The 60,948-nt window shown below is 42.3% G+C and overlaps 3 protein-coding genes across 3 annotated transcripts; 1 reads left to right on the top strand and 2 right to left on the bottom strand.

Moving 5' to 3' along the window:
* Positions 1-920: 920 nt before the first annotated feature.
* tpst1 (tyrosylprotein sulfotransferase 1) lies at positions 921-33,876 on the bottom strand. Its single transcript, XM_056441078.1, has 7 exons — positions 33,712-33,876; positions 31,849-31,952; positions 21,395-22,431; positions 12,819-13,017; positions 2,576-2,626; positions 2,037-2,105; positions 921-1,327 (listed from the first exon to the last, which is right to left on the bottom strand). Exons 3-6 carry the CDS (start codon positions 22,249-22,251, stop codon positions 2,070-2,072), a joined length of 1,143 nt encoding a protein of 380 aa, XP_056297053.1. The 5' UTR covers positions 22,252-22,431; positions 31,849-31,952; positions 33,712-33,876; the 3' UTR covers positions 921-1,327; positions 2,037-2,069.
* A 19,812-nt stretch (positions 33,877-53,688) lies between these two features.
* On the bottom strand, positions 53,689-54,453 carry LOC130211309 (zona pellucida sperm-binding protein 3-like). The gene is made up of 2 exons (XM_056442048.1): positions 53,974-54,453; positions 53,689-53,897 (listed from the first exon to the last, which is right to left on the bottom strand). The coding sequence occupies exons 1-2, from the start codon at positions 54,451-54,453 to the stop codon at positions 53,775-53,777; spliced, it is 603 nt and encodes a 200-aa protein (XP_056298023.1). The 3' UTR covers positions 53,689-53,774.
* Positions 54,454-57,175: 2,722 nt separating this feature from the next.
* Positions 57,176-57,913, top strand: LOC130211308 (zona pellucida sperm-binding protein 3-like). The gene is made up of 2 exons (XM_056442047.1): positions 57,176-57,655; positions 57,734-57,913. Exons 1-2 carry the CDS (start codon positions 57,176-57,178, stop codon positions 57,854-57,856), a joined length of 603 nt encoding a protein of 200 aa, XP_056298022.1. The 3' UTR covers positions 57,857-57,913.
* Positions 57,914-60,948: the final 3,035 nt, after the last annotated feature.

Below are 60,948 nucleotides of genomic sequence, written 5' to 3'. Positions count from 1 at the left end.
AGGTCAAGCCTATTTACTAAAACCCAGATGTTTTGCATTACTTCTGAGGACATTGATGTAGAAATGGCTTTATGTGAAGTCCATGGACGGAGGGACGGTGTGCAGAGATCTCGCTGCGTCTCAGCAGCTTTTCTGAGATCTTGTCGACAAAAACACTGCCGATGGACGCGTGCTCCGTCCCCTGGCCTGGTGTCTGACCTTTTGAGGGCGTCGTTGAGCCTCGTTCCATGTCTTAGGTTTGAAAACGACATTGTTTGCTTCTAGCAGGAAATTCGCCCTCATGGGGGATATTTTTACTGCACTGCCCCCAAATAACCAAAAATCAATTAATTCATGTTTAAAATCTAAATCATGTACATTTGCCTAATGGGCAATCCTGTCAAATGTTTTACATGGTAAACGACTTGATAATCCAGAGACGGAGACGCAGACATGAACCACGGTGCTACGAGGCGATTCTCTTCTGGAATCAATGAGTTTATTGAGAAATAGGAACTAAAGTACAAACTAGAGTCTACAGCACATGCCCAGCAGGTGCCCTCTCAGTTCATGTCAGATATAATTGATTTAATAGTTCACTTAATTAGTGCAAATAACCTTCACATTAGCAAGTAATCAAATTCCTTCCGACCCACTGTGAACCCTTGAGGCCCCGAGGGGTCAGAGGCTTCCTGGTTGGTCTTCCAGCCTTGTGCATGTAAACAATGATGCCACACAACAACATCCACATGCGTGTCCCACTGTCGAGGCTCATGAAGTGAGCGTTTTGGACTTAAAACTGAATTATCCGGACATTCTGAAAGATTTAAACCAGATTTAAATGAGTTATAAAAGTAATTTCTGTGTTTATTTTTTTTTTACTCAGTCTTCATTTCATTTTCTTTTTACAGATTGACAAATAAAACCAGATTGACAACAGGTTTAACCAAAAAAATGTTTATCATTGTCAGTACCCATGACGTTTCACAATACAAAGGCATGAAAAAAGTAACATTAAAATAGGTATGGCATCTTAAAAAAAAGCTATTTTTATCATTCATAATTGCCTCTTGCGATATTGGTTCACTGCAGTTTCTTACAACAGAATCACAGAGATTGTATTCTACATAGCGAGAAATTATTTTTGTAAAGATCGATGAGAAAAAAAACAACAATCAGCAGACATTCTGTGGTTGTGAGAAGTTATTAGGACTATATTTGCACAACATCGAAGGCCAAGAGTTCTCTGGTGAGGAGACGGTCCTGCAGTGACCTTTAAAACGTGCCGAGGCCTTCCAGACGGTGAGATGGGCGACACAATGTCCAGATTTCCACCGCTCCTCGGTTCCTGTTAAGAGACGGGACACGTTACTATCTGAGCTGGTAGCACAGTGGGTGATGACCTTCCATGACCTTAAGTCAGAGGTAATAATCAAAGGCTGAGAACACTGTTGTTGAGTGGGCCGAATTATGATAATCATACGTTTATGATTATTTGAGTTTTCTGTTGTAGTTTTTTTTTTAATGGCCGACTGATTGTTGTAGCCCAGGCTCTGTTGTTAAATTTGATGTGCAACATTTATAGATTTGCTTGTTTTTTTAGAGCAATAAAGACCCCAGACCCACGAGGGGGTCTACAGTTTTTAAAAGGAGTCCGTTATCCACTCACCACGACATACTTTGACCCTTAAAAGGACAATTTCATACATTTTGAGAAATACCTGAAACAAAAATCACCCTCCAAGCACAAGTGAGGTGGACTAAATACCAGATGATATCTAGTTTGTTTAATCTGTACAAAAAACAAAGCATATCGAGGCCATTTTATCACCAGTTAAAAGTTCCTCGCAATAACTTCAAATATGATGAGCAATTCAAACAGTGTGTCCCCAAAGCATCATTTTGATAAATAATTGTAGTCTCAGTATTAATCAAAATATTTGTGACCATCATCTTGGCCACACACACACGTGCAGCCCCACATATTGGATACGCTCCCTGTGTGTTTAATGTAGAACATCTTGAGTGACAAAGTAAATGCATTGGAGGAGCTGTACCTGTGTGCCGAGGGGACGACGTTCCCGCTGCTCCTAGCTGGGTTTGGGTCTCTCTGCAGACTTCTGAATCTGTATGGAGGATCACATGCAGACAGACTAAAGTCAGTGTGTGCTCTCAGGATGACGGGCAGCATTGTGACAAAGTAAGGACATGCTAGAATACGCTAAGGATACACACGGTCAGCCATTTATTGCATTTCCAACCTCATGGAATGAACAGAGCATCATCAGCCAATCAAAAGCAGACACTTCATAAAACATATAGGAAGCAGATGCAGGTGCATCTGACTACCAGCAGGGGGCGTATGTGTTCTTTAGCCAACATCAGCCATTTAAACCAAGAAACAACAAGGCAACACACAGACTAACAAACAATGGACCACTTAAGACCAAAACATGAAGACAACCATGAAACAGAGACCAGGAAACAACAACACTTTGCATTGAATGGCAAGAAACTAAAGTAAGAAAATTAAAAAAATGACGATTTGGAGAAAGAAATAGAAAAAGCTCAACAACAGGCAGAAATACTACTGTACCTGTGATTGTTCTTTTAGGAAATCTGGGAGCTGAAATTCACCTTTAAAGACCTGGAAAAACAAAGGACCAGGTTTAGAGGTTTAGAGCCGAAAAGTCATTGAATCTGCATAAATTCATCATCTTTTTTCTGAATCATTCCTGAAAAAATGAATTAAACTAACTATTAGGGACAGCATGAAGCACCTCCTACCCTCAACTTGTACCGAGTTATTCTCAAATCCAGGAACCTTAGAAACAGCCTTAAAAGCTGATATGCATTTAGACTTCCTTTCTCCAATCAACGTTCACAATTGATTTAATACATGGGACCAGAAGAAGAAGTGAAAATAGACGCATAGTAGGGAAAGAGGTGGATGTGAGGCACTCGTCGGCCTCAGCCACACAGTAAACGCAGAAATGGATGACTCCCGGATCCTTCAGGATTAATACAAACGTATGTCTAGTTTAAAAAACGCAAAATCTACGCAGAAAGTCCCCCATGTCATGTTGAATTAAAGCACTGTAGCAGCACAGGGTCGTCCCGTCAGCCATGAAGAACGTAGAGGAAAGGTAGTCCGAGTAACAACCGTGTTCCGATTTAACAGATAAAGACAACGAGAAGACGGCAGCCTTATGGTGTCACCAGAAGCTGCTAACTGAGCTTTTCTTCTATAGGTTCAGATTGAAAACTATAGTCATCCTAACACATTATGAAGTGGTTTACTACGACTGGTTCTCCTTTTATAACAGTACGATATGTAGTCCAGTAATGAAGTACAATGTGGTTGAATCATTCGTTATCTTTTATCTGCATTGTGTTAGCTCCACTCTGTCAACCTATACCTTCATTTTGCAACATCTTTGGCAATAGTGGACTAATTTGACCATTTTCTAAACCACTTCCCCAACAGAGACTCTGCAATCATCCATGAGTAACACTGATGATGCAAGGCAGGCCTGTCGAGCTTTGGATTCCTCCTTTTTTCCTCCCGTCTATATAAACAGACTCATGTTTACTTGTTGGGTTTCTCATGAGGATTGGGCAACAATTCCCCCACAGACGATATTACTTGAAGGAAACAACAATATTTGGGGACCAATAATCAAACAAAGTTAAAGAGAGAGAAGCACATAGATTCATGGGCTGGAGAAGGATATGTTGCCATACCCATAAGTGACCACAATGTTTATATAAGGTCCATCTTTAGTCCCGATTTGTTTATCACAGAGCTTAAAAATACCTTTGCTCACATTCTCAATCGACAATTAAATATTCCTCTGATATTCCAGTTTACATGCAGCCGCAGTGTTTCCCCAATCATTCCATCAGGGTGGCGCCCCGCCCCCCTGAAATCTCCACCCGCCCCCCTGTAATTTTCTCTCTAGCGCCAGATTACAGCAGAGGTATTTTCAGGTCCCTTTTCTTAAAGATGTCTTTGTTCTTTTTCTTCCCACTAGCACCCCCTCGTCGACACCGCTCGCCGTGGGTCCCTTTCCTATCTCAGGGGGCATCGTGAAGGAGTTACGCTTCGGGCACCAACATGGCGAGCAGCGGCACTAGTCCCGCCCCCCTGAAGCTGTAAACCAAGGGGAAACCTTGAGCCGTGTACATACCGATTAACGTAAAGTGACCACATCCTCATCTCCAGGGCCCGTGAATCCCCCGTTGAAGTCATTCTCGACTGTTTGACGGAGCGATGGCCTCCCGAGATTTGTAAACTATTGGCAAGAGATATCAGAGCTGGTCGTAAAAGAGTGTGTTTTAAGAGTGGTGTCAAAACCCCCGGTTGAGGCATATTCCAATCGCGCTGTAAACATGTTTAAAGAATGCTCCTAAAAGCAGAATACCATCTGCATGACGTTGCGTACGCTTGTGTTTGCTTAAAGTTGACACGGGGCCGGAAATCCAACTTTATCTGAAGTAATTCCCAACAGCCGAGACACAGAGGCGAGCGCGTGTTTATGATTTCCTCGCGGGGGCCATTTTGCAGCTTTCGGAGTGTATGAAGGCTTTGGGCCAGACCGCTGAGCGAGAGAGAGAGAAAGAGGAGAGCATGCAAAAGAGAATCTGAGGAGAATGCCCTCTGGTGGTGCACTAGGTCAGACTGAGCAAATAATATGGAGTAGGATTAGGAAACAGAGAGGAGGCTGAGCCGTCTGCTCGGCATGCTCCAGATCAATGTTCAGAGAGGACGGCCAGAAGGGAAGAGCCAGACTTTATGTCTGTGTGACGGGATCGCCAAGTTACAAAGACAATCTGCTCTCGTCCCGCAGACCCGGACCTCGAGGTGCATTACCTCTGAGGCATCGTGCTCATTAAAAAGGAGAGCTATTCATTTGGTGGAAGATGTACAGCCTCTTGAATTAGGTCAGATAAAACAAAAAGTACTTCTGCGCGTAATCAGACGTCAGGCTGCGTCACAAGGGCTTTGTCCCCAATCAGCCGTCTGACGGAAATGATAGTGCTGCCTTCCTGTCATTACCACTGGCTTTAATGACAACAAACGCACCTCTTCAACAAGTGCCCAAAGCCCAGGGTTTTGGTTGAAGTGCCTCTACCACGATTATTCAAAAAAACCTCTTGAACGTGAAAAAACGCAAGCAAGGCTTGAAGGGGGGGGCTATGACGCAGCCAGTTGTGTAACCAGGGGTAACATTACAATCACAGCACAGCTCAACATCTTCATCTCTTGCCTGTGGATTCGAATTCAAGCAATCAGCACATTACGAAATCTGTTAAATCAGAGTCGATGATGTTCTTTCCTTCGCTGTGACAAAAGTGTTTGGATGAAGCTGGATTGTTTGCTCGCCAGCTTGTTAATGGAAAAATGATTTGAGGTAACGGAATATGAAAGGTACCCATCGTTACTATGAAGGTGCATTATATGTGGTTGGGAACACTTAGTTTGCCTCCAAGCAGTTTCATCTATAATCCCAAGGGTACCATCAGAGAACACAAGGGGGGGGTCTCCTTTCTGACAATGTGCGTAGGACCCACACTAAATGTGGGCGTAGGCACAAGAGGAAATGCACGTATGCCAAAACAGTCAGATCTATAAAACCTCGCATACGTCTGCCAGCGAGCCATTTCCTTTCATAAATCCTGAATCAGCCTGTAAATGTGTGCAGCTGGTTCTGCCTCACGCCCTCGACACGCCAAACAACCAACGCAAAGCACCTCAAGCATGACGATGCAAAAAAAGGAGCCGCTTCCAAAATGACAATCGGGGTATTCACCACTGTGGATATTATTTTTAAAGTAGTAAGTTTGATAGGTGAAAAGTGAACACTATACTTATTTAGGCATGAGCTTCTTTACGGGACTACGATTAGGGCTATAAGTGTGTGAGAGCCGTCACCGGCTTCATTGCCACACTTTGCTATCCTACACGGTCCTCACATGCAGGTGGTGAATGTTTCCCAGGTGAGGTGACTGGAGAAGGTGTGTGTGCGTGTGTGTGCGTGTGTGTACAGTATGCCGTGTCTAAGCCTATGGAATAAACCAGAAATTAATCAATATCATTTCATTAGCTGCTCCACAGATGACCATGAGTGTCTGTCGTTCTGCCCTCTCCTCTGGGCTGACGAGAGCAGACAGCGCTGAGAACATATCAGGCTCAATTTAATTTAAGATAGTTGGTTTATATCTTTTACAAAAAAGTGCATATGGAATAGTTATGGCTCGCTGGTACAAGCCCAAATAACGCTGCTAAAGTAGATCGATAAGTGCAAAGTGAACGCTGAAGGGATAGCAAAGGAATAATATGGGCTGTCATTTTGCTGGCTAGCAGCGATTAGCATTAGAATACAGAAATATTTCACGGGGAGCTTTTGAACCCGTTTGATACCGGCACACTACTAAACTGTCTATTACCGTATAGCGACAGTTTAAGACCGTATCACTCTGTTCATGAGGGAGGAGGTTACTACAATCTTGGTAAACTTTTCTATATTTACGGTATTTGGTAAAAATATATACATTTTAGTCAATTGCCTCTTAAATTGCAAAACCTGGCAACTTTAAGGCCCGTGTTGTTTTTGTCTCTTTTTCTACTGTCTATTTTAATGTTTGACTTAAAACATTTCTGACCCGCATTATGAGGTCACCTTTACAAGTTTCTTAAAAGCCAAATGGCAATGAAGAGGACTCAACTCGGCCCGGATCCAAAAGAACAAGACAACTTTGCTTCTTTTTTTTTAAACTACCACAGCATGCTTCAGCAGAGCCCACCCTGGGAGAGATGAGCACAATTAGGTCAGCCAAGGTGCATGCTGGTACAAGAAGCAGTGGCTGGAGCTCCCTGTGACTACGCCTCAGTTCCAGGAGGCAACAGCCCAGAATCTTTGAAAAGCTGCCAGTGTCGATCCACTATCAGCTGGGGAGAAGGGTCCAGCTGCACAGCAGTCTGCTTCTACACCATCAAGGTGGAATGACTCCAGGGATATCGTTACCTCAAACTAAAGAGAATGGGCGTGTGCTTGCATGGTCTGCTGTGAGTGCAGGAAGGAGGGCCTAGTTGTTTAAGAATAGAGTTTTGGGTTCAGATTGATTATCCTTTAAACTTAATCTTTGAGCATATGGAATAGATCACATTACTCGTGTATTAGCTGCTCTGCACTGGCTCCCTGTAAAAATCAAGAATCACTTTTAAAATCCTTCTCTTAACCTACAAAGCCTTGATTGGTGATGCTCCATCATATCTTAATGAGCTTGTAGTACCATATCACCCCACTAGAGAGCTGCTACTTGTGGTTCCTAGAGTCTTAAAAAGTAGGATGGGAGCCAGAGCCTTCAGTTATCAAGCTCCTCTTTTATGGAACCAGCTTCCACCGTCAGTCCGGGAGGCAGACACAGTCACCTCCTTTAAGAGTCGACTTAAGACTTTCCTCTTTGACAGAGCTCACCTGGTCCAGCCCCTAGAGATGCTGCTATAGGCTTAGAGGCTGCTGGGGGACATTTTAGGATACACTGAGCATCTCTCTCCTCTCCTCTTTCTTCTTATGGATGAATTTACATCTCTCCATCACACATTACTAACTCTGCTTCCTCCCCGGAGTCCTTGTGACTTCTCATAGGGTCCTTTGGACCTGGCTGGGTCTGATGTCATGGCCCTGCTGATGCTCCGCCCACTCCTCTCGACCTCCATCTTCCCGATGGATCATGGAGGTCTGGATCGTGGGCCATGCCGACTACCAACTATTCATCCACTCATACTCATTGAATGTGTAGTAAGACTGTGATGATTCCTTCTGGTCACATTACATCAATTGTTCTGGCCATCCTGGAGAGGGATCCTCCTCTGTTGCTCTCCTGAAGGTTTCTTCACTGTTTTCCCTGTGAAAGGGTCGTTTCTATTTCTTAGGAGTTTTTCCTGATCCGATGTGAGGTCAAAGGTCAGGGATGCCGTATGTGTACAGATTGTAAAGCCCTGATGCAAATTTTTAATTTTGCGCTATACAAAATAAATTTAGTTGAATTCTTGAGTTAGTTAAAATCTTGAAGATCTCTCTGTAGCGATATAATTGCAGGTGTTTTGGATCTCCATTGCCAGAGATTCAAAAAGATGTATTGTATATCTTTAAAGTCTCGACACAATGAATGGTAAAGTGGAGGCAACAGGACAACCTTTGGAACAGCTTCTCGTAAAACATAATGGAAGTTGCCGTGTGAAGAATTCTGTTGAGCTCCAAGAGCCGAAAGCTCCATGATGGCTAAGAAATGATGATGTCCCTAGATCAATATGATAGGATAAGCCTGTGTATCATTAAGTGTCCTCGCATCAATATGAAGAAAAGACCTAAAGCACGACACGCTAGACGAGGAACTCGAGAGGCATTTGTTTTCTCATCTCTCCACTGATTCATAATTGTTATTGTGGAGAAACTGAGAACGTATTGATTCCAATATCCATATTGTCTCACCAGGAATCAGAACAACTGCAACGCCACTTAAAAGCCATCGATTGTGGCTTCATGAACCGGCCTCATTCACACCAAGACGGAACAACCTCTCCTGACCAGCAGTCAGAGATGAAGCCATGACAGAGTCCAGATGTTGTGGCCTTAACAAAGTCAAAGTGCATGCAATAGGTTCTATTTGTTCATTTCAGAGAGCTCTTAAACTGATGCCGATAGCTGTATCTATCAATGAATCCATGGAAGATCTGAGTTCAATCCTCAGGTTTTAGGGAGATCTGCCTAAACGTACCTCCTTTGACCGACAGGGCGGATACTGCTGAGAGTGATTACCTTTAACCCTGGTCATCACTGTCACAATCTCACCAAAAAAAGCCAAGTATAACTTGGATAAGGCTGCTCTCAACAGGCCGACCTTGCCGAATTGTCCAGATCTCTCCCAAGAAACAAACATGCTGACTGCTTCCAAACTATTTCTGCTCTGAGCAGCTGAACCCAGGCTGCATATTCTGTGGTAAAATCAGGGCCAAGCGAGGAGAGGAGAGAAGAGGAGACATGCTAAATATTTGGATGGGGTTGGGAGAAAATTCTAGACAGCAGAGAGAGCATTTCCACATGTGGCTTCTTCATACAGTGGTGGAGTTCAGGGCTGGCTGCCAGATGTCCAATGGGATGCGGCGCAGACATTATTTTGTTGTTTTCGTTGTGGGGAGTTGCCAGAGGGAGTTTTACTACCAAAGTAACAGTCTTGAATTTAGTTATTTTTTGTGAGGTTACCCTGATCTGAGTAGGATAAACAATAAGAGTGATTGAATCTGGAGGGTGTCATGGAAACATCGGTATCTCCTTTTGACAGTTTTGCAGTTTTCTTGAGATTCATCCAACTACAATGATATGCCATATCCAAAACTATGTCTCAACATTCAACAGTTAATAGGCACATTTCTAAAGTGTTTCATAGTACGAAGACCGTCCATTGTCATTGTGTCCACACCGCAAGAACAATAAATGGTGCAAATGCAAACAGGAAAAAAAGGCTTCCAGATTTAGCGTTTCTGACTTTGCAGCTATCTCGCTAGACTTTTGGAGCTTTTATTGCTAGCTTTCATTAAAAAAAAAAAAAAAAAAAAAAAAAAAAAGAGTTGGCAACGCTGGGCTGTTTTTTTTGGGTTGGATAATTTAAAAAAAAAAATTCTAGTTTACGCCTGCTAGTTTCTCAAGATTAAAAACACTACCAAACACAACTGAAAGGGCACTCAACTTCTCCACAAAGAACATTTAACCACACAACCCACTCAGCACATCTAGAATCAAGTCATCATTTTGATCAAAACCAAACTGTCAAACTTAAATGATCAAAACTATTGTAAAGCTTTGAATATAAAGATCAGACATGAAATAGAAAATACCTAATCTCATTGATAAAGTCTGATAAATCTGTAGTTATTTTATACAGTAACCTGTTCAAATGCCTGTATTGTGCTCCTTGCCCAACCGTTAACGTTGCCCTGGTAATTGCACAGAGTGTGCAGATTCCCATCCTTTAGTGTTGCATCATTGTGCTGATGAACAGGACATGGCTCTGCTTGATGTGGCCAGTGAGAGTTCCTGCTGAAATGTCAGACAGCAGGAGAAAGTGATGACACTTTGCTGAAACATCACTGCTGCCTGATAAATGACCGGCTAATAGCGCATAAATCCATGATGGCTTCTCGTGTCACATGAGGAACGAACAGCGGCCTCCTGGCTGACGGATTACTCCTTCCAGCCCTGCAATGGACTTGTTGCCGTCTTTATCAGGGTTCTTACACATTTCGACCAATGGATTTCCATGACTTTTCCATGAATTTTCCATGACTTTAAACCAAATTTCCATGACCAAACTGAAATCTCGGTAAAAACATGAACAATTTAGAACATTGTGAGTCTTGAGAGCGTACTCCGGCTTATATTTTCTGCGTTTTTCTTTTTTTAAAAAACATATTTCAAACTCTGCGTAAATGAACATGTGATAACAAATTTCCATGACTTTTCTAAAGTTTATGATTTAAGTTTTTTTCCATGACTTTTCTAGGCCTGGAAATGACCATTTTAAAATTCCATGACTTTTCCAGGTTTTTCATGACCGTACGAACCCTGTTTATACTTCTTTTCATGATTACGTGCATAACATACAAAATAACTTTGTGGGATATCTATGAATTACGGGTCATTATTTGTGTAGTTATAGCTACGAATGTTGGATGCGACCAGTCTAAATGTCGAGGCAACTATTGGATGGGTTAAAACTATAATACTCCAGTACTTTGATTTATGACCTAATGCCTGCAAATTGTTACATTTCCATCAGCCTCAGCTGTGTATGGAGGGGATTAGCAAAAGTTAGCGTTGAAATATGGCCAAAATGTGATGGTAAACATAGTTGACATGAAATCTGATAATCATCAGCAAGTTGTCACTGTGCCAGCTGACTTTATCTCAAAGCACTGCTGTGCCGAGGACAGCGGCCGAGCCACTCGCATGGCCATTTACGTTTAACTCTCAAACTCCAATATCAACTTCACAAATCCAGATTCAGTTCAGCTGGACTACTGAGCTTGCTTTGTGTTATTTTTGAACAGGAAGACATTTTTCCCACAGTTGGAATGCCAAGAATTAAAAAAATATTATTGTAGCATTACGATTTCCCTTAGTTGGAACTACTTCTATGCAAAGACTTCTATTGTGCAAAAAAAAAACCTGAGGCCTTTATTATTTTCACATGCAACAACTTATCAAATGAACTCTACATCTGCTTCTTTTACACCAGGAGTCACAGCATTTCCCGCGTTGTCTGTGGAACATTTGTATGTTATTATTTGGGTTTTTGTGGAAATATAAGTGTGGAAGTATGAATCATGTTAAAGGAAAATATCCAGACATATGGGGAGAGGTCCAGCATGTGTGCTTGGAAGCCACAAATCAGCCAGAAATGTTTGGACATGTGTGCAGTCAAACAGGGTCAGCTCGTCTCCAGCAACGTCTAGTCATCTTCTTCCTCAATATCTTGATCATTTATAGAGATTTACCATTCTCTCAAAAGGAGAACGATCTTGACTTGTTGATGTTAGCAGCTCTTTTATGGTCCAATTTATCACATTTACAAATTGGGGAGCTAAGTGCGAGAGAAGTCTTGAGACCGTGGCCTCCACAGGCCTGAAGAGTGCATGAGAGAATGTGACCTGATAACTCAGCTTGAGGAAAAGTATTCTAGATAACATTTTCTGCTCCATAAATAGCAAAGGGTTTGTCATCGGACAACGACCTTGTTGCCAAAGCAAAGAAGACAGCGCTCATGGAATGGAACAAAGTTTTTGAAATGTAACGAGTGGATTGACCATAACTCATAAAAGTAGTGCTTGAATCTCTGAGTCTTCCTCCTGACAAGTAGTCTTTACGAAAGAATGAAGACCCTACGATTTGTTGATTTGTGCAAAGTAGAAAATGTGGACAGAAATAATGGAATTTTATAATCTAAATGGAATGAGCAGTCAAACGCTATAGAACATGGAATTTGCCAAAATGTGGATGAATCGATAAAAATCAGAGTTTTCCACGATTATAACCAGGAGCGAACACACACACACACACACGACCAGATCCAGCCAAAGAGATCATGGGATCATGAGACAAGTGCTCCGAGAAAACTTAATTGAATTGCACCATCGCCCAGCATGAGCGGTTTGGCAGTGGGTCAGTGATGGTTTGGGGAGGGATTCCCTTGGAGGGTCGACCAAACCTCCACTAACTAACCAAACGTACACATTGATGCCATTGACTGGCCTTCACGTTCCTCAGAACACAATCAGATTGAGAACCTATGACGTGATGTAGCGCTGCATCCGACACCAGGACATCACCCGCCACCTCATCGAGAGCATGCGCAGATGTCGTTTGTTGGACATGCACTCACGACTAGTTGGATCAGCTGTGATTTAGACCCTTCACATTGGTTTTTGAATCCAGCCCTCAATGGGTTCATGTTTATGGTTTTCATTGGCCATTCTTCAGTTATTTTGTTCTCAACAAATTACACAATGAAGATATCAATGTAGCAATAGAGATTTTGAAAACTTAATATTTTGTTCAAGTTTAATTGACTTGGTGCTATACTGTGATAGTTAAGTGTTTGAGCAGTGTATGAAGCTACAGCCAGCAGAGGCTCTGTTAGCATAGCTTAGCATCCAAACTATAGTGGTTTCATAGAGAGTTGTGCCGACTATTTCTTGGCCAGAACCTGAACAACAGCCTCAGAATAAAATCATCAAATTATTTCGAAATAACTTTTTCACTCTGGTCGGTACTCACCCTTCTGGTGTTGTCCAGGACTTTAGGGTCAGGCCGGCCATAGTTGGGAGGGTTGGCATGTGGGTCGTAGCCCAGTCTGGACAGCATGGGGGCGATGACGGCCATGTCCCTCACAACATCCGCTGGGATCTTACCCACCCACTTGGACAACGCCTCCACGTTGACGGGCTTGATGACCTGGTCTGTGGACCGCTCCACCCTGGCAAGACGGAGAAAAGGGTGGTATTCAGATCTCATTGAATGAGTTAGAATTAATTGTAAGTGTGGTTACATATTTTCGAAATGTTGGATTCGTTACTGTACTCACTGACCATATACACGTCGCTGTACTTCAAATTTGGTATTGAAAAGCTATGAGCCACTTCTAACACATCTATATGCAACTCATGAAGACTGATCCTCACCATTAACCCGTTTATATTTATCATCTTTGATTATAACCCATTTACAATATTTGAACGATCGGTTAAAGTTCAGCATTGACCTGTCAGGATATCCCATTGGACCAGTGCAATATAACGTTGGAGAAATAAGTTTACAGTAAACAATATCGTCTCTTTCAACCAACAACTGACCTACATTTTTCAAATAATTAGATGTTTTTTGCTGATGTAACTGGAGCTTGTTAAAAAGTGGGCAAGTAGAAGTCCAACACATCCAGACTGAATATCAACCTGATTGCAACAACAAACCAAAGCTGATATCGTGGTTGGTGCTCACTGGGAGGGATGTCCCGAATATACATTTTTGGGGCTTCGAAGCTTCAATGAGAAATACTGAACAATATTCAAAGCTTTGAATGCTGCTTGGAGGGGGAAAACGGATCTTGTAGGTCGTGTCAGAGTAAAAACAACGCCGTTACATGTACGCACGCAGAGGCTGCCATTGCAGCAATAAATCAAATAAATAACATTCCCAGAAGGGTTTGTGCATTCTTGCGTTGAAACTTATAATTAACAGAGACATAGCGATACAGTCACTTAGCATATCCCGTCCCTCTGTGATGGGGCCGAGGCTCTCCTTGGAAACCCCCCCCCACACGCGCAGCTGGTTGAGGCAGAGAGGATTGGTTAAGGTGAGGCAATGACCTTGAATAGTTTGGGTCAGGAATGGATAACCTATTGGTCAAGGCAGAAGATCTGTGCACTTTGCCGGGTCGTTGGCAACGATGCAGTCAACGCGGTGAGGACTTGAAACTCCCCTAAGGCGCCATATGTGAAAATCAGTATCATATTCATCCACCAGTTGGGGCAATTTAACTGCAGGCTGAAATCAGCATATTTAATGTGCATAAGGGAGTATACTTTCCACAAAGCATACTTTTAATGATTAGTATTGTATCATGATCATATCATTGCCATTCAAATTATAATGCTTTTTGCAAAATACCAATCCGAGGACTAATCTCACTTTCAAATAGACTTCACATCAGAATCAACCTGATAAAGTAATATCATTAAGAGTTATAGTATCAATAAAATGCCAACGATACCATCTATATTGAAGAGCATTTCATTTTTGTTGAAATTAAAGCCACTTCATTTCCTTCTCGTCGGTTTCTCCACACACACACACACACACCTCCATCCCTATGTTTCCCGTCTGACTCTACGTCAATATGGCAGTTCACTTTCCTCTAATCCATTTACTTTGCAATTGAATCTTTACACTGTGTGGGTATAGTCTCCTGCATGATTAATACAGTGAGCTGGTTGTCATCTCGGGGGAATACCGGAGAGGGTTTCTAAGAGACGGGCCGAGAACCAAAAATCCACTCTATAAAAAAAATGGGTAAGGAATCACTTTAGGTAACTCCATCAAGACCCGAGGCTGCTAAGTGTTGAGGTGGAGGAGAAAAGGATGGAGGCAAAGACAGAGTACAGCAAATGCAGCTTTTAGCATCACGATCACATTAGATGCAGACAATGTTATTGACAAAACAACATGGAGGATCTTTTATATCAGACACTGCTTCATGAATGGTAAACAAACTCGTATTTGTAAAATAGCTTTTCAGTCTCCCAACCAATCAAAAGGGAAAGACGCAACATGTCATTTACACCCTGATGGCAGGGGGTGGCAGCCAGGTGCCACATGTCCATCAGGACTAAACATGCACACCTGTTAATGCATGTGGGGGGATTTGGGGACACGTCAAAATGGACTGGAGGAGCCGTCGATCGACCGGTCGATCTCCTGATTAAAAGGCAACATATTTGAAGTATATTATTTTCATGTACAATATATTAATCTACCCAAAAATTTATATCTCAAGCCTTGTTCTTACTCATTCACACCAAGCCTGGAAAAGGCTACTGACAATTCCATTTGTTTTATTTATTTATATATCTATATATTTTGCACACACACTGACTTTCGAGGTGTTTAAAGTATTTTTGGGACGAGTCTTGATCTTATACAACAGCTGCTTTAACAAAACAAACAATCTCTATGGGGCAATATGGATCATCAATGATTGGTATTGGTGCATCAGAATCCTTTTTTTTCCTGTGTGCAGATCCGATTCTGTGATGCGTGGTCTGATCCATACCGCTAGTTTTATGATCCGATGAACCCCTACTCAACAGCAAAATAAAATGAGGGAGAGAATCCAGGGACATACTGTACATATCCCATATGTGTGTTTCCTGTCATCAATCTAAAATCATTTGCACCCACACTGCTGAGACATACACACACACACTTTTTAATGTGATGTGACAAAAAACCTTTTCGCCCGTCACATGACCACTTCCCTTCAGCCTGGTGCTCTTAATGGCCTCTGGCTTGTCAATTATTCATCGCTAGGCCTCCTTTACCCAAGGTGGTATTCAGTATCACCAACAGCTGATAAGAGCGAATCGGATAGAGACATCAAGATCGCAATTAGGATGGAGAGTTGGGGAGGAACGGCTCCCTGTTCTGGGAAAAGTAATGGGGCGAGTGGCTCGGCAGGGCAGGGCCTCCACTAAATCAAGGTTAGGTCATCGATGTTAATGCAGGACACGGCCTTGCAGCTGTACAATGCTGGAGGGAAGAACCTGTACTTTGAGAGCTCATGTGGGTTTTCTGCTCAATGTTCAAATCATAATCTACATACCTCTGTTTTCTGAAAAGAATTAAGTAGTAATATTGTCTGAGACACATAACCCTGTTTCTGTATGGTTACTCTCAGAGAAGTGTCCGTACACAGCTGCATCGGATACCACTTTATGGCACCATGACGTCTCGTCGTTAGGCAGTTAAGCCTAATAAGACGCCCAATTGCAACAATTAAATTAACAAGTTGAATTAGGGTTTTATCACCAGCTGCTGCGTATGGGAGTTCCCACTTCAAAAAAGAGCCAAAACACTTCGGAGCCCCTGGTCTCGTAAGTCTCCACCGCACGAGGCTGCCCAGTGTCGCAAAAGCCTGACGCAACGTCAGCCAGCGTCTGGTGGAGAGAGGGAGAGCCGGTTTGAGGTTAGTACGGAGTCGACGGCAACGCCATAGCCGGTGAAAGAAGTGCTACACCTTCTCGAGACCCGTGTCCAGACCACGCGAAGTTACTGTATCCAGACAGCTGAAGGGATTTCGCCCTGAAAGGTGAGCGGCGGCTCAGGCGCACCCACGGCCCTTTACAGAGGACCACGGCTGTGATATGCCACTGGGGGGTTATTTGACATTTTTGTCCAAGTGGTGACACGGTTCACTGGTTAAATATTACCCCCTCACTTTTACTGCAAACTACCTTCTGTTTGATCAGGAAAACTCAATGTATACCGTTAAAACGTGAGCAAAGCATAATTAGCAGAGTTATGAATTGAATTTTGTGAGTCAGGAATTTAGGAATCTCTGATGGAAATTAATGTTTTCAAAGTCATTGTTAGGGTATTGTATGAGTCTCTGAAAAGGCCGATCAGAAGGTCAACACAGATGGACAGTCCTGGGCCCTATTTCTCGTACGTGGTTCAACCAGGTCGATCAAATGTCCTATTATCAAGCTTAAATTAACCCGATGATTGAAATCAGGCTCCAACAGATTGATAACAGATCTCGAAGAACTCCCTCCGTGTAAAACGCGAATCTAACTAATATCGTTCCATCATCAATGGGATTTTTGAGGAAGGGAGCTGCTAGTTTATCCAGCTAATTTGAATTAGCCTGCGCGGTAGCAGATTAACATTTTTAGATGCGTTACTTATGGTGATTTTGCCAAACATGCTTTGTAAAACCAAAAAGCCTGACTCATGTAATCTTATCCTGAAAATGATCCAGCTAACTACATTGGCCAGGTACGAGGAACAGGGCCCTGGTGTTTGTTTGCGCGGTTGTGTCCGACAGTGTGGCTGCCAACCACAACGTGAATCGGTTTGGGCCTGGAAGTCAACGTAGTGTCAGAAAACATGTTGGACTCTGTCCCCGGGTGTTGTCGTCAACCGTGTGGTTCGATGGAGACGTGCGAGACGAAGCATCGTCTCCACGACAATCTGCAGCTCAACACAGAGCGCTCTGGTTAAGGTCCCCAGTTTATTAATATTTCATCAAATTCAATTTGTGGATGGGTGATGTGTGCACTAAATGACCACACGTCGGCATCCCAAAGAGCGCGATCGCTCTCTCACTCTGTTTTTCAGTCCGGCCTTGTTTGTCGTTTTCCTTCAAGAGGTGTAGCGTTCTATGGCTGTGCATGGAAAAAGGTTAAAGAGTCCTTGCCATTGAGGCGTAGCGGTCAAGTGTTTGAGTGTGGTTGAAGAACACTCTTGAGCCTCCCTGGTCTCTTGGCTTGAGCCACAATACACTTGACACTGACTCCTTCAGCTTGGCTCACAGGATTTATCTTGGATACAAAATAGACACTTATTATTTATATATATGTTAATTTTTCTTCATGGTTGGTTAAAATGTTATATCAATGTAATGTTTTATATCATTTTTTTTTTTTTACAATAACAAAATTGAGCGTTGCCATTCAGCTTGTGCTGATTGAGTTCTTTTGGGCCCGATACAGCCGAAGCGTTCTGACGCTTGGAGTGCATTTACCTAAAGGGTGGTTGAATATGTATCCCACATGTTGAAAAAAGAGCTGCTACCTCCTTTTTTCATAAGCAACCTGATCTAAATATTGGATCCTGGTTAAAAACTATGAAGTTCCATTCCATTATCCGAACCTTTTTTGAGTTGCGAGGCACTGGAGCCGATCCCAGCTGACAAATTGATGAGCCTAAATTATCGACATGAAAATGAATTTAAACGAACTGGAGGATGTAATTCTTGAAATTGACTTGATGCTATGAGCTAGAGAGAAGAGTCCCCGCTCTGTTGTTCCAGAGTGGAGCTTTTTGCCCAACAGATCTTTAGCTGAGAAAAGATACCGGCTTACAGAGAGTCACTTCAGATTCAAACATGAATTGGTGACGACTGATTAGGGCTGCAACAACGAATCAATAAAATAGTTGGTAGGAATCGATTAGTTGCGTCGCGCGATTATTACGCCACTCAAAAGTTGACCGCAGAGCGGCGGTAGAGGACAGACCATAACGCTTCTTTGCGAAAGCCAATCGGCGTTGAGACGCTCCGCCGCTGGTGAATCTAACTGGCTGCTGCTGCTGCTCTCGTCGCGCTGGAAGCGGCAGTCATTCATACGTAGTCGGTGAAAGTCACCGAGCTGTGTGAACGCACGGGGGACGTTATGAACCCGAACACGTCAGATGTTCCGATGTTCGTGGGATTCCACGACAAGTATAAAGCAAAACAATAATGGTTCATTCTTCCGTGGCGGATGGCGGAAATGATAACCGTGTTCACGGAGTAAATTAATGGAGATAAGCCCCGCCCCCTCACTGACACGAGTGACGTCGGTGAGGGGGCTTATCTCCATTAATGTTTTTCAATAGAAAGGGTTGGAAATTAATGTTTTTTTTTCTTTCATTCTATCAATTGATAAATTAATCAACGGATTAATCGATTATTAAAATAATCATTAGTTGCAGCCATACAACTGATACGACCTGCTGCCAGTGACGTTTGTCATTTCAATCGGCAGAACCACTGGTCAGCGAGGGCTGAAGAGGAGGAGCTGGATGTTGTGTTCACTGATCTGAGGATAGAGGGGGGGTTAGAGTGGCAGCTCGGCTGACCCGGGCAGTTTCCACAGGTGAACAGAGATATATTCACGTTCCCGACAGGGACGGAAGTCTTGGCGCAACGGAGCGTAAAACTCACGGTGACACAAGAGCTCAACATTTGTCACAACTGCAAGTCCAAAATAAGCCGTGGATCATTGGAAGCTTGAAAACCTTTGGCACAACGACCTGAATCAGATACTCATCATATTGTAATAGTCAGTGACGGCGTGTGTTAGGAGCTTGTTAGCTTCTGTGAACACAGGTTGCGTTGACGTTGCCATACCAATGATGTGCCCCTTTAGGTAAAAATAATATACCGTGAAATCTCTTGTTATCATCTTCGTTTCAAAATTATACAGGGATATGGATTGTAGGCCACACCGCCCAGCTCCGATTCACACACTCTAAAATGTCACTTGCAAATGCCCACAAAATGCCCACAACGTAATGCCTGGCTGGTATGAAGTAGAACGCTGCAACACAACAGTGATCTAATTAAAGATGGGCTGGAACGATTCAATATGCCACTCTATGGGTTGGGTGTTTAAACCATTAGCACAATGGACAAATCAATTATAATTGTTTTAAATGTCCCTCTGATTAAGCAAAAGGATGACTGGTGATAAGTGAACTATGTTCACAGAAGTCGTGGAGATTCATTAGAGACTAAACAAAAAAGAAATGTTGACAGCAGCGTCATCGACTGACAAGTAGTCACGAAACACAAAGTCTGAATGTCGTAGGATTCTCAGCGCTTCACTCCAAAGAGGACACGTGTGGGCTTTCTATTGCGCAATCTCTTTTCTCTCAGTAAACCCATTGTAGTTCGATGGGGTCAATACGAATCAGGCATGTTGAGTGTTTCAAGGAACTTTAACGATTTGAGTTGGTATTTTATGTAGTTAGTATATTTCGGATTTATTGAACATGGCATGGATGCGGAAAGAAGGGGTGCTGAGATGTATATTTACTTTTTCTTACAGGTTTATGTTATACATGTATTGTTTTAGCATCTCCCGTCTTTGTATTATTTTGATGTTTCAGTGAAGTAAAAAGTACACCATTTCTCTCTGAAATGTAGGAGAGTAGAATCAACATTGTCCTTAAATACAGTCGTACTTGAGTGAATGTTACAGTCCAACACTGATTAATGGTTAAATAATGATGTGCTTTTGCGAACAGTTGAGAAAGTGATAGAAAAAGAGTGTGGAACCTGCAGAAGGATACGCGTGTTCTGGTGCCACGTGGCAGGATGAGGGTGGCAGCAATGAACGAGGTTGCAACCCTTCAGCGTTTCCTCAAAGACTTCCAGAGGCCGACCTCTGAAGGCCCTAAAACCAAAACAACGTCGACACCAGGCAGGGCCATTAGGAAAACCTGCTTACAATACTACAGCGCGGACATAATCTCGTGTGTTCACTAACGACTAGGTTCCAATCCTGGCTGTGCCGAGCTGTAGGATGTTTCATTTCCAAATGAGATGTAATGATGGAAACTCTGGAGGCTTTATGAAAACATTGGAAGGACAGATTTCAAGGCCAGAGGTGCACGCGTATTTAAAGGCCGGCAGGAAATCATGATTGATTAAATATTTCTATACATACACACGACTTGACACACTGCCACCTGTCACTTTTCTCCCATTAAAAGCAGATCCATACCTCTCCCCCCACAAGGCCCAGTAGTTACAAGCTAAGACATGGGCATGTCCAAGCTCATTCCGACTGCACTGGGAATGTGATGTATGGGAGACCAGCTCACCACGTGCAGCTGGCACAAATCACAACGGCAGCAACTATTTATCTAACCACCATTACGTCAGCAATGAGCAATTCAATAAATCTGCAGCTGTAGAGGAATCAGAGTAAAACGAATGAAGCCTCTGCTGCTCATTATCAACATAGACGACATAACTAATGGGTGCCGATTCAGTGCGTCCTCACTGCGAGTAACAGAGTCCCGAAATGACCCTGAAGCAGAGTTTGAACATAGTGCTACCAACAAGGGGTCGTTGAAGTGCACTCAGCCCTAAAATAAAACAAACGAGAAACAACAAGATGACAATGGAGCTAATCAGTTTAAGTTTCAGGAAAGTGGTTGAATAAAAAAATATATATATTCTTGAAAAGAAAACATTGCAGTTGTAATTAAAGAGTGGCGACTGGATGTTGGAACGTCTCTCCCCAAGCTACAAACCAGTAAGATCACAATGGCCATGTTTTATTGTGTGGCTACAATGACAACAATTAAATGTAAAAGTTCAACCCGACTCGCCCAAGTCTAAATAAACAGGGCGATTGATGAGTAACTTTGTGCTACAACCTATTTTTCCTGTGAGACTCAAACCGTCACAAAAACACAAGACGTGGCTGCAACTGCTGCCTTTCAGAATCTGTGAACCACGCGTCAGGGATTAGACGAGGGAAGGGGAAAAATAAAATGTTACGGGAGCCGTCGGCACTACTTACTTGGAGAGGGACACTCCTCCAGCTTTCCCAATGAGGTCCTCGTGGTGGAGGACGGCATCATTCCAAGGAACGTCGAGGAACTTTAGCAGCGTCTTCATCCATTTCTCAGGGTGAAGGACCAACTGTTCGTAGTGCACAGGCAGGCATTTGCCCGCTGCCTCCAGGCACTGAGTATACATCGTCTCTACGGCCCGGTTCCACTTGGTCAGGCAGTCCCGGTAGCTGCCCAGGTCAAAGCCGGCGATCGTCACCTTCCTTGAGATCATGGAGTGGACCGAAGCCCGGCCGTCCCGTATCATGAGGACAAACTTGGCATGGGGAAAGATCTTGGCCAGGTAGGAGAGCGACTTCAAAGCAAACGGGTCCTTGTTGCAGAGAAAGTTGGCGGGCTCCCCGTGTTTGACAATTATTTCCAGCAGGAAGGCCTGCATGGCAGCGTCCAGCACCTCGTCCGTCACACCGGCCTCATCCAGACGCATCTTCTCCCTGCCCGAGCGGCTCCACATCTGCTTCATGGCCAGGATACGAGGGATGACGCGGGTTTCTTCGCCGCAGCGCACTTCGGGGTGGGCGTCCAGCATGGCTCGCATCAGCGTGGTCCCACTGCGGGGCACGCCGCCGATGAAGATGAGCGGCATGTCTTTGTTGTAAACAAAAGGCGTGCTGAGATTGTGGCCGGTCCGTAAGGTGGTGCGCATGCTGCCCCCCAGGGCCGACAGGGGCAGCATCGCGCCCAACTGGCCGTGCTCCTCGATGCGATGGTGGCACTCCATGGCATGGCGGCCCAGGTAGAAGACCGTGACCGAGCTGATCACCAGACACGCCACCAGCAAGTTCTGTTTCAGCTTGCCAATCATTTTGCAGGCCACAGGCGGTAGAGGACAATATCACCACGGGGCCAATTTAGGGGCAGGGACGGGGAAAAGGAACCAAAGGTGCACTCAAGGTTCCCACCCTTTATGGTTGTTTGCTGGGAACCGGGCATGGATCAAGCTCCCTGGTGTACAGCAGCCGTTGAGTCCCCAGCTCCATGAGGCCTGGATTGTTGCACAAAACAAAGTTTGTTCCGATTAGACACAAAACAAATACAATTTTATAAGCAAGAAGCATTTTATGAAGAGTTAGAAGACAGAACTCGATGCCCACGAAAAGATGATCGACCTCGACTCTGCTGATGAGAAAGCAAGGACACAGAACCAAGGATAGCTCTATTTTAATCTCAATAGATATCACTCGGCCTTTGATTTCTCAGGAAGCGTCATTTGACATGTAACCTCTACTTTTGACATACACATGAACACACAAGTCATCCTGTAGATGGGGAATATGTACTTGCACACAACAAAACGTGTAAACGTAGAAACATCCAGTCTACACACTGTGTGCTTTCCGACCACGTTCCCTTTGGGTAAGTATAAGCTGCAAGTGAACACTACAGCTTGTTTGTTAAAGGGTTCTCTTTGTGCAGGCCTTGAAGCCACAGTCGCCCTCCTGAGCTAGAGAGAAGGGGGGAGGGGGGGAAGCACATGATTCAAGTGGATTTAAAATGTACGGTCTCCGTGTCACTGGTCAACAATCCTGTCCTCCTTAATTTCTTTGTATGTGGCGTTTGTGAAATGGTACAGCACAAAAAAAAAAAAGAGACACTTTCAACACCTGGTCCCAAGTATACATTTTTCCTCTAGAAATACCAGTTTATGCATGCAGAATGGCATATATATGGTTTTTACAGTTGGGTCCCCCCTAGTGTGGCTGCCCACTGCTCCTACACAGGATGGGTCCATACACAGGACTTTTCTTTCCACCATAAAAAAAAGAGCATTAGAATAAAATAAAAAAATGCTTTGTCTAACAGTCCAGTTACCTTCTGTACTCTGCTGTCTATTTTACGCCTGCTCCACGTCAGCATGAGGATGATGGTTTACAAGCTCTGTCAGAATTGTTCTGCAGCAGGGACCGTGGCTTCAGTGTGACGGGCTGCAGTGCATCACAGCAGAGCAACGAACACAGGGCAGGAGTGGTAGAGGAGTGGTGTTCTCAGTGAGTGCATTACCTCCACCTATCTATGCCTGGAGTAAGTTATTTTGAGATTTGATGCAGCAGCTACAATGTCAGCATGTGAGCAGTAAACAATTTGACCTAAAAAAGAAAAAGGAGTTTGATTCGTCTTGCATACAGACCTGCCGAAGCATGAAGTCAGACTTTTTTTATTTGAATAGTTATTGTCATCTTATTATTTTGGCATCTTTTTTTGTTTTTTACGAAGAAATCCCTGCAAAATCAGTTTTAATCTAAATTTGTATTATGGACTAGAGTTAGACCCTCCCACCTGACATACAGTCCATATTCTGCCTCCGTTTGGGAATCTGTGTTGCCAGATTTGACCGACCAGGAGAGGCCAACGCTTCCCCTCTGCCATCTGTTTATTCTCGTCTCAACTTCTCAGTGGGTTACTCGTACCTAATGAGCCATTGGACGGTCATTGCTATTAGCCAAACGCCTTCAACTGTTAATGCGTAGTTATACAAGCGAGGAGAATTTCACAACTAAACAGTACCGCTAATTCCTTGCATTAGCATCCTTGTGAGAGGGAGCTGCGGCACTAAGCTGCAGAGAAATGCTTTAAATGGTTCTTCTGCCCTGTGACTCAAACATGTCCAAAGGATCTTACAGTGCAGCATCTAATAAGGATCCAATACCCCGCCATCCACCGCGACTTTGCCTTGGTGATTCAGTGTTAAGGGAGGGAGGTCATGAATATGCCAGGTTACCAGCACGTTTAGTCCATTAGTGGGAGTACAAGTGGGATCTGTTAAGTTGTAATAGGTCATTTTGACTTTGCACATAGGAAACGTTTGTGCTTTAAATTAATACATATCGCAAGATATTATCATAGGAAATATTAGGGAGAATATTGATGTTGTTGATGCGTTATGAAGCATAGGGGTAATGTCTACTCTATGTATATGTCAATGGCAGAAGTAATGTTTATAGTTGTATGTGTGTTTATGATTATATGTCTGCCGCTTGAGAATGAAAGTTAGTTTATTGTTTCAATGTTGACACACGAGTTGGAAGCCGGTTGAAGTCCGTGACGTTGCTTGAAGCAGGAGAGTGACATGTGGGACTTTTATTGTGAAAGGGAACTTTCATCACACAGCTGACCGGAAGTAATATTGGTCGCGGGATCATGACGTTTTACCCAGCTATTTTATGACCCGTTTATGACCTGGCCGTAAGCCAATTAGAGTGTAGCATGCTGAACTGACCAATGGAACTAACTTTTAAGATTAAGAGGTGTGGTTGGCGTTACTAATAAATACGGGTGGAAAGGGTGAGTTCGTTCTCTCGAAGGTCGGAAGGTTACAAGACAGTTCCCTATCAGCTACTTTGCTGTTAGTCTGTGCCGTAATATTCAGGTCGGCCCTACGATCGTAGCTTCAATTTACTGCTTAGACTTCTTGCCATTAAATATTGTTAAACGTATCCATCGCATTCAGACTCTCATTTTACGTCGAGCACGGGACCTCCAGTTTGAAACACGATAATAGATCCGATTCACTTTTGCACTTGGATGCAATAAATCTTGGAGGCAGAGTGCGATTCAGGCCAAGTCTGACTGAGGTCTAACCAACTTCTAGGCGGCAACAGCCGCTGCACTGAATGATAAACGGACAAAAAAAAATTATGAAGAGGATAATAAATAACTAAACAAACCACAACCGTCTACAGAATTGAACAGAACAGGCAGAGAAAGGAAGCAGGAAAGTACTTGTTCGTGAAAAATAAAAGCGAAGAGAAGTGCGAAAGAAAAAGGGAGGTGGAATGTGAGAACAGATGAGTCATTGGTAGTACCACAGGCCAAGGAGATCACTTCTGACTTTTTAATCTTCATGAACAGATAATTGCTGTAAAGTAACTGACAGGAATTGTGTAGCAATGCATATCAACAGAGAACAATAGTGACAAGATGAAAGACAACAAAAGGTGATTTTGCGTAACCCTTCCGTCTCTCACCCCTCTGGATGACTCAGACCAGTGTCATGTTGCATCTCGCACTGAATTGTGTTAAATTAATTGAGGCTCTCCTCTCCCGTTATTGATATTGTAACTTGCTTGCAGGATCATTTCTTCCCCCCATTGATCCGTTAGGGCAAGCAGTGGAGGCTGAGGCTGCTCTCCACGGAGCAACGGTGAAACCAAACCACATCAACACTTAATAACTCTACACCTCGCCAAGCTCTGGTGTGAGAGCTCTGAGCGATACCCGTGAAGAGAAAATAACAGTGGGATTCCTCTTGCTACTTATTTCTGCTGTGAAATAAATGGCTTGATACGAATGCAAGCTAGGCCGAAAGGTTTCGCCGATTAGCCGTTCTCGTCGGTGAATGACCACTCCGTCTTGCACGAGTGACAATGCTCCAGAGACAGGGGTCATCACAGGGGTCCAGGTTGTGCAGCTCTAGTCTCGTACCGCCATTCTCATACTAAAAAAATAAATAAAAAATAAAAAAAATCGGCCATCCTTCATCATTCATCCAATCACATCGTTGATCTGGTACATTCCTGAAAGTCCACCCCCATTACAGGATCAATCAGCTGGACTGTGGCCATTACCCTGTTGACAACCTCTGCCCCTAAGGCGCCGTCATGAATCACACGCTACGAACAAAACCCAATCGCCCTCCAGCTGGACCGTAAGACACGTTTCTGATTCTGAAAAGTGAAGCCACAGCGGACGTGCCTGAGAGCCTGTGTCCACATGGCATCTTTCACCACGTCTTTCGCTCTACAGTTGTTCTAACGAGCGGTGCGCTCATGCAGCTCTGAGCTCTGAAGGCCGTCAGAGCGAGCGGTGAAATGCCGATTCACGTCGTAGAGCACGTAGCTGACACCCTCTGTTCGGTGCTCATGGTGGAAAAACTATGGCAAGAATATAGACAGTGGCCTAAATGGATTATACAAGGCAAAGGGTGGTGCTAGTCTGTTATACAATGATGGTTAGTGTTGATGTGTCGTCATAGAAATAGCAAATTCCATGCGGCCGGCCTCTTTTTTTGCCCGAAAAAGGCGGTATATGGAGACAGGCCGTTAAAATTATAATTAGTTTTTTTTTTTTTTAAATAGGCAGTAGGGGGCGAATAAGAAGTCTGAGAAAATTTAGCGACTTCTCTTGATTTATTCCCTCAGTAAGCATGACTTTATGGTCTCAATCTCTAGTTTCAAGTCTTCTTCAATGCAGCGTGATGTTTATTTAGAGTCTAACAGACCATAAAGCAGAGCATGACTCAGGTCGGGGCGACTGAAGGTGACTCACGGCTCGTCTGGGGGTCGTCTGTTTTCCGCATACAGCGTTAACCCTTTCAGTGAGTGTTCAGTTCATTAAAGTCAACGGTTAAAGTGTCATGGGTTTTAGTCGCTTCAAAATATTGTACAGAACATTCCGCTGTGCTACGCGCCGCCATCTTTTCGTGTCACATCCGGTTGCAGAAAACGAAAATTAACAAATCAATTGAGTGACATCAAGGTGACTTTACAGTCTACGCTTCATGTTCAAGTTAATCCAAAAAGGTGTGATTGTCCGCTTCCTTAAACGATACTGTTCATCTGCATCAAATCATCATCTGCAGGCATCACAGATCAAATAAACCAGGGATGAAGGCAAACACAGTTGTCGGCCTCCATTATTTAGAAAAACCTGGTGTCAACCTTGGGTTTTCCAGGGGATTGGATTTGATTGTGCACCTGTAACCCTGTTTACCACCTACAGGCCTGGTCTTCATGTTCCCAGTGCATAATGTGCCCTTAAAGCTGAGACACAAATCCAGCCCCATCACAAGATTCAGGTCCTTTAATGCTTGTTCATTGAGCCTGTAGTGGTGGAAGCATATTTGAGTTGTACTATATTCACCCACCATCCCAGGTAAAAGATGAGGAAGGGGGGGAAGACCCAATGGTTGATTATCATAGAGACTGCTTGCTTTACTGGGATTCTCCAACAGCATGAGATAACCTCGTTCAGAACCATAAATGACATTAAGAAATTGCCATGCTCCGACTTGGACCAGTAAACTATTTTCTATCCATCAATCTGCAAATAAAACGTCATGAGTTCATTCATTGTTCACGACCGAGGTAAACAGATATCACATTACAGGCCGTTCCATTTGAAATGGTAGGAACATCGGCGGGTTTGTGAGCTTAGTTGTAAGGTCAGCATTTGCAAAAACCATTAGCCGCATAGTTTCAAGTTCTGCCTCCGACAAGAGCCTCTCAGCATGCCAGCGTGATACTGCAGATCCATCCGACGGGAACGACAACCGCCTTATGTTCTCACAAAATAAAGGACTTCAACCAGAAGCATGTAGGATTGTCACGCCTGATGGCACGGGTAGCGAGGTGCAGGAGCTCATGCGCAGAGAAGCAGGCAGGGCTCAACGTGAATAACAAAAGGCGCTCTTTAATGACTCAAACGTTTACCGAGGTCCAAAAAGGGGCAGGCAGAGAATCAGTGTTCAGGGCAGGCAGGGTCGAAACAGGCAGAAACAAGAATACGCACGAATGACAGGACGACGGAAAAAAGACAACAATCGAGCAACAGACAACGGAAAGAGTGGCACAATATATAGGGGGGGAAATAGGTGTACGACATGGAAACAGGTGTACGACATGAGACACTAACGAGTCGAGAGTGGCTGAGGGCAGGTGCAGGGGATGAAACAATCAAGGAAACAGAGTATAGAGTAGAGACAGAGTAGACAGAGGATACACAGAACAGAGCCCTACAATGATATGAAGTGACCTGGGATGTGGAGAACATTTAGAACTGGTTAGGCAACATTTGAATTAAAATGGTTAATTTTAAAAAGGAAGCTTCGGCGCACAAAGACCGACCTGAATGTGCGTATACACATATCCACAATACGCGATTGATGAACACTTGGCCGACAGTGACTCAGCCTACATTTCAGCATCACAATTTCTGTAATGCAGAGTGAGGAAATTAGAGCCGAGTGAACTTCGAAAAGCAAACTTCTGTTAAGAAGTTTACTTACAAGTATGTCAACCGAACATCGTCATATCATGAAACGTAAATGAAAAGATGAACGTTAGTTTGTCCTTTCATTTGAAATCCATTTGTGTGACGGCGTATCCGATAGGAACGTGAAGGTCCAGTGGACTGAAGCGTTCCTTGATGATTTCCCGTCTAACCTCACAAGGTTGTGGATGTGCAGTGTGTCTCCATACTGCCTCTACAGAGCCATCCTGCTTCTCCCAACGTGAATTGGTTCAACTGTCACTCCACCACCATCCCTCTGCATCAATGTCAGTCCGTGACTTACGAGAGTGCACATGCAGTTCACACAGGAAGTGGTCACACTTTACAACGCAACCGTCCTGCGTGCATTGGAATATGTTCGTTTCAATAAACCGCGTCAAATAATGCAACATTCTGCAAATCTAATTCTCCTTTGCGTGGCAGTTGAGAAGCCAGCAGCTAGAGATAGAAAGATGGAGAGATAGATGAATAATCTTTACCCACAATGCAAGGGTTTTAAACAGTGTATGACACATCACTCATCAGTAAAGTGACTGGCTGACAAACACACTAAATCTGCCAATGACTAAACAGTGTGTATGTGTGTTAGTGGGAGGACCGGTGTCTCGGTACTGAGTGGACAGCCTTTAATGGCAGGAATACTATTTGAAAGGCAGTCAAACATCAGAGTATGAGTGTTGCTCTGGAAACTGGTTTTAATTCTGATTCGTGGTTGTTTTTAGCCGACAGTCTCTACAAGACGATCATCACAAACCATAACTAATTGGGTTTTCCTGTTATTTCTCAAATTTGACCATTTTATGAATGAAATCTGGGATATAAAACTCGCTAGATATACACTCCCGATCAAAAGTTTAAGAACACCTCGATTTCTCCAATTTTTAATGGAAATGTAGACAGTTTATTTTCTCAATGTCCTCTAAAATTAAAGCGAAGAACAAATAAACAATTTGTAAATCATGTAATCGTTTTGTTTGTCAAAATGTAATCTAAATGTTGGACTCATTAAAGTAGCCACCTCTTGCCGATATAACAGCCGCACACACTCGTGGCATTCTTTTTACGATGGAAATCAAATATCGTTCAGAAAGTTCTTCCCAACAGTGTTGCAGAAGTTCCCATACGTGTCGCAATTGTAATTACAAACTCTTGCAACTATTCAAATAACATTGAACTAAATAGCTGGACAATAACAATGCAATAATAGTATCCCTATAACATTCAACACAACTGTATTTATCATGTTTAGTTTTGTTATTGCCATGAAGCCAACCAAACCTGGATTTTGTAAATTTATACAGATAGAAATATTTGGATAATAAAATCTGAGATTAAGACATATCAACTGATAGAAGCTTTTTGTATGTAAACATAAAATTCTTGGAGATTCCTTAGATTTGATCAAGTCTTGTGACCAAGACAGTGTCAGCTCTCTCTGGTCGATAAACCTAAAGGTTCCTAATAACCTCCAACCTAGTTGTAATTTTTGTAAAACAATGTATTGTTACTTATGGGGAAATACATATTACACAAACATCCTCCCTGCTGCACTCCTCTTCCATAATGTTGGACATGACCGTTTTATGGTTGTGCCAGGTCCGAACGGTACTTGGCACTGAAGGTGCGAGGAAGCTATTATTTTTGTAGAGATTATCATCATGGTCCGATCACCAAAGTTCAGTTCCCTGGCAACAACAGGAAGTTAACCTGTCTACACATGACATGTAATTACATGTAATTAGTGTAATAATTAGTGTGTTCTCTCGAGCCACACCGTCGACACAGGAAGTTGTAACGAATCAGCATGAAGTCATTTCAAGGAATGATTTATGGAAGTGCAAAGATGAATCTGTCACTTAGGGGTGGAAGGTAGGACACGTACAGAAAGGACATCGGCATGAGTTTGACCAACGGAATACATTTTGACTTTACTGTGCCGACCGATCGGCTACCAATTGAAACGGGACAGTTCTCTCCTGGTCAGTCAGTTTAGCATTTCTAGCCGGTCCTATTTATACATTCATAGTTTAACGCCGGCTCACAGTAAAGCAGACCTTGCTCACGACTGAGAGTCCAGATATGACCAAACGTTAAAAATGTGGAACACTTAACTTAAATCAGACAGTAATTATGGTGTAATTCATTCCTGAGCAGATTAGATTAGATTCAACTTTATCGTCATTACACATGTACAAGTACAGAGCAACGAAATGCAGTTTGGCATCCAACCAGAAGTGCAACAGAAAGAATAATAAATACAGGATATACAGATTATAGTAAATAAAGCGCTCTACAAGAGGGCGGCTTGAGGCTGACCTGCAACTATTGGTAATAAGTTTAGACTAAACAGTAGACAGATGAAATTAACATTTAAATAATGCGGAGATATAAACATAAACTATCTGGGGTTGCTAATATAGTGCAAATATTCAGTGCATATTAACTTGAGCGCAACAAATGGCATAAAGTGTCTACAGTGCGGATCGAGTGGCGTGACGAGGATCAGAGGGGGGTAGACGCAGCGGCACGGAGACACACAGCGAACGACAACCGACGTGGCGTTAACTTGCATGATGATTCAAGATCTGCCCAGTAACAATTTCGTATTTAACAAAAAGTAAAACTATAATGCAATAATGATGTGTTCAACTTGGATAAATCGTTTATTTTATATCGACAGGAAGATTACATTTATATAAAAGGGGAATTATCATACGTCTCACATTAGCTATTATAATACAAATTGCATTATTTACTCTTCTTTAAAAACAGTTGATGATTTTGTGTCATTTAACCAATTCATTGTGATACTGAATAAATGAGGCCAGACTTGCTTGTGATGTTTGTGCGATGCGTTTTCGAAATGTTTCAATGTTGGCAAAGATATACAGGAAACGTCAACGGTGAAATGATTAGCCGAAAATTGATAAGTGCCTCGTCATCTTTTTTTATATATTACAATAGAAATATACTATTAACCTTTTTATTCTATACAAATATATAATGAACGATTTTGCTTGATTCCTGCAATAATCATTCTGAATTATCAGAGAGAAGTAGAAAGAGGAGAGTACGATAAGATTTTGCGAGCTGGATTCACAATAGGATGTGAATAGAGAGGACAACTCGCATTAAATTAAAAAAATAAAACAGTAACAACAAGGTTCATGCAAAACAGGATAGAAATAAATATATTGTTCTTTTTTCAAGCAGAGTTAATGCCTAGGTTATGACTCACTGTAACTTTCAATGTCCAATACAAGTCTGAATTATCACACCTTTCCATTCGTTTCAAGATACATCTCAAACATCATGGGAAAGATCGATATCATAAAATGCTAAGAATCGATATTCCAATGTCTAGAATGCGAAGGCCCGCTTATTAGCATCTTACCTTGGAGCAAACACCGTTTCAGTTGATCTTTGAGGGACAGCTTTGAGAGGTCCTCCACACAGTTTAACCCATATCCAACATCAGGACTCTTCTGGGTTTGGCTTCTGGAAGGGGAAAAATACAACACGGATCTAAATGTGGAGGATATCTGCTGTCGGACTTGCCGGTACCATTCAAGGCTGCTGAAGGCTCGACAGGCCTCCTGCGCCTAATTACAGTTGCTAATGAAGCATTGGGACAGTGGTCATTCTAGGGAGGGACATCGCAGAGGCTCTGTCCTCACCCAGAATCAGTAATCAAGCTTTGATCCACCAATCCAGTGCTCCACTGTGAAAAGAATCTCTGCAGGAGACCTACCATCACCACTCCTATTCTAGGAGGCTTCGTGAATGTGGGCCCCCACATCAGTAAGTCCTTCAGCTGCAAACACCAAACACGGGCCCCCGCTCTGCAGTTGAAAGCCCGGCTGGGCCCAGCAGTCAGGCAGCAGCTTGACTGAATGCAATAATTGTGATGCAGCAGTGGGTGTTCCTTTCAGAAAAGGAAGTGAGAGTAGAAGTGACCTTGAGTCCAACGGCTCCAGCTCTGCAGCTGTGGAAGCTGACCCGCTGAGAGCAGCCAGCAATGAGTCGACTGAATTCAGACAGATTTCCCCTCCAGACCACCTGCACACAGCAGATGTGCGCCAGAGGTCTATGCCCCGAGCTGGACACTGGAAACTGTTTCAGTTATGGCTGCTCCGGAGTATTATGTAGAAACCTTCAGCCGTGTAGACCTGCATGCTACAATTGACCCCTGCTTGGTCCATCCAGTGTTTTTCTCCTTCCCAAAGACAAAAAACGAAGCAGGAGGGTTTAACAGTTACAGGTTAAACGAGGTGGAAAAACCTCACCCACAGCGGACTACATCCAAGATCAACAAAACATACTTCGTCTGCTCCAGAGTAAGATGCTGATAAAACAACAACAACTCTGCAGTCTGACATTTTTTCTGAAGGGCCAATAATATGATTGGGGGTGAAGGAGATTGGCTGGATCTCATATGAAGATATATGCAAACTACTCAGCATAAGCTAGAACAATGTGATTAACTGAGGCTCGGACATCTTTTTTTCTTCTTCCAATGCTGCACTCACAGGCCAGAACACGGACACAACCCCATCACGTTCCATTAGATATTAATGTTGTGGGTCTGCCTAACCTCAAAACCAAACTATATAAATACGCCATTTAATAGAGGGTTCACCAGCAAAGCAGCACAGTTCAGACAAAGTCAGCGCCAGGTTGTTGTGGTCGGTTTAATGCGGCATGCGTACAGGTCCAAATCACCGCGGTCCGGACGGTGCAGCTCACGTGAAGGTTCCGTTGTGTACCGAAAGCAACCGGGACTACGAGGACGACGTTTCAAATGCGTCCCGTGATGTGGAACAGGCGTACGACCAGCGGAGAGGGTTGCCTCTTCACATGTTTTCTTTTTTTTGGTTTTTTTTTTAAAGAAAGGGGAAAAAATGTGTTGGCTGTGTCACCAGACTACCGTTACATTGTGTCGAGTGTCATGGCAGATTTGTCCCTTTACCCCCTCGGGGCGACATGGAACGGCCCCCCATCTGTCAACACGACGTTACAATGTATGCACGTATTAAGCGTAGTGTTGAGATACATATATGCACATACGCACACACACACATACGCACACACACACAGAGAGCTCTGTTGAGACAGAGGAGCGGACGTGATACGGGTATTCCGAACAACCCTGCCAAAAATGTGCGTTTAATTGTCGTATCTGGCGGGCTGAAGGGACACGGAGAGGAGGGAGGACATTGCAACAAAACCACAGCGCAGAAATAAATAACAAACCAACCTAGTTTGCAGCTATACGGCGCAGGAGTCTCGGGTTTTCCGGTCAGAAAAGCCTTCACGGAGCAGTCCCGCCGTCCTCTCGCGTCACTTTCCGGGCATTTTCTGTGTACACAACGGTACATTCGCCGAGTCAGGCACGCGGGGCTCAGGCTTGTTGCGCTGGTCGACTGGCGATGACACCAACCAGACTACTGCTACAACTTGACTTATTCTACCGGGGTTGAAAGACGAGCTGTGATTCGCCGAAAATTCACAGAGGGGGGCGGGGGAGTTGCGTGTCAGAGCTGCTGATTGGTCAGACGTAGTCGGGCAGAACGATCGTAGATTTAAAAGCACAGTGCATTCATAAAGTCTTCTATTACATGTTCAGCAAGCAAACAATTATCAATTAAACTTAAATAATCACATCTGTAAATATTGATTTTGATACATTTTATAATGCTCATGAGGCTAAATACAAAATATACAATGTACAAATATAAAGTGTTAAATATAAAATTCTAAAATATGTATAACAATGAGATTTCAACCCAAGATATGTACAATATAAACAATCATAAAAATGCAAACAGTTAGGGATACATCTAGGTGGGGTTGCATATCGATAGACCAGTGTACTGTATCAGATCTGAAGTAGCCTATATCTGATGTAAGAGTGCATGGTTATTATATATGTTCATCATTATTTCCACAATATTTAATTTAAGTCCCCATTAATTAACATTATGTCCCATTTTGTCACTTGAGTCAGTTGTAAAGAGTTCAATTGTAATGATACAAATAAATTAAAGTATGTGTGCTGCATGGCTCACACAATTACAATAACATTTTGGACAACAAGATCCTTCCTCTTGCCTCACACAACATTTGGCCTACTCATTACACTGGGTGGCTGGAGCCATGAGATGGAAATGTTATCATTTGCAAGTCTGAATAATACCTGAATCTACATAACCATCGGCACAAAACTGAATTACATGCGTCAGTTTATTTAACTGGTGTGATTTTACAGTTTTTTAAATTTATTATGTTGACACAAATTTTCCTTTAAAAAAACAAAACACGCCTGTGTTTGCAGATGGACTGTAGCACATCAGAGCCCATGTGGAAATGTAAGCTTTTTTTTTCCATTTTGGGGGTAATTATTGCAAGACTGCATGCAGTACAGTTACAAACATGGTTGCATTAACGATTAACTCTATTGGGCTCTGGGGCAAAAGTAACCTGCTGGGCTCCAAACAAAGATAATATAGATTGAAGATTGCTTTTCTGTTTTGGAAATATATCTTATGGCGGTGGAAGCTTTGAAGGCAGCGACAGAGAAAAGATGGCCGATGATCAGTTATCCCATTATTGTGGATGCTCTGGTTTCAGGGAATGATCATATGAGACCAGCACTCAGAGCCCCCAGCAAACAAATATGAGAGTTTGTGGTGTGTTTGAAGGCTTTGATACTGACACGTACGTATCGTTTAAAATAAACTTCCAGAAATTCAACTTATTACATGTAGAGTTGTTGTTCATTCTGTACATTTGACATCTGTCCCTCCTGAAGGTTTCTCTCTTTTTTTCCATGTTTTTTCTGTGTTTTCGGAGTTTTTTCTGATCCGATGTGAGGTCCTGGGACAGGTCGGTCATGTTGAATGGGTACAGATTGTAAAGCCCTCTATAGCAAATTTGTAATTTGTGATTTTGGGCAAAACAAAAGAAACTACATTTAATTGAAAGACTGTTTTTGTTCTCCAAAAATAAAAAGTACTTTTGTTTCCATCCAAATGAATTATGACATAGTAGCATTTAAACATTATGAGACATTTCCATCTGTCCATCTACATATATATATATATATATATATATACACATTCACAACATTATTTACCTAAATAAATAGTGCAATAAAACAAAAAAGGATCTTGCAGCTGTGGTCAAGCAGAAACCTCCAGCAAATATCTTGACATTTGACACCTTTAGGCCACTAAATGAGATGCTCAGTGTCAGACAGAGTTGATTGCAATAACATTGAGGAGTTTAGTTCAGAATATATTGTTCGGCCAACACACATATTTCCCATGTGACTAATTTACAGAAGAGCACAAACAATGCAACAATGCACAGTATTAAAATAAGCGCTGGCCGCATTTTTTTGAGATGTGGGCAGCAGGCCTTTTATACCACTACAGATTTCTTCCCCTAAATCTGAGATTCCTCATTCAAGGTGGTATATAACTTATCCATTGAAGGTCTGTAGAGATAGATGAGGGTAAAATAAAAATAGCTGCTGGAAAAATTAGAAAACCCCTGGAGACATGAGACTCAAGGGTCTGCTTGAGTGTGAGAACGGAATTCATGAGAAAATGGGAGGAAATGTGTGGTGTCCAACAATGCCCATCTCCCCGGGAAGGAGGTCCATTGGTCAAGTTGCTGAGGTAGAAATCACTTTTAGAACACTCGTGAAAATGAGCAGCACTGACCAAATAGTTTGAAACTTGGCTTCAACAAAATATAATCCTTGTGCCTCACTTTTTTTTTTTTTACTATAGAAATATTATATACCAATTTAATTTTCACTTTCAATAAACTATTTAAAACATCAGTCCTGATCATAACTACAAAATACTCATTATATTTCATAATTGCAACCCTTTTAATTCCAGCAGGTGTCCCCTTGCATCAGTGTATGAATGGGTGTGAAAATGGTAAAAGCGCTTTACAAGTACAGGTCCATTTACCATTTACGCACAGCTGTCCCGGCTAGATAAATAAAGCACTGATAAGCTGAATTTAGGACTCACACAGATGGAGATTGACGTCATTCTCTTCTCAAGCTATCAATTTCTGCATCTCACTACTGCCTTTTATTGGTATTTTGTTTCACTGCATTGCAACTTTTATTTTATTTCTTACGTTTTACTGTTTTAAATGTTTTAATGCATGTTCTTAATTGTTTTGGAATCGTGATTTCTTTTGCATTATGTTCTGATGCTTTTAATGGTTTTATGAGAAACACTTTTAATTGCCCTGTTGTTGAGATGTGCTATACAAATACACTTGCCTTGCCCATCAAAGATAAAAGCCTTGAAAACCAGATGTCCCCTCATTAAATTTCTTCACAATATATTTACGACAACACAATTGCTGATGAGGCGCAGACGACTTGAGAATGCTGATCAACTTGTCGAATTAGCAGAGCCACTCTCGCCACATCAAATGTCCCCGCAACACACCGCGCCCTTTAGATGGATAGCATTCTCATATCTCATCACCTGGTCGCCCGCAGGTGCCACGTGAGTCGCCCGCAAGGCATGTTCGAAAGAAATAAAACAAAGAAAACGGCCATCATCCCTGGGCACTAGGACCATGGGGAGGCTGCTGCGCTGGCTTTCTCACTGTGCAGGTAACGTCTCTTTTAAAGAGTCAGGATTACAGCCAATGAGTTTAGCTCAAAGTAAATGAAGCACGGAGTAAGTCCAGATAGATACAGAATGTCAGTCGTTTAGAGTGTAATATTTGTTTACATTGATTGGTATATTTGACATTGATTTAGTTCATCTTTATCTCAGTGATAGAGTCCAAATGAGCATAAAATATCACTATGACCCTAAACTTCTGCCTCTAACAATGGATATCCAGGGCTTAAAAACATGTTTTGCAACGCACGCAAACATAACAACTCTGCTTATTAGTATTAGGGCCTGAACACTGACAGTGTGGAGAACCGATTGTTCTTAAAATCTTTAGTAGTAGGCTACTGTACGTGTCTTTGACACAATCTATGTTCTAAATCAGAATGTCAGAACAATTAAAAGACCGTAGTTATAAAAGGTTCAGGTTTCATCAAACCACGTCGATGGCCTGTGGAGTCTCATTATTAAAAGGTGATTTATGCAAATGTTTTATTCAGGAAGTTTATATCAAACAAGTAGCCCTTCGTATTATTTTGTACCCTTGAAGTAGCTCTCGGTTTCAAAAAGGTCTAAACGCTAACATTAGCATGCTAACATGCTCACAATAACAATGCTAAGGCGTTGATGTTGAGCAGGTATGATGTTTGTTTAAACTTGCAAGCATTTGCTAATTAGCACCACACAAAGTACAGCTGAGGCTGATGTCATTAGTTGTGCAGGTATTATGTCATAAACTAATGGATTGAACAGATTAGAATGTTACCCTGGATACAAATATTTATGGATCACAATTAATTCTGAATGAATTCCCATGACTGTAGCAGTTTTCATAGAAATCCAAACAATATAGACGTTGACAAATGTTCCTCAAACCACAAACCTCAAGCTCTTGGTGGTGTTACAGGAAATGTCACCGATCGTCCTTATCGTGAGCCTACATCTGTGAAACATAAATGTGTGTCCAAACGTTTGCACTAATCCATCAAGTAGATTTAATATTTAATCAGATAAAAGACAACTTTGACCTGCAGTTTCGAACAACTTCGAATTACTATAATGTCTTATTTTGTCTTATTGTCTTATTCTCACTTTAAAACCACAAAAAAAGTGCACATGCACTGATAAGCATGCAGCTGTGTAAACAAAGCACAGAGGAGCTCAGATTGCTCGACACAGAAGCAGAATTCCACTTCATTTTGACATTGTAAATAGTTGCTGCAATATTAATGCTCTGAATATCATAGAGAGAAATTTTAAACGTTGGACCTTATTGGCCAATCATGAACTGACGTCCAAAAGTCCCGTACTTTGTGGCAATGCCATCGGAGGTGGGTGAACGTATCCTCATCAGGGCTCTTCGTGGGCTCTTTTGAGCTTAAACATTTAGAATATAGTCCAATATGTTCTGTCTATAATCTTAAATTGTGCGACTATCACATACCTTGCACTGCATGTTGTATGTTGACCCATTCATGTTCCGTCAATGTAATTCCTAAATGTGTTTCCCATACAGTTGTCAGGGGTCTGACAATACTAATGTTCTATAGTAGCATTGAAAAGTGATGTTTCTCCTCCCTCCAGTGCTGACCAGCAGTGTAAAGAGCCCCCTAATGCTCCTTGTCATTAGCCTGTCAGCCTATGGTAGTGATACTCCTCTCACTGGCAATGACCGTGATCAGAGTGCTATTTCTTCTCATGTGTCTGTCACACATTAACCCCACATCCCACAACAGAAGCTTTTCTGACTGTATCTTGGGCATCAAGCCTCGGTGCCCTTCCATAAAGCTTTTAACTGTTGACACATTACGATTGATCCGACCCTTTGCAGATGTAGATCATGTCGTTGTGCTACTTTCTGCAGTTTACAGTTCTTTTGGTGTTATGGTCGGGTATGAAGTGAAATCGACCTCGACTGCAGACTTTCACTGAGAAGTGGACACAGCAATGGACTGAATACTGAATGTGACATTTAGTAACAAGATATGAAAAAACTGTCTTCATGTTGGATGATTATGCAACACTATAGCAGGCGACCATCCTCCAGAAGCAGTGTGGTACGTAGCAAAGCAAAGTAGGTTTAGGTTCTGTGGTGCGTCTCGGACCTAAAATGATCTCAAATGAACTAAAACAAGGATCCTACCATCTAATCCATGAACAATCCTCTGATTTAGCATAGCACGCCTATAACATTTCCAGATTCACAATCAACAGTTTAAAAAAAAAAATAGATATCTCAAAATCAATGCATCCGAGCCAGAGAGGTTTATCTCAATCAGGAGAGACAAATATAATGAAAACATAGAGAAGATAATTGTTTATCATAAACAGATGATGTGTGATAATAAAGTCTTGACAGGGTCTTTCGTGCTTTTAGACCCAGGGCGATGACCTTAACCCTGAGCAGCCTCAAGATACATCCCCCCTGTGTAGTCCAGCAACATGAACGTACTAAAGAAAAAAATGCATCATATTTAAAAAGAGACAGCAGCAATATAATAGACAAACAACATAGATGTGTCACTGTGCTATTGTATAGAACAGCTCATACCATGGTCGACAGCCCCAAATAATGACAGTGAGGAAATAATGTGTCAGCACGTGTAGGAGGGGGTGGCAGATTTATGAGAAAGAAACTACAAGCCGAAGCAAGCAATTAATCTTCCTGACTGAACTCACACTAGAGCTTCATACAACTCATCTAATACATTGGTGGAGTAGCCTTTAACCGAAATTGAAATGCATTGTGGTTTCCATACATGTATATTAAAAGAACAAAACATTTAGGAATGATCCAGGGATTGACAGAATCCAATGTCAAGGCAATATGGTTGATATGAAACGTGAAAATGAAGAAGAAGAAAAAAACCATGTAATGCCTGTTTCTTTTTTTTATGATAGATATATTCAGAAATGTTTGAAAGACAAAGGAATATACACAAACATAAAACAAGGCATAAAGGACTTTCCATCTTCTAGATTAGGAAAGAAATATGACTAAATACAAGTAAATATTGTCATGGATGTGTGTTTGAATATGGAAGCGGTCAGCGGATTCAAACCCCCGGCCCTTTCTGTGAGGCGACATGCTAACGACCATACCACTTAAGCTAAGCCATAGATTTGTCTTTGAAGGCCAGAAATGCAGTGAAGAAATCTTTCCCTTTTAAAATAATATTTGTACTTTCTATCAAGCCTGGCAGATAGAAGGATATGCGTTCATATTATTCCACCGTATGAAGCAGATATTGCCCGCCAGATTGATGGGGCATGAGCTGATTTCAACTGCTGGACTACCTGCCCAACATCATAGACAGATGGAATTGTGTCTTTCAGGGTCAACGGATCCCCTAACAGAAATAGGAGAAGGTAACAGGGGACTTCCCGGTCAATAATTCCTTGATATCATCATGATCTGACAGTATTTGAGTCAGTACCATAGAACGTGGCTTAATGTACGCTCATCAGGGCGATTTCAGCTCCAGCATCACTTTAAAGCTTCAACCGTTCCAATCTCGAGAGCGTCAAACTTTAAATTTTGCGAATTTCCTATCATATATTCTGTATATGTAATTTCTGAATCAAGGAAGGGATCAAAGTCAAGGATCTTTGCAGACTTCTTTAAAAGGAGTCATCGGGGAAGTTTAGCACCCACCCTCCGGTTCCCCCTCACGTGAACACTGTTAGCGCTGTCGGCATTTTCGCCATAAGGATACAGAAGTAGGTTTGGTAACTATACATCTCCCTGTTCTACCCTATTTTGAAGTTTTTGAAGGCGCATCCTGGCTCGTTTACCGATCCGACATCGGCCACACAGCTGATTAAAACTGTGAAAATACTTCACTAGAACTTTTACGGTCCATTTTCTACTGTGCAACACTAACAATAAATACCGTCACTAATTAATTCCCCTTCTAAATCAAGTATATGCCTTCCAAAAGCATTATTGGCACATCGCGTTTAATTTTTTTCAAGACTCGATCTGGAACCTTAATAATGTGTGGACACATTTTTGCCTGTGGCGTGACGACCATCAACGAAAAGTGAATATTTTTATTTGGAAAAAGAACATCTGCAGATAACTTCTACACCTGATATGTTATGATCCAATCAAGATAGGTATGATAACTGTAAGGAAGCCAAGAGGGACAACTGAGTGAGATTCATTTCTTCTTTTTTTTGAAAGGAGACAAGGAGACACACCTGGCGTATATCAGGTGAGATAAGTCTCTCTCGCTCACATTGATTGTGGAGGTCTGGATCGTGGTCCATGCCTACTACAAACTATACACTCTTAAATGTGTTTATGTATCTCTGTAATGATTCCTTCTGGTCACATGACATATATTGCTTCTGTCCATCCTGGAGAGGGATCCTCCTCTGTTGCTCTCCTGAAGGGTTCTTCCCTTTATTTTCCCCGTGAAAGGGTTGTTTCTATTTCTTGGGAGTTTTTCCTGATCCGATGTGAGGTCAAAGGTCAGGGATGTCGTATGTGTACGGACTGTAAAGCCCTCTGAGGCAAATTTCTAATTTTTGATATTGGGCTATATAAAATAAACTAAAATAAAACAATAGTTCTTATTTTAAATAAAGAAAAGAATACATGGTACAATCGGTACATTTACATGCATATTGTTGAACCTGCTGAAAACCTTTTGAGTTTGTGTTTTCTGGGAGTCTTCTGTCATTACTTGTTTAACAAATGCACATTTTTAAACAGGGAATTAGCTCTATCAGATGTACACTCCAATCAGATGTACACTCCATTTTCAACCCATCACATAATCGCGCCCAGGGTGGGAACCAAGCAAAGAAGCGACTGCAGGTAGAAGGTTACATCCACAAATGTTTGAAGGACAGACCATCGTTGGGAAACTAACACAAACATATCTTTGCTACGTTAGCCAAAGTTCCCTAACCCTCTCATTTCTGGCACCGGCAGTGGTCAATCCTCGTGCTTGAAGGCTGCCCAGGGCCGGCTCAGCAGTGGATTCATAATAACGTGAGAGGCCCAGTGGCAAGCCGTGAAAGCATTGACGCACTTTGCTCAGCTGTCATATTACTTATATATCCCACTCATCAAAGGACATAGCTAATGTTAGAATTAGCAACTGCTAGCTAACGTTAGCCAGCAGTCATTATACTAATATCAAACTAATACTGGCTGGTCATGACTTCTCTGAGAAAATAGTCAAATTGACACTGCAAGACAAAGTATTGACTCCGTATCACAACTTTAAGTTCGTAAGTTAGCGACTTGTCAACTTAACTTAGCCAATGTCAAACAGTTGTGTTAACTAGCCAGGTGTTGATGTATTCCTACAACATTGTGGATGTAACCTTCAATCCAGTCGGCGTATTCCTTTGTTTGCATTATTTTGGGGATCTTTGTGGGCCAATCTTTGATTGTTTCAACATAAAATGTGTGGACCACCAATTCCAACATTAGCTTCTGGATAGTTTCCTACTATCACTTTTCACCCTGTTCCCATCCTCAGAGTCTCTGGTTTTTGATATGTTCTGTTGATATATATTTCCACTTGGGACAGGAGGTTTTATGCAATATCCTTCGTTGTTTTAAGAGCTATCATATGTTTTGTCATTTAGTTTAAAGAAATTGTTGTTGAAGAAACAGTTTGGCCTGAAGTTCTTTTGGCTGAGCAGTGAGGACTCCAGGAAGCAGAACATTAATGTGATTTAGCTGTTTAAGTAACAGTAGAACTGAGTTGGCTGGTCAGTGCCAGCGAATGATATCATGATGATGCATGTTCATTTTCCAAGCGATGGCCATTACTGCTGAGCCAATATTTCCTGCTTATGTCAGATCACATGCATGAATAGAAAAACCATGTAAGTTTTTGAAGACGAGGGTTGAATTGCAAGAGGTACATTCATATAATTTAGAGAAATACATCAACGGACCAAGTCCAATGTGAAAGGAGTTGCTCTTACTGGCAAACCCAAAGAGAGTTATCACATGACTACAATTTAAATTCACTCTCACAGCTCTCCTCAGCACTATCTCATTCTTTTGGTCTCGATCCAAAGCTCATGACCGTAAAAGGGGGAACACAGATGGACTGGTGTAGAGAGCGTTGCCTTCTGGCTCAGCTTCCTCTTCTCTACAACCGCCCAGTACAATGCCTGCATCACTGCTGACGCTGCACCGAACTGCGTGTCCATCTCACACTCCAATTTACCCTCACTTGTAAACAGGGCCCCAAATACTTGAACTCCCTTGCCTCAGTGACTCACTCCTACCCCAAAGGGTGCAACCCCCAGTTTTCCGGCAGAGAGCCCAGGCCTCCGACTTGAATGCTTGCCAACGTTTTAGATGTTCCTGCTCAGCGCCCTGCTTTTTTGGATGTTGCAATTCCCCTTTTGTTTCCACCCAACATGATAACATTTCTAAATCTGCACGTCCACTAAAATGTATTAGAAATAGCATAGTGTCACTGCAGTTCTTTATTCATTGTTCACACAATTTTCAGTTGGGTTTTTTACAGAGGGCGAAAATTACAAGACAGACATAAATAAGTAAGCAGACAAAGAGACAGGGATAGAGGGATTAGCTCTAAATCAAAGAGCAGAGGCTTCTGGTTACATGACGATCGGCTGGCAGTGGTAGAGACATGAAACATCTGTATTTGTAATCAGACAAAAACAAGGCTCATCATAGAATGGCTGGGAGCCACGGGGAGTAAGACTCAAAAGCAGATTTCAAGACGCGGGAGTCGGATTTTAAACAAAGGTCTTTACTTCTGGCAAACATTTAGAGACAAACTGACACAGAAAAAGGGGTTGACATGGACTAAATACACGGGGAACGAGGCACAGGTGGAAGCAATGAGGGCGGGGCTAGCAATCACACGAGGGGGGAGGAGTCTGAAACGAGAGACAAGGTGAGTGACAGACAACAGAAACAGACAGTGAACACAGAACTACCCAAAAGGTCTGGGTCTATCAAGGCTGATGTAAATGAGACATTTTCGTTTCACATCAGTAAATCAGGGTTCGACAAGGGCGTTCAACATTTCATGGTAGATACAAATAGCTGTAGATTAAGAATTTTGCATTCCGACCAAAAATAGATCTATTGTGGAACTATTCGTAATATCAGGTAATTTACTCCCATATCCTGACACTGGGAATAGCAGACCACCAGCAAAGTCATCAATCATAAATATTGTTTCTCCCTCAGCCAGCATACACAGCAAATAATCGATCCGCTGTTATGGAAGCCAGGAAACCATATTTACGATTAGTTCTTTGTCTATCACTTATGATGTGCCTGTATAATGACTAACGTGTAAAGATTTTGAAATGTTACATTAATGACCAATGGCTGACAGGAGACATTAAGTATGTTGGTGAATCATGCCAATTCTGCACTCCATGAAACATGACTCATTTTGTCCATGTCTTGGGTCTTTCACAGAGAGGCCATAATGGCCCGGGTGGAGTCTGCTGCACCAGAATTGATGTCCAGTATGTTGAAACCGGCAGCAAACGCTTACAGCATTTTTCACATGATGCAAAATGGGTGGCAGCAACTTTCCCAGAATCCTTTTGCTGCAAAAAGGCAAGCAACGGGTGAGCTCGACCTAATGTATTTATAGTTTAATTGGCCCTGACATTTTATTGTATTTCCTTTCCACTCTGCTAATTCCCTAGGGACCTCCGGCCCCGGCTGGTGCCTCATTGGCGAAACTTGAGCTCAATCAAGACGATAGACTACTTCAATAAGGACCTCTTGATTGTGCCATGTCAGAGATTTGGCCTCCAAGTTGACTTTCTGAGTGGGAGAGTTGGCTTCAGAAAGTCCAATATGTCGTCCAGACATGCACATTAAGTCTGACAGGGCCACCACTAATCCCGTCTTGGGCTGAAGTTGCAGTAACTGATAGCCACACCTACGTTTGAGCTGAGGAAGTTGTGATTTTGATGCTGCAAAGACATTTTCATCAGTAATCTTTTGATGTTGTGCAGTATGCCTATACTCAATTACTGTATACATATATAAATGCCTGCAGACAACTGGATAACACTATTGTGGATATTAACATTCTACAGAGGCGTGTACTGACCTTACACTCATGGTCATGGATATCCAAAGGGGCAGAAGAAATGTTTTACATATGGTGAATGGCATTTATATTGGGCCTAGTAACCGCTTTCACACTACTTGTCATCCTTCACCTAATCACACCCATTCAGACACCGATGGGAGGAGCAAGGAGTTCCACCTGCCCATCAGGAGTAACTCACGTTCCCACATCGTAGGCTCAGCTTCGGGAGCAATTTAGGGTGAAGTGTCATGCTCGGATTTCATAATTGAATTATTAACGACCACCGGAAACAAACAAAAATACACCATCACGGATAAGCCAGCAGGAAGTGACACAACACGGGCGGCTGTAGCTCAGTGGGTTAAGGGGGTCGTCCTGCAAACCCGAAGTGTCCTTGAGCAAGGCACTGAACCCCCAGTTGCTTCCTGGGCGCATCACTGCAGCCCACTGCTCCTTAATAACTAAGGATGGGTTAAATGCAGAGAACACATTTCGTTGCATGTGTACCTGTACTCTGTGCAATGACAATAGATAGATTGAATCCAATCCAAATTTTTTTTTTTTATTAAAAAAACATTAGGACAACGGCCTCAACTGGCGCCATGTCATCAACAAACAAAACAATCCTGACTTCAATTTCAATTCACAGCTATTTAGCGGGACAAAAAGTAAAAGAAGATACAGTATATGCAAAATAAAATAGTTAAATTAACCTATATTAGTTAAAGAAATAGCAACAGACAATCCCTAAAAGAAAACACACAAAAGGAAAATGCAATCAATAAAGTAAACAAAACCACAAATCAAGTTAGCAGATATAGACAGATATATATATATTGTATTGTATATATATTACATTAATACTTATCATCTAGAATGAAATGGGATGACGATTGAAACATTTTCTAAGGATAGCAATCCTTTGATAAGGTGTCCTGACGTTCCTTGGATAGGGCTCGACTGGCTTTCCCATCACCAAAGCACAAACAGCTGTTCAGTGTTTCTGACGGGGGCCTTGCCTTCAACATAACATGCCAATGCACAAACTGGGCAAAGCAGATACACCTTTGCATTATTGTCCCGTACATTGGACTGAAAAAACAAAAAATCATCCAGCTGTATAACCATCATCTTGAAAGAATTCCATCCGGTTTTAGCGCCATGGGGATTTGGTCCGAGTGCTGCCCCGCTACAGTCACCACAAAGCAATGAGCAACTGGGGTGCACTAACAGGGCAGAAAGCTCACATACTCAGGGGGAAGAGGCAAAGATGTTCATGATGACAACGCCTCGATAGAGGAGCGCTCCAGAGGCTCAAAGAGAGCATTGATCGAGGCCTTGAGCATTAATGGCAGTTTGCATTGCCTGGAGGGGGGGGGGGGGGGGGGGGGCTGCATCCCCAGGCTTTGCCTTCAAAAGCCCCTGCAAGAAATCATCCGCATGGCCAGAGATTGGTCTGTCAATGGAACTGAATATTTTTACTGAGAGGGTATCTCCTGAAAGTTGCAAGAATATCCTGTGTTTTCGTCTCCTCGGGGGGAAGTGTGCATCGTAAAACCCTTTCTGTCCGTCGTGGCTGAGGAGAACAGACACGGCGTCTTCTTCTGGGAGGAAAGATTCAACTCCTTCTCGCCCATAAACGGAAGAGGCAGCTGTAGAAAATAACCCAGTCTCAGAGTCATGTCCTTCCAACCAATTAGCACACAGTGGCGTCACCACTCCTCGGTGAACTGCGTTGGAGGGGCGAGCAATCAGCTGCGTCTCCGACCTCAGAGCCACCAGACTCGACAGGAACAGAATGACATGGAATGAATCAAATGGAAAGGGAGGGGAGAACGCGGAAATGATCGCGGCTCACATGAAGTCTGTAAAAGACTGTTGTGTATTTCCCCCCCGGTCTCCCCTGTGTCGAGATGAAGGTGTGTGTTCTCCTCGCCATGGGAGCGAGATGCATTGGATGGCAGACATTTAAAGTGCTGAGCGACAGATGAAATTCATCTGGAAAAACCCATGTATGATGAAAAGGTTTCCCAGGAGATCATCTGTCCTGACTCAGAACTGTCCCAGCCACGCCTGGAAAGAGCCCACGGTGACGAGAGACATCAGGCGGCCTGGTCCTGATGGGAACGTAGCACCTCTGGCCATCAGTGTAATGTGTGTGAATGGGTGAATGAGTGGAGTAGGTGGTGCGCTATACAAGTTTATAATAATAAGTTCACAAATTAATTATTGATAGGTGAAAAAAGGGGAAACATTGCAGTTTTATATGACATGTTTACAGATACATTGGGTTATTCATATCCCCATACAAATGTATTAACAGTAACCCAATTAGTGATACATGAATTATATTTACACAGGTGCTTTGATGTTGACAAAAACAAACCATCGATAAGAGCGACGAGAAATATCAAACATCATGCCACACATTTCCTACCACTCGACAATTTATTCTCCTCTCCAATCGCCCTAAGAGCTCATCGTCATAGTAACATCTTTAACATCGCTGACAGCTGTCTGCTCGGAGCGCATCTCTCTCTCTCTCTCTCTCTCTCTCTCTCTCTCCCACACACACTTATACAAAATGAGCTATTTCTGAAAGCAGAACAGCTCCATTGTCAATAGCATCTGCGAAGAGCAGTGGATAAAGATGCAGCCGCTTTCATTTTCCAAAGACAAACAACTGGAAAGCTTTTGAATGCTGCCGTTGTTTGTATTTCTGTTACATCACTCGGTGCAATAACCGAGATAAGGTGTATCGATCACACAGTATCCTGGTCTTCTTTAGGAGTTCACCAACTCGCATTACTGTGTTTCTCCATGGGATCAGGGCTTATCCTGGTTTCTGGACACGGGATATGGTGTTTACATGTGAAAAAACCCCGTCCTAAACGGGCTATTCATATCCATGTCAACACACTCATTGACAATTATTGTTTTAAATATCCAGCGTATGACATTATTGACCAAATATTGTTGGAATATTGCTAAACCGGCCACGTATCCATTGTATCTCTTCTGGATGGAGCGAGCAAGTGAAAATAACCACATTTTTAACCAACTAAATACAGAACACAAATCAATAAGATACTACTGATCCATCTGAATCATCCCCACAAAGATCACAACGAACAAATTCAAGTCATGGTAATTCAAAAGCAAATCAAGATAAAGAAACCTGATAATAATTAAAACAACATTGACCTTGACCTAATCAAATGGTTTTGACTAAACAATCATCAAATAAATAAATAAATAAATACATGGTAACAAAGCTTATGGTAGTGTAATAGAACTATTTTTAATTCGAGCACAAGAAAAATCTCATAGTAAATGTAGTAATTTGGACTTTTTGTAAGATCAGCCTATGACCAGGAAATGATTAGCATTATGTTAATTCGATGGTCAGTCAAGGTCAAAGGTCATGAACAGGTCAAACTGAAATTTGGTGGGGGACCATTTGATTTCAAAGGTCAAGGTCAAGGTCATGGAAAGGTCAAACTTTTTTACCATGTCCAATTGGCATGCAACTAATGCCAAAATGTTCATAATTCAATGCCCAATCTTGTGATATGCGAAGGTATGCGCTCTACCGAGTGCCCATTCTAGTTTCAATATGCAGATACATTTTTCGCCAATTCGACAAGATTTTGGTACCGACAGCGTTCTGGTTTCCGTTTGTAGACAAAATATTTTTGTGGCCTACACCACACATTTTTTGTTTTGTTCGGTTTATTAACCACTTGTTTGCAATGGTTTAAAACTGTGACCTTTCTTTTTTTCTTTTTTAAACGAAAAGCAAACAACGTGAGGCAAATACGGAGTTAGACACATAATCAAAAAGCAACACAGTAAAATTGCCAAATACAGGAAGAACAACTGGAAAAAAGATTGTTTGAATGTGTAAATAACTGACTTATACTACAACTGCGCCATCCAGAGAATGAGTTCATCTGACTATAATTATATTTATTAATAATGATAATAGTACTTTGAATTTATATAGCGCTTATAGACATTTGCAAATCTCGTTGCATAAATTTGTTGTTCAGATATATTCTTACAGAATAGAAGCTAATTTATTCATCCCATTGGGAAAATAGTCGTATTTTTTCAGCTGCAACCCGAGAGATGTGAGAAGATTTGGGAGCAAATAAAAAATATAGAACATGATTTAAAGTGGTATATTTTATACGTCTTATAATCACTGATGGCATTAAATAAAAGAACCTGCAGGAAAGTAACACAAGGCAATGTGTGTAGTCTGTGGGACAGTAACTGCATGACTGCTGAGTCTCATCGTGCTGTGAGCTTGATGCTAGAACGTTAACGTGGTTGTTTTTGCTTGCAGGAGACCAAACTGTTTAACTTTTTTATCGCAAAAAATATGGTTTGAAGCTGAATATTCTGTTCGATTAATAAGTTTTCACAACAATCTGGAGTTAGTGTTGGGTCGGCCGTAGCTCATGGGGAGAGCGGTCGTCCCCCAACCACAAGGTACCCAGTTCAATTGCAGTGGTTGAATGTGCATTTACTAAAATGCTCTAATTAAGTACTCTACTTAGTCAGAGATACTTCTACTTTACTTGAGTATTTCCATCGCATGCTACACTTCTACTACACTACACCTCAGGAGGAAATATTTAAATATATTAGTCAATCAATCAAACTTTTATTACAGACTCAAGGTCCAGATAGTGCAAAACATTAATATATAATAAAATGCATACAAAATCACAAGTAAACTAGAACGGGCACTCGGTAGAGCGCATACCTTCGCATATCATAAGATTGGGCATTGGATTATGAACATGTTGGCATTAGTTGCATGCCAATTGGATAAAAATTGACCGTGCTATGGTAAAAAGAAGATTTTGACCTTTTCAAGACCTTGACCTTGACCTTTGACCCGATCGATCCCAAAATCTAATCAAATGGTCCCCGGATAATAACCAATCATCCCACCAAATTTCATGCGATTCGGTTTAATACTTTTTGTGTTATGCGAGTAACACGCATACAAATAAATAAATAAATACACGGCGATCAAAACATAACCTTCCGCATTTTCAATGCGAAGGTAAAAACAAACCGAGAACTACACTTGCTTAATAAATAGACAGCTGTAACAGTGTCTCCACAGCTGGGACTGGTATCGTGTAGTGCTGAATTTTATATTTGATAAAAACATCTCATTTTCGGAGTCATCAACCCGGCAGATAAATTTGAACATTAGATTTCTTAAAACCGCTTTGAATGTCTTGACTCCTGCAGCCACAAACATCTCACTGGCACTAGTGTTTAAATATGTGTATCCTGTGGTATTGCTACCTTTACTTGCGTCAAAGAACTGACAACTTTTTCCTCCACCGTTGGATCATGTGTGTGTCTGTGTGAGAGGGAGAAAGTGCACATTCAAAATGATATTTAAACCGAGTTCTTCACTATACTTTACGATCTATTTGTATGTATTAGAAGAAACTCAGCCTTTCAGTTGGGCCAGATGGTTCCCGCTTAGCGAGGGTTGAACCCAGCCTTTGGATGTGTTCAAACTGACACCTGCTCAAACCAAAGTAAGCCGGAAGGCTCTCATCATCCAGACACAATTTGCGGAAGAGATGGTGGCACCCCCAATACTGTTTACTTTTTCTTTCTGTGTCATGAACCCCAAACTTCTTATTTTTCACTTCCTCCACAGCCAACAGGAGAGCAACAGCTAGAGCTCGGCGCCTTTCTGAATCTATTCTTTCTCTGTTCATTCCGGTTGATCTCCTCGTTCTGCACGCACCCCCGTTCCACAGGCTCATCGGCTGTTTTGCCCAAAAAGCGTTTTTGAAGTAGCCGCCCCTCGTTATGGTCGGCCCAGGAAAAGCAACTCATGAATTGATTGCTTTAAATTGGTTATTTTAGTAGCTTTTAAAAGCACAGGACATAACCACCAGATGTGTTCAGCTGAGGCCAGTATAAGGCCTGCACCTGAATAATTGGGAAATATGTTATAGGAGGAGAGACATTATGTTTTTTAGCAGAACGTAGTGTCCTAATTACCTTTGCATTAAAAATGCGGAAGGTTATGTTTTGATCGCCGTGTATTTATTTATTTGTATGCGTGTTACTCGCATCACTCAAAAAGTATTAAACCGAATCGCATGAAATTTGGTGGGGTGATTGGTTATTATCCGGGGACCATTTGATTAGATTTTGGGATCGATCTAGGTCAAGGTCATGAAAAGGTCAACGTCTTCTTTTTACCATTTGGCATGCAACTAATGCCAAAATGTTCATAATTCAATGCCCAATCTTGTGATATGCGAAGGTATGCGCTCTACCGAGTGCCCGTTCTAGTTCACCTCTGAGATTGTCTGCATTTGTCCTGATTTCAGCTCCCAATTCCCAAAAAATAGAGTACTATTTTTATATTCAATTCAATTTATTTTGGAGAGCCCAAAATCACAAATTTGCCTTAGAGGACTTTACAATCTGTCCACATACGACAACTCTGTTCCAGATCACACTGGATCAGGACAAACTCCCAATATGTATCCCACACAGAGAACAACCTCTGACTCTCTAGAATGGGAATCATGATAGAATCTGTCACTCTTACCTTGTAGTAGTAGTAGTTGCCATGGCAATGAGGCAGCTGTAAACTCTCATCTGTCATCACCTACAGAAGATGTTAGTGACAAATCAAGCTTAAAAGAAGGTTGTGTTAGCGAAGAACTTCATATCATGTACCGAGTTCCCCACTGTAATTATTTAGCCACACATGTATACCCTCTAAATGCTTAAAGAGCAACATGTAACCAGAGTCCAATGTGCACACACACATGGCCAATAAAGCTGATTCCTATTCTGAAATATGTCCACACTCTGACAAGAGGAACTGTTATTGATTAAAGGATGACACAATGCTGTTATAATCCATTTGCAACACAATAAATACATGACAAACAGATCATTCCTGTGTATTTTTAAACTTACAAGGCAAACGGCAGCTACAAAAATATTCTCTGGGAAATAAGGCCGACATTTTAACTCGAGGGAAACACTGTCCGTCACATTTTACTATGTTTAAGCACCGAGGATCATTGATGTCTGCCTCATCTTGTCCCACCGTAGGCCCCTTTCTTGTGGCGGACCGCCTGTCGAGTGCAACTTGATCTGGGATCATGGCATGATGTCTCTTTAAAGATGTGGGCCCAACAGTCACCAATCTTCCCTTGATTGGTTAGTTTAATTTCCATTTAACTTGGACTTTCACCAGGAGCAGACTGGGTGGTGGATTGGCCTTAGGTCTGTGCTAGGTTGGCTTAGCTTACATCTCAGCTCTTCTCACGACAATGCTTTTGTTTGGTCCGTAGCCGTAAGGGCTCCAGTAACAAAAGATTACACATATCTAAATCTCTACATTTAAATCTATAAATCTAAATCTCAGACTCTAGCTCCACCCCTCAAGAAAAATGCAAACATTTGTATAAATAAAAAATGTGGATTCTTGGCATCAGTAGTAACACATTTTTGACACAGCTCAACAACATTGGAAGTATCCTATTATGGACCAATACATGCCCAAATAAACCTGCTAGTCACATGATCACCCTCGACAGCATGGCTCCTCTGTGAACCATGAATGTGTATTCTAAAGTTCATGCTAATCTTTCCTATCATTTAGATAACTCAGTCTGGACTCTGAGCGACCTTGCCCTTCCTGCAGAGCTTCCTTTCAGACATGTACCATCGGGCCAGACCGAGAGAAATCCCGGTCTCTGGTGCACCACTTGATTCTAGGCACATAAATACATCTTATGGTGAAAGGGAGAGCGGCAATGTCCATATCATGTGGCAATGTCATGATGAACAAGCTGATGTGGTACAATGCAGATGTAGAATTCACTGAGCTTTCATTTGCATTACTTAATCTGGCCGCTGCATCTGTGGGTTGGTTAATTCTAGTCGCGTAAACACTAAATATATAAAGCTATAGCACATCAGACCCCCAAATGACCAGCAGCGGCCCTGAATCCTTGAGTAGAGGATCAACACTCATTCTTTACCTTGTAAAAAAAAACTTCATGTGCGGATAGATCTTATCATAGAAAAGTAAGTTGGTGGGGACAGAAGTGAAATTGTTTTTTCAGTTCCAAGATCAAGAAAATAAATCAGACTTACATGATTTTTTTATTGATATTTGCAGGACACAAATGTATGAGTTCTTCTTAGAATTGTAAATGTTACTGAGTAAATAAGAAATGACGTGCAGTATATTTACAATGGTACCGTCTGACATCAGAGCAGTCAATGGAAACGGAACATTACTGCCCCAGGAAATCATAGATGTTAGGATGTTTGCTCAACTACCTTAATCCTAGTGGATCAATGCACTCATGAATACAGATGACTCATTATGACACCGTCTGCCTACGTAGCTTGTGACGGCAGAGCCCATGGAGCATCAGAGGCTGGGTGTCTCGTCGGGTTTCAGGAATAGAGCCGAGTAAACCAGTGGTCTGAGACATTAAAAAGTTTATTGTAGTTTGCTTTGACAGTCAACGTCTACACAGTAAACTCAAGGGCGTCGTTGCAGCCGGTCATCATCTCGTGTAGTGGCACTCGACTCCGATGACGGCACTCTGGCTCCTCGTGATGTGACTCCCGTCAGACACTTTGGGCTCGTAGATCAGTGTAAAGGCATAAATTAAGTAATCCTCAGTCATCTAAGAAAGAGAGAACTACTGAGTAACATTCCACTGAAAGTACAACAGCAATGCATTTAAAGAGCAAAACCCTCACCACTCGTTGGCTGCCACAGTCGTGCAGCTCGTATTCAAAGACCAGCACATGAGCCCAGTCGTCGATCTCAGTAGGGGAACAGCCACCGAGTGTGATGTCCTCTGGGTCGATCAGCTTGCCAAGGCCCAGCAAGTCCTGGCTCACTTCCACCTGGATCCTGCTTTCCCCACACCGCACAGCCACGCGGTTGCCAGCCTCTGGTTTCCGCAGTTCAAAGTTCACAGGGGACACCTTCACCGAATCCACTGGATCTTCTGGAAACCTCCAGGACAGAGAGTCGTCCACCGGCTGGATCTGCTGAGCCCGGAACATGGCGGCTTGTTGAGTAGACTTCCTGGAGGGCCCTCTCTCAGGTGCTGCTGCTGCCCGCTCAACTCCAACTCCCAGGTAGTTTGGTGCTCTGGTTCTGAGGAATCTAGCAGCACTGAAGCTGACGCACACGAGCACAACGCCCAACACAAGAAGCTGGCTGGAGCCCATTGTTGCAGACACAGAACTGGGGATGCAGATTCCTCCAGCACGGCCACTGCAGGCTGAAATAGGCAGTGGCTCCTCCCACTGACTCGTTAGCTTGATCGCTTTGCACAGGTGTAGATCTCACAGCTGCACAGGCCTTACTAATTAGGAAAGACCAATGTATGTTTACAAGGGAAGAGAAACGATGAATCAATCAAGTGGTCAAAGTAACTAAGAACATGTATTCAAGTGCTGTTAACATTTTGAGATATATATTTAATGTTTGTACTTCTATTCCATTATATTTCTCACTAAGAGTAACTATAATACTAGTTAATGGTTACTTTACAGATTAAGATATCAAATTATCTTTTTTAATTTCTTCTGGAACTAACGGATTTCATTGGAGATTACACATTTGTGAAAAATGTTCTTTGCAGCAAAGGACAAGGTGACGTCTGTGTGACATGTAGGATGTCAGGTTGAAAAGAGTAGCCTTTTCATACATCATGTTTTTTTTGACATCTACAGTTAGTTTGTCACCACTTCATGACTTCCAAAGGAAAATAATGTGTCGTTTTGTGATTTAAATATATATTTTTTAATCTCTACTTTTAGTGAGGACTCTAAATGATCGGATCAGTGAAGATTTGTACTGCCTGGTACCACAGAATGTGACCTGTCAATCACACCAACAGCACTCTGAGGCCTAAAGGCTGTTGTTCTTTAATTTAATTCATTTTGAATAGCTCCAACATCCTCTGTCCCGGGACCTCAAACGGTTCAAGGAAAAATTCCCCGAAAAATTATTTTAATGGGGAGAGAAAAGGAAGCAACCTTTAGGAGAGCAACAGAGGAGGATCAACAGAAGTACAATAGATGTCATGTGTACAAAATAAATAACATGACAGAGTTACAACACATTCAAAGCACATGACAGACACTATTTACATAATGAGAGTAGCAGGCATGGTGAAAACGTTACGATTAACAAAATGAACAGCAACAGTCGATATAGTAGAATAATAATGATATTAAAAGCCGTAATGGTTTTAGCAAAACTAATTACAATGCAACAAGCAATAATAACAATGATGAAAGCAGACACACTTCCATCTCCAGCGGTGCAAGGAAGCAGACTGTGTGAAGTCTAGCAGCTTGTTCCATCGCACATACGTGTGACTTGATTCATCTCGTATCCAAGCTCACACTGATCTGCCCCTCTGTGTGTGTGTGTGTGTGTGTGTGTTCTCAGCAGATAAGCAATTGTTCATGCTGCTTTAGTCAGCATGTTTTTTGTAACTTTTTTTGAATTATAAATACTTTACTGCAGTTTTGGATTATACTGGATGAATTATAGTTTAATCCCAGCATGCACATTTAACTACTGTGTGTGTGTGTGTGTGTGTGTGTGTGTGTGTGTGTGTGTGTGTGTGTGTGTGTGTGTGTACTTGTGCAGATTTTTTTTTACCCTAACCCATTGGCAGATTGATGCCTCTATGTGACTCACATGGCCATTTCTTTGTTGTTCGTCATAGGCTCAGCAAACACACACACACACACACAAACCATTACAGTTTATTCAGATTTTTTAAGGAACCAGCTCATCAATAATTTATATCAATATCACATCATTAACCCACTCCATGTACCAGACGAGACCCCCCCCCCCCTTTCCCGCCTCATCTGCCCGGGGCTCAAACTCCACTCACCTTAATTTCACGAATAGTTTGTATTATTATACAATATGTACTCGTCTTTTCTCATGAGATCCATCATCAGTATGAAGCGCTTTCTATTTGTTCTGCTGGTATTGTGTAGAAGTTCCACTGCAGCAGAGCGCCATCTGCTGGTCACAGATATACATCGGAGGTCGAGGTCAGCTGACGATGGATTTTGACTTTCAAGATGAAAGAGAAGAACAATAGTTGTTGCAACTTCACCGCGAGAGGCCAGCAAATCCTAAACACTGAATCAAGCGGAAGACCTGCTCTTCTATCAATCTCTTCTCTCCTCATTCTCTGCCTCTATCTCTGCAGCCAAAAGCTCTTTCTACCTAACACAAATTCAGTCTTCCTTCTCTAACCCCAAAAACTCTTCTCTATCTTTTCCAACCTCCTTGATCCCCCTGTCCCCTCCTCCTTCCAACCTTTTGCCAAGCCACTTTGTCGACTACTTTAAAAACAAGATAGACGACATACGCTCCTCCTTTACTAATCCATCTTCTATCACTTCACCAACACCTTCTTCATCCCCTCTCTTTACTCTTTTATCCCCTTGTCTCCCAATCAAGTTCGATTCAAGTTCGATCGTGGAACGAGCTCCCCACTGACATCGGGACAGCAGAAAGTCTCTACAGCTTCCGCCGGAAAATAAAAACACATCTTTTCCGACTATATCTGGAGTAAAACACAGATTAGCACTTCAGTGGCACTTAAATAGCTCTTATTATGGTACTTTTGTAGTTCGACTATGTTGAGGAAATGTTACTTTCTGTATTCTTGTTGTTCTTAGTTTGTACTCTAGGTTGAATGCACTTATTGTAAGTCGCTTTGGATAAAAGCGTCTGCTAAATGACATGTAATGTAATGTAATGAATCTTTAATTAGTAAGGCCTGTGCAGCTGTGAGATCTACACCTCTGCAAAGCGATCAAGCTAACGAGTCAGTGGGAGGAGCCACTGCCTATTTCAGCCTGCAGTGGCCGTGCTGGAGGAATCTGCATCCACAGTTCTGTGTCTGCAACAATGGGCTCCAGCCAGCTTCTTGTGTTGGGCGTTGTGCTCGTGTGCGTCAGCTTCAGTGCTGCTAGATTCCTCAGAACCAGAGCACCAAACTACCTGGGAGTTGGAGTTGAGCGGGCAGCAGCAGCGCCTGAGAGAGGGCCCTCCAGGAAGTCTACTCAACAAGCCGCCATGTTCCGGGCTCAGCAGATCCAGCCGGTGGACGACTCTCTGTCCTGGAGGTTTCCAGAAGATCCAGTGGATTCGGTGAAGGTGTCCCCTGTCAACTTTGAACTGCGGAAACCAGAGACTGGCAACCGCGTGGCTGTGCGGTGTGGGGAAAGCAGGATCCAGGTGGAAGTGAGCCAGGACTTGCTGGGCCTTGGCAAGCTGATCGACCCAGAGGACATCACACTCGGTGGCTGTTCCCCTACTGAGATCGACGACTGGGCTCATGTGCTGGTCTTTGAATACGAGCTGCACGACTGTGGCAGCCAACGAGTGGTGAGGGTTTTGCTCTTTAAATGCATTGCTGTTGTACTTTCACTGGAATGTTACTCAGTAGTTCTCTCTCTTTCTTAGATGACCGAGGATTACTTAATTTATGCCTTCACACTGATCTACGAGCCCAAAGTGTCTGACGGGAGTCACATCACGAGGAGCCAGAGTGCCGTCATCGGAGTCGAGTGCCACTACACGAGATGATGACCGGCTGCAACGACGCCCTTGAGTTTACTGTGTAGACATTTACTTTGTGTCAAAGCAAACCGAAATAAACTTTTTAATTTCTCAGACCACTGGTTTACTCGGCTCTATTCCTGAAACTCATGACTGAATGTCCCAACTCGATCACAGACTCTGATGCTCCACAGAAAATGGGCTCTGAAAGGGACATTTGAAAATAAGTCTGTGCTCCTGTAAACGGTCCAACAAGACGGGTGCTGCGGTCAAAGTATCTCTTAATCTAATTTTCCTAACTTTTCGTTGAACATTATGTGGAAGAGTTCATTAGTAAAAGGTAAACTGTGGCGCTGTCTGTCATGGTGAAAGTACACTACTCAACTTAAATGTGACCATGTGTCATTTATCCCAATGAGGCTGCTGAGAAGTTGTACCTTAATTGGAAACACTCTACTAGATGTTATCAATGTGTCAAACTGGCTGTTTACCACAGTCCGTCAAAGTAGCTGTGGTTAAAGGGTACCTGTAGTGAAAACGAATATGTAGCCAGATCAAAAGATGTGTTTCTAAAGGTTATTCATGCACTGACGGTCCAGTATTCAATAACAATACGTAGTTTAGGCTGTTCAAAGTCCTCAACTCCGACATGCGACATTGCACTGGAGCTTGAATATGTCGCGGGTGGTGTGACATCAGATCGTTGATAGATCGACAGCCAGCCACAGCGGATGTGTTCAGATACCAATATAAACAACGTCGAGCGCTCGCAAACAAATGCTGAGAGATTGAGAATATGGACGATGAAAGATTGTCTGATTCAGCAACTGGATACTTGTTTGAACCTTTAAAAGCAGACTATCCCCATTTAGTGAATTGTGACAGCGATGATAGCGATGATTCAGATGAAGTTGATGCCGAAGGACCGCCGGTCCAGATGCTTCACCGTGCGGACCGTGCACGCAAGTCGGCGGACGTTTGGTGCAGTTGTGGGAAATGTGTGCCACAAAAAACAGACATAGAGTGCATTTGTTGTAAAGAGCACAAACTTATGTCCGATGATATCGTGTCATTAGACCTCATCTGCTTCACACAAAAGAGTGAGCTTGATAGCTACATCGCACATAAGCCAGCGCTGGAGATGTCTTTCATTGATGCAATGATCGGCCGACATGTTCGGGGGCCTGCACCCGAGGGAGAACTGTCAAATCGGTAAGTTTGCCAGTTGTTTCATGTAGGCTAATTTGCGATCACCAGAGTTGCTGTGATTATTACTAATATTCTGAATATATTCACCTTTATTCTCCCATAAGCGAGAGGCCTAACATTTGCCTGCATACTATCGCCCATGATTATGATGATCCTTTAGCATAGACTAAGAAGCCCATACTTTATATAGCGGTCTCAGTAGGCCGCGCACCATGGAGGCCGCGGTATATCGAATAAGGCCGCGTCCGCTGCCCGTGTATCGTGGCATTCGCAGTATCTCCATTGATTTTGACCATATAGATTGTGTAATTCTTCGCTACGAATGTTTCACGATAGAGGGAAAGACATATTTGGTACACCTTTATAGCTCAGTTTGTTTGTTATAGGCTATCCGCTGTTTTGTCACAGCAAAAAGCTGTATAAATTTATTGCCATTCTCAATATTAAGTCAGTATCAGTGTACCAATTTGTAGTGTATTTGTCTAAAAAATAAAATAAAATTCACACATCTGCAGGCCTTATACATGCATAGGGGTGTAGGGTAGAACCCACCCAGAAAAAACCCCACAGATTAGAACCCCACGTCGTGAAATTTCAAAATATACAAAACCCTACTCCGCACATATTTACAAAAAATACATAAATAACCAAAGACATTTATTTGTCAGTAGAATACATTGTTTTCAAGTATACGTTTTAATATTTCCTCTTTTTTTCAGGCAGTACAGGTTGATGGCCTATCGCACGTTTACCAGATACATCCACCGTGGCGAGCTTTTGGGAAGACACGTCAGAAGACCACTACCTTCATGCTGTGTGGAGTATATCCATAAGAAGTTTCCTTCTGAAGATGGCCACTACACAAGTTTCAAGGAGTACTCAAAAGCCACTGTGAATGACTAAAAGTGCAAGCAATCCTAAATATATTTGAGCGCGAGGAACCAGTAATATATATAATGTGTCATTGTTGGGCAGTGCCAATTTGTACTTGGTAGAAGGAACACATGGTGCTGATTCACGAGTATTTCACAAGTTATTGAATTTGGAAATAAACTTCTGTTATACATTCATATCAGAAAGGAAATATATGCATGTGTGTTTGTTATTTGTCATCATAGTTCCATTTATATCTCAGACCCATCCTCTAATTGCTGAAACATGTTATACCTAGCACCACTGAGCCCTTTTGTATCTACCACTTGGCATCCTTACACAACCTCGCTTCTTGAATGTAGGTATAAATAAGCTTTTGCATTCATTATCTGATGGGACTAGCATGTGCATCACAAACTAAAGCTATAGACTGTATACAATAATACAAATATATATAACACAAATATCAAATCAAGTCATAATATTTTGTGAAGATTATCTATTTTAATGATTATTTATGAATATAACATGAAGTGTTCATACATACGATTTATAGGCAGCTGGTTTCTATTAACATGACAAGATAATTTTCTTACATATGAATTTTAGGTAAACAGTCCATGCAATTTTGGCCCAGGATTTTCTGGGAAATAATGCCTGTACTGATAAAGAATGCCGAAGAATAACCAGGCCTTTCGGATTGCCTTTGAATTCAAAGGTGTTAATGTGTTCTAGGCAGCAGCTGAATCACAATGACAAACATATGCCCCACTAGATGTAAACATGGTTGTAAATGACCAAGTACAGCTGATGCTGAGGAGGACCATGGCAGATCAAAGGTGGAGTTCTGGGTGCTGCACATGGATGTATGTTTGAACATATATTTACAATTGTAACCTCTTTTGACACCCTCAATGACCTTGTACTTGTAAACAAATATCACACAGAGTTAATTGCTTCCTCAATTTTGTTTCTACATGAGAGCTCACATCTTGTTTATTGCTATTTCCATAATCACGCAATGATTTTTTTTATAG

Source organism: Pseudoliparis swirei, chromosome 20, assembly GCF_029220125.1.
Source record: "Pseudoliparis swirei isolate HS2019 ecotype Mariana Trench chromosome 20, NWPU_hadal_v1, whole genome shotgun sequence".
Lineage (NCBI taxonomy): Eukaryota > Metazoa > Chordata > Actinopteri > Perciformes > Liparidae > Pseudoliparis > Pseudoliparis swirei.
Note: the sequence above shows the minus strand (reverse complement) of the source record. Positions and strands in the feature narration are given on the sequence as shown.

What these genes read in the sequence shown, in the direction of transcription:
- tpst1 (XM_056441078.1), bottom strand. Translation starts at nt 22,251, where the DNA reads ATGATTGGCAAGCTGAAACAGAACTTGCTGGTGGCGTGTCTGGTGATC. An exon ending in GGAGGAGTGTCCCTCTCCAA is followed by an intron (nt 13,018 to 21,394) that starts GTAAGTAGTGCC and finishes CCGTCTTGCCAG; the next exon opens with GGTGGAGCGGTCCACAGACC. An exon ending in TCCTGGACAACACCAGAAGG is followed by an intron (nt 2,627 to 12,818) that starts GTGAGTACCGAC and finishes TTGTTTTTCCAG; the next exon opens with GTCTTTAAAGGTGAATTTCA.
- LOC130211309 (XM_056442048.1), bottom strand. Translation starts at nt 54,453, where the DNA reads ATGGGCTCCAGCCAGCTTCTTGTGTTGGGCGTTGTGCTCGTGTGCGTC. An exon ending in ACTGTGGCAGCCAACGAGTG is followed by an intron (nt 53,898 to 53,973) that starts GTGAGGGTTTTG and finishes TCTCTTTCTTAG; the next exon opens with ATGACTGAGGATTACTTAAT.
- LOC130211308 (XM_056442047.1), top strand. Translation starts at nt 57,176, where the DNA reads ATGGGCTCCAGCCAGCTTCTTGTGTTGGGCGTTGTGCTCGTGTGCGTC. An exon ending in ACTGTGGCAGCCAACGAGTG is followed by an intron (nt 57,656 to 57,733) that starts GTGAGGGTTTTG and finishes TCTCTTTCTTAG; the next exon opens with ATGACCGAGGATTACTTAAT.